The 60,948-nt window shown below is 41.7% G+C and overlaps 1 protein-coding gene across 1 annotated transcript; it reads right to left on the bottom strand.

The window, feature by feature from the left end:
* Window positions 1-899: 899 nt before the first annotated feature.
* Window positions 900-31,741, bottom strand: LOC133139550 (MORN repeat-containing protein 1-like). The gene is made up of 12 exons (XM_061259120.1): window positions 31,647-31,741; window positions 31,419-31,490; window positions 30,673-30,771; window positions 30,219-30,329; window positions 29,486-29,576; window positions 28,757-28,844; window positions 22,269-22,365; window positions 18,310-18,420; window positions 16,013-16,139; window positions 15,494-15,687; window positions 1,531-1,596; window positions 900-940 (listed from the first exon to the last, which is right to left on the bottom strand). Exons 1-12 carry the CDS (start codon window positions 31,714-31,716, stop codon window positions 900-902), a joined length of 1,167 nt encoding a protein of 388 aa, XP_061115104.1. The 5' UTR covers window positions 31,717-31,741.
* Between the last annotated feature and the right edge of the window lie 29,207 nt (window positions 31,742-60,948).

Here is a 60,948-nt window from a genome sequence, read left to right as displayed (position 1 = left end):
CACCCTTATTCCTCCTTTATTAGACTGCATTTAACTCCAATCACCACTCTGTTAAACCCCTGCTGGCTGGCACTGGCTCATATTACTGCCAATTGACTACAGACTTAAGGCCAGTTTATAGTCCAGTAACACAGTTTTGCTCGACCGAAATCGCACGTTTGTGAACGTTCTATTGTAGCTCAACGTAGACGGTGGTCGTTGTCCTTACCAAAAAGTATAAATGCACTCTAGTCCCCCAGAGTATAAACCAAATGTCGATGCGACCAGCGACATCGGTTGCACGTTGTTGGTCGCATGAACGCACTGTCGCTGAACTATAAACTGACCTTATTTTAAGGCGTACATTTATAGTTAAAAAATATAGTTAACCAAAAGCAATTAAAAGTTATATTTTAAAATACTCTACGGTTCCTTTGCTTTAAAATTCATTTTAAAAAAATGAACAAAAACTTCTGACATGTCGGTATATTTTATTATATAAATATGACTGCTAGGCAGGGCCCAGGGGCTGTGATTCACATCGACCTCCCAGCCTCAGTGGGGCTTTCAGGTGGGAAGCAGACCGTATCCCACACACCCCTGCTCCGCTCCCAGGGGGCCGTGGGAGGGAGGCGCGACCCGCGAGCGAGTTCCCCCGCGGCTGCCGGCTCCCGGTGAGCCACCGTACCGCCGCGCGAATAAAAGCCAGCCGCCGCGGAATAATTCAATTACCGCGCAGGGGAGCCCGGCGCGGCAGGCCCCGCGCGCCGTCCGCAGGCCGGCGATAAATACTCAGGGCTTCCCGAAAGTCTGCCTTCCCCGGGAGTAATTTACAGCGCGGGCTGGCCCCTGCCGGGAGCGTGGATTACCCATCCGGAGCCCGGCTCTGCAGCGGCTGTCCCCGCGCCGCAGGTGTGCCGTTACGCCGGGCCTCTCTCCATGCCCGACACGTCCTCCGCCGCTCCTCACGGAAGGAAGTCTCACGCGTTTGATCCGGCACAATCAGATCCGCCGGACGGCTACACTCCGTCACGTTCGGCGGGAGGGGGAGCGGGTAACGCTCGATCGGCCAGGCAGATAGTCTGCGCACAGGCAGCTATAAATCACGCCCAGCCCGCGCGTTTTGAAATGAAGCCGGCTTTCTTACGTACGCCACGCCTGTGTTAACTAGCACTCGAACCTCGCATAGTCACGGCTTATTTGTGCCTGGGTCGCACTGAAACACACCCAGCCTTCCTTTATTTAAGCCCACACAGGTATCTCACACCGTATGCAGTGTAGCAGGCGACATCGGCTCAGGCGGTAAGAGCAGTCGTCTGGCAGTCGGAGGGCTGCCGGTTCGATCACACCCTGGGTGTGTTGAAGTGTCCCAGAGCAAGACTCCCTAACCCCTAAATGCTCCTGGTGAGCTGGTTGGTGCCTTGCATGGCCGCCAATCGCCATTGGTGTGTGTGTGAGTGTGTCTGAATGGGTGAATGAGAAGCATCAATTGTCCAGCGATTTGGACAAAGGTACTATAGCTTACACACAGTGAAAATATTAAGAATTTACCGGAAGATGACTCTATGGTTGCGATGGAAGCCCCATTTTCAGACTGATCTCCACGTCCCGTCTTACCTGTAAAAAAAAAAAGGCACATATCAAGAAAGTGTGGATCAGAAGATGTCCACTTGAGCACGACAGACTGACAGAAATATATGAATATAATCTCAAAATTAATCGATAAGGAACTGCCTCAGGCACTTCTCAACAAGGTGAAGCTTCAAGGCCAGCTATGTTTAAAAAAAAAAACTATTACAAAGCACCGCCATGTTAGGAGGAAATAAGCAACTCGAAGTAAACAATTCTCAAGAAGATAATGTGTTGGTAGAATAACTTGTAGATTCTTACAACATCACTAGTTTTAGCCAACAATATCCAAAGAAAATGTATTTGTCAATTGATGTCCAACATTGTATTGTGGAAGTAGAGAGAGGGGTCGCCATAATACCTTTAAGCCAAGCACAGGCTAAATGTGATATCCCACACTGCCTGGCACTTAAGCTTGCTAGCTTAAGTACCTTGAAGCTATTTCTATTTAAAACTCTTTTTAATATTTTGTTAGTCCGTGTCACACTCAAAATAAATCGCATTAGAGCTGAAATGAAAAACGTACGGTTGACACAAATTTTCAATGAGGGCTTAAAAATATCTTTCAATAAAGTACTCCACCACAATCAATTCCGTTTGTGCTAGGGTGACACATTAAGAGACGGATGTATCCGGCCCCCTAGCTCGACAGACTTCTGATAAAAACCTGAGTGAGGACAGCTCAGCTTCAAAGGGGCAGCAGACAAGGTCATCAATCTAAAAGTGTCTGACTGGATCAATCACCCCGGCCTGTTAAACCCACTGGACCCTGGTCGTGCCGTTTGGATCGCCCTTCTCCTTCCACGCAAGGAGCAAAAAAATTCCTGCTGACACAAGACGTTCTCTGAAAAACCCGTCACAGATCAAAGGCTGCTGGCTGCTCAGATGTAACTTTTCATCCACCGGCAATCGGCAAGAGGAGTGGGATTCTCCTTGAGGGTCCCATAAGGGTTTATGAGGTACTAATTACATAAGGAGCGATCATACAGTATTTGCCAAGTCAAGTGCAGAGACCGGCCACATGTGGAGCGGACGCCTGCTCCATCAGCTCCTGCGAGTGGGAGACAGGAAACCCGCTACCCCTGCGCCACGGTGACAAATGAGCCAAATAAGCATCAAGACTTCCCCTTCTACACCGCTGGGATTCATTTCCTGGAAATGCAACACAAGGTGCTGAATCTTAAGCTACGAAATCCTTTCCGAAACGGGAGAAAATCTCCCTCAAATCCAAGGACAGCTGAGAATGTTTGCCAAAGAGAACCATCAATTCTATTCTCAAAATGGAAGATGAAAAAAAAAAAAAAAAGGTTTTCTGTAACTACATGCCAGGCAGCTGCGACCGTGGACTAGATATGCTTGGCCAATAATAAAAAAAAGATAGTCACGTGACTTAATGCTTGAGTCTTTATATCCTTCAGCTTTTTAGAAATAAGTCAGTAGTAAACATACCTACCTTTTTGTGCTAAAACCTGGACTAATTTTTCAACTACATAGTGCAGCCTTGGGATGATATTACACGGTGGAAAAAGGTGGTATTTCAAATCGATCATCTACCGTCCTCTGGTAAAGAAATAAAATAGAAAGATGTTCAATTAAAGCAGAAATCCCTCTTCAATTATTATTATTATTTTTTATATATAAAAAACAAGAGCAACCACAAATTGTGGCATGTGCCTTTTGGAGGGTGGAACAGACAACAGACAACACACACACACACACACACACACACATACACACTCAAATACATCAGCCTAAACCAGGCTCCAACTACGAGTTGACGTAATGGCATGTGACAGAAAGCAGTGGCCAGTTCGTGCAGAATGTAAATTACGTATTAAGGACCAAGATCACAGGATTATCCATACACACATACCTTACATATGTATATGTGGTTGTATTTGTTAGTTGTCATTGTACTAGAAATGAGTTTTGACAAGAAAATACACTTGAATCGGTCTCTCTCTTGCCTACAGTTTATTGTTGCACAAGAGATTTTTAATAAAGACACAAGCATAACGCTCATTTTGTATAAGCAAAACCATTTAGTTATGCATAAAACCTGGACAAGGTCAATTCCATTTGGATTTATCACAAGTTTGCATTTGTTTGGACTTCATTTCTACAGTCCATGCAGTTTGTTTAAAGAGATTGAGTTACACGAGGGCTGCACAACCCCATTCCTGGAGATCTACCGTCCTGTAGGGTTTCATTTCAACCCTAACAAAGCACAACCGATTCTACTAATTAGCAGCTCGGTAACATCGCTAGCTGTTGAATGAGGTGTGCTTTGTTTGGGCAAAAGTGAAAACCTACAGGATGGTAGATCTCCAGGAACAGGGTTGGGCAGCCCTGCTCTAGCTGTTGAATGAGGTGTGCTGTGTTAGGGCAAAAGTGAAAACCTACAGGATGGTAGATCTCCAGGAACAGGGTTGGGCAGCCCTGCTCTAGCTGTTGAATGAGGTGTGCTGTGTTAGGGCAAGAGTGAAAACCTACAGGATGGTAGATCTCCAGGAACAGGGTTGGGCAGCCCTGCTCTAGCTGCTGAATGAGATGTGCTGTGTTAGGGTAGGAGTGAAAACCTACAGGATAGTAGATCTCCAAGAACAGGGTTAGGGGCAGCACTTATTGACATCCTCCAGCAAGATATGTACCTACAAACGTGCATGTAGAGTACACTGTAGACCAATATGAAAAGTATTTATATGAATCAAACAGGAAAATGTTTTTGCCTAAGGTGATGTGCCATTGTTCACTATTGTTTAACATGAATGTACACACGGGGCTTTCCGTTCTGCTGCTGTGGGATCAAACGGTCATCTCTCCTGGGAGAATAAATCCCATCTGGGGAATTAGTGCACTTCCATCCCTGAACTTTGCACTTGTGGTTGGGCAATAACTCACTCCGTATAAGAGCGTCTGCAAAATGTAGTTCAACTGGACGGAGTGCACCAAAACCAAACCATGCCAGGACACAGTGACGCCATTTTCTTTACCTTCATGTGCACTACCCTTTGGCCTTTTTCTAACACAGAAATGCTCTTCAGTGTATTTTCCAAAACAGAAATGCCTCTTCAGTGTATTTTCCAAAACAGAAATGCTCTTCAGTGTATTTTCTAATGCAGAAATTCCTCTTCAGTATATTTTCTAATACACTGGAGCACTCAATATTGTTGACCTTATTGTGGTGTCAGAATAGACATTGCATGAAAACACTATTACATTGCAATGAAATGATAACTAAAGGGGAACAGATTTTATAATTTACATTTAATTCATCCAGACTCCATTACTTAATTTTGCTCCCGCTCAACTTTTGCAAGAAACAAATGCACTTTGAACAAAAACAAACTTATTTACAGTGTGTTCGATCTTGTGTATTTTATCTCTAAAATATCCTCACAAAATGGCTTCTGCCTGCAGAGAAACAGCAGCTGAGAAACTATAACGCTAAGTGCTATGACATTTTATCCTTTCAGAATGAATGCAGGAAGAGTGAATGCAGGAAGACGTTCACTCTCTTACAATTCTGCATCAGAAAACGATGACCTGAAGGTGAGATGGAGGCTGGGTCAGAACTAATAGGATGCATGGACGCACTATGCCGATTAAAAACATGCTCTTGTACCTCACTTATTCAAGCCAGAATGGGCTTGAGGAAACTGAGGTTTGAAACAGTGTGCAGTATACTCTATGAATAATGTGGACTAGCACGATCATATGGATTTTCTTTTCTCGGACATTTTTAAATAGCATCACCTATGTTCCTTAAATGTGATTTAATATGGCCCACATACAGTAAACACCATTACGTCATCTTAACAGGAAGCACTCACACTTAGGGGTCCTTTCTGAAGAGACTCTCCCCTTCACTCATAAAAGGACCCTTTTAACCACCTAGCCCTGTCCACTATGTATAGTGCACTGCAATACATCATTCAAACCTGACAGGCAACACGAAGCTAAACTCACTCGTGAGGTCAATGGTGCGCACGATTAATAATGCAGCCTTTCCATCGCCTATATTCACAGGGATGATGAAACATGACAACAATGTTACATAAAGTATTAGATTATCCTTAAAAAAGGGCACTTTTCACCTCAAGTTTTTGTCGTGGAACTTTAATTAGTTCCCTTTTTCCGCGTTGTGTGTAACAATGAACAAACTTAGAATGAATGCTGTTGGTTTCTATTTTTATTTATGTATACAGAAGCAAACCACATCTGTAGCACGACGATGGTAATACTCTCAGAACTGGAAGTCTCCCAGAAAGGGGGAGGAGTCTACAAGGGAAGTGGTATTGTGATCCAGCGACACCTGCAGGACAGGAGGCACACAGACTGACATGAAAAGTTCTTCTACACCATTGAGCAGAACAGCGAAGAATGCTGCCCAGCAAGTCGGAATGGGCCCATACTGTAGCACAATAGTTAGGTAAGGGGGCCTGCAATTTAGAGGTTGCGAGTTTGATGCCCAGTTGGGGTTCAGCCGATGTGCCCTTCAGAAAGATGTCACCATTAAAATACCCAGTTGTATAAATGGACAGTATTTAAAAATGTAATCAGTATAAGCAAGTCTGGATAACACTACCGAGCAAATTCCATAATATAGCATACATGTACGTAAACAGATTCAAGCAATTATTGAATATCAGATGCAATATGAGATATTACATAGAATGCGATTCATTTTAAGATACACGCTGCGTGAATAAGGCCTAGGTCACGGTAAAAATCCTAGTTCAGGATGAACTGGTTGCAACCCGACTTGGGCACGTCAGGAAGCTTCTTTGTTAAATAAATAAAGAACTATAAAAGGGAATTAGATGAGCTTAGAACAGTCATTCTTAAGGGTGTGACAGCCCATCTGAATATCATATCGCGGCGTTCCTGCCAAGAACACAACTGTTAGCATTCCAGACAGCAGGGGCATAGCTGCTTTCATCTTCTCCGTGTGAAATGTGTGCAGTCTCTTTAATGGAGACCCGTATGAAATATTTATCACCCAGCATCCTGTCGAGGTAATTGTTTCGAGCACTACAAGAGATCCAGACAAGGCTGGGCACTGTGTGCTAGCAGGAAGGTTGAAACAGCTTTAACCTGAGAGCAGGTAACAGGTATTCAGATGAGACTAATGACAGTTAGAACTGTTCCTCTGCCGTGTTAAGAGAAAAAGAAAATATATCAAAAACAGGCCTAGATATAAATATGTATACTATATTTAAGTATAAGTATGACACTGTACATCACATTCTACAAAATTAAATCTCACGCTTGATTAATCCAATCCAATTAGAAAGAAGGTAATCTAAACAAAGCATGCTACCTCTTCATTTAGACTGAAATAAAGTTCAGGTATATTTTTGTGTATTTAAGCACTGCGTTTACCATACAAATCCTCAAGAACAACCCATAAGATTACCCTCATGTCCTGAACAATTGATCACTGTAGGTCTGTGAGTTATGAAATATGGCAAAAATTACTCCAATCATATCAACAAAAGAAAACACACAATTTTGTTTAGTCTGGTGAAAACAGGCCACAGCCCAGAAGCCCAAAAGACCATGCGAATCCTAATTTACCAGTGGTTAATAAAGGAAAACAATGCAGCCTTACTTTATATTTGATTCACTTTTATTGAGTCTTTTTTACGGTAATTGATTAAGTTAGTAATTGATTACTGCGGTTTACAACCCTGGCATAAAATCCAGCTATGACCAGCTTGAAATATCAGCTACCAGCTGTTTTTTTTCAGTAGGGAATATACCTGAGCATTCACTGACATTTGTGTCCATGCTGTCTGATATACGTGTCTTTTACTCCTTGTGTATACAGTGGCCTTACACTGTGCAAGCATTCTGAACATAGAATGAACTAATAATGAAATCTAAAGAGCACTTCCTGTTGACCTGGAAGTAAATGGATTATGACCCGCTGCACTGTTTCTGAGGGCTTGCAAAACTGGTGAGGGAGGGAGTTTGGGCCCAGGGGGTGAACCCTGGGTCAGCATATAGACATACCCAAGGGACAACATAAACAAGTTAGCTCAGGAGAAGAGCTTTGAGTCCTGGCCCCTGTAGCTCCTCGTAAGAGAGTGACCCCTACTACGACTGGGGGGTGAGGGTGCGGCCAGAGGTATTATCAATCAATCAATTTTTTTTTTTTTTTTACTATTGCGAGGTTGGGTAGGGCCAGAAGTATGCTAAATCAATCAATCAATAAATATTTGCTCTGTGCTCTGAACTGTCAATCAAGCAATCAATCATCATTTTGCATTCTCCAACTACAACTCCATTTGCAAACAGAATGATAGACATTAATCCACATTTTCCGCATTTTCCACGATATGCCAGGATAAAAAAAAAAAAAAAAAAAAAAAAAAAAAAAAAAAAAAAAAAAAAGCAAAAGCAAAATGATTACCTGACCCCTTGAATAAAAAAAGGGTCAGGTAATTGGAGGCGAATGGAAGCAAGCATCTCTCACACAATATACAGAATGCAGAGAAGAACTGCACATGAATACAACAAATAGATGGGAAAATTGGCCCGTATGTTTAAGGTTGAGAGAGGGGCGCAGGTCCATTCAGGGTAATGGCAGGAGTGAAGGGTATTCAGAGACTGAGAGAGGGGTTTTTGCAGGGGTCTAATGGAGGATAGAGCCTTTTCTTTCTGAAGTTGGATTCTGAGCACAAATAAAAAACTATTTTTTTTAATTTACCATTTGACATTTATCTACTGCGTATCTGACATCAGGAAGTCATGGCATGCAAAGGATATGCAACCAAATACAAAACATGATTATTTTACTTGACATTGTTAATTTGTCTCAAATATTAAATGGGCGACTACATGTAAAAAGTGCTGTAACTACTACATGGTGAACCAAAATTCTATGAAATACCCTTTAATAAAAGCTGCGCTTTGACCAAGTATGAATTGTTTGATTACAAACAGAGAAAATGAAATATTAAAGCAGAAAAAGACGGGAGTGAATTTTACTCGGCTCTGTCACACAGACGCACCCCTGGCGGCCGTTCTCATTGGTTAGACTGCTCACAGGTAAGACTGTGTTTAATTAACGAGGTGGCGAATGATTTAGAGTATTCATGATGTAACTGATGATTTAAATGATTTCATCTAATGAGGCTCCTGCGGAATCGGTAGGCTAAACGGGGTGGGGGTGGGGGGGGGGGGGGGGGCGGGGCACAGTTGTGGGTCATTAAAAACAGGACCGTGTGGGACTGCAGGTGGGGACGGCAGGGCGCGTTCACACAGAGACACCGCCCAGGTAGGCAGGGCGCGTTCACACAGAGACACCGCTCAGGTAGGCAGGGCGCGTTCACACAGAGACACCGCCCAGGTAGGCAGGGCGCGTTCACACAGGGACACCGCTCAGGTAGGCAGGGCGCGTTCACACAGGGACATCGCTCAGGTAGGCAGGGCGCGTTCACACAGAGACACCGCTCAGGTAGGCAGGGCGCGTTCACACAGGGACATCGCTCAGGTAGGCAGGGCGCGTTCACACAGGGACACCGCTCAGCTAGGCAGGGCGCGTTCACACAGAGACACCGCTCAGGTAGGCAGGGCGCGTTCACACAGAGACACCGCTCAGGCAGTCAGGTAGGCAGGGCGCGTTCACACAGGGACACCGCTCAGGCAGTCAGGTAGGCAGGGCGCGTTCACACAGAGACACCGCTCAGGTAGGCAGGGCGCGTTCACACAGAGACACCGCTCAGGTAGGGGCCATCAATCACACCTCATTCACTCCACAACAACACCACGTACTGTGTGTGCTTCAAATTAGTATTCTTTTATTAACCCTTATTTATACAGGGAAAGTTGACTCTTTTGTAGCAACGCCCTGTTAAATGGTTGGCATTTATATAGCGCCTGTACAATTGATGCTTCTCATTCACCCATTCATACACACACTCACACACCGATGGCGATTGGCTGCCATGCAAGGCAACGACCAGCTTGTCAGGAGCATTTGGGGGTTAGGTGTCTTGCTCAGGGACACTTCGACACAGCCCGGGCGGGGGATCGAACCGGCAACCCTCCGACTCCAAACGACTGCTCTTACTGCCTGAGCCAAGTGCCCCCCCCCCCGATTTTCTTAATAATGTTTGTTTTTTAAATCATGCCTGCTGTATTGTGCTATTTCTGCTCACAGAGCTACTGTATGTACAGTGTGTGGGAACAGAGAACCTGTTGAATATATTAAAATGCACTTAGTAGTTCGTTCTTTTTTCGATAATGCAATAATAAATCAAGTTTTGCATCTAAGGCCAGTCCTATGTTGCTCCTGAGCGTGCGGTCTGTAGCATTCTGGAGTCAGCAGAGGACCACTGCTGGCCTTTCTCTGGGCGGTTTGTGGGAGCTCTGGCAGAACAGCGACTGGAGCAATAAAATGGGCATTCTCAAACATAATTAGATCTGCGAAATGCAGGTCACAAATGCCACTGCCGAATTAGCTAATCCAGTTGTATTTTTCTAAGTTACCACAAATGTGTACACTTCCCATTGCAGTACACTCATCCTCATCATGACTTACATCTACAAATCACTGTTTATTTTGTGAATCGTGCCCAATGTTTTTCCTCAATGCTCAATTTGAATCTACAATTTTCGATTTGGGGCGGCACGGATGGTGCAGTGGGGGGGCATGGATGGTGCAGTGGGTAGCACTGCCGCCTCACAGCTAGGAGGTCCTGGGTTCGAATCCCCGTCGGCCAGGGCCTCTCTGTGTGGAGTTTCCATGTTCTCCCCGTGTCTGCGTTGGTTTCCTCCGGGTACTCCGGTTTCCTCCCACAGTCCAAAGACATGCAGGTTAGGCTGAATGGAGAGTCTAAATTGCCTGTGGGTATGAGTGTGTGAGTGAATGGTGTGTGTGCCCAGCGATGGACTGGCGACCTGTCCAGGGTGTATTCCTGCCTTTCGCCCAATGTATGCTGGGATAGGCTCCAGCCCCCCTGCGACCCTGTTCAGGATAAGCAGGTTAGGATAATGGATGGATGGATGGATGGATGGATGGAATTTTCGATTTGTGAACTGTGCTCTGTGTTGAAGAAGGACGAGGGTAAGGTTTGCCAGGTTCTCCATGTTTTGAGCATAAAAAGTATCAAACATACTACAAAGAATTTCACCAAAGACTCATTCAACTTGTACACCCCCAGCGGTCAGCATTCAGGCGTGAAACTGGACCACAGAGCTGTGTTCACACTCCCAAAAAACCCTCTCCCCGTACACACATCAACAGTTTGATGATTTTTTATCTTCAATAGTTATGTAATATTAATCTTCATGTTCAAACCGCAACATATTTTAATCATATCTTTCATGGTTTAAGGGCTGCCTATTTGAGATAAATGTTAAGCAATTGACCGAGGGCAAGAAGACAAACCTCGGAGTGTGAAATGGAATTATAAATAATAAACAAAAGGAAGAACTAAGTTTCGGGGTGCTCCTTTATGAAAAGACAAAGACAGGGGAGTTTTCCAGACACAACCGTGTCTTAAAAAACGCAGACACGGCTTCCACAGCTGTTACGCCACACGGTTTGCTAAAGACTGCGCGCGCGCAGCAACCGAATGGCTGTGGACTGTCAGGAGGAATAAAGTCTACAGCGAGAAAGGGACATAATTAGCTACATCCGTTAGCGTGATGCGGGTACGTCTTTAATGCGCACTGACTGCTCTGCGTTCTGTCATCCTGTCGATATGTGACCTCCGCAACATGGGCGGGGCCTGCGTGCCAGTCTCTCGGCCTCATCTCCATGCGAACACCTGTCTTGTGTGTGGCTCAAAGTAAATATACACTGGCAGTAATTAAGCACAACCAAAGAGCGCTATTTGTGATCAAGGGAAATCTCAGTGATAAAATGATTTTTTTTCTTTATGGGTTAAAAATAAAATGATTTGATGCATTACATCATTGAAACAATGTACAAATGTGTATGCCAGTATGCATAATTTTGTACAATATAGCATTGTCAGAAACGCATGTGAAACATATTTACATAGGTGTGGGCCTCATTACAAGCACCTTCTATACTACTGTAACATGCTGTTATTGATCCTGTGTTTTAATGGTTTAATATCCTAGCATATTTCATCCAAGCCACAACAGCTGTGTTAAGGTGCCCGAGATTAAGCAAGATGTTCAGTAGATTAATGTTCAGTAGATGCACAAACCAGAACTCCACATCGCAGAACAAAACAAAATCACTATTGTACAGTAATCAGAGCATCAATTACGCCTTTTGTACCTCAAACGCCATCAGCATCGATGCTCACTTGCTATAATACCTATTTTGCATGTATGTATTGGTGTTCATAGGTCACCTTTATGATTTGCAAATTGGGAGAGGCAGCATTGAAGGCAATGAGAAAATAATCATTCTGAAAAGATCACTGTGCATGGTATCAGCCCCTATCATTGCAATGAATAAAATGAATACCCCTGGTGGCTGAAGTACATCCCATAATACATTGTGACACCCACATTGTACAAATTGTTTTAAATTCTTTTAAGAATTGCCGCAGCCCTGATTGATCATTTAAAAGGTCATATTGTTAAGCAGGCTACACAAGGACTGAATTCATGATGTGTCTCTTGAAGACTGCTTTAGCTCTTCCAAGAGTAGGTTCTTTTGTAATGTTTTTTCACAATATTCTAAGTCGGCGTTCCAGAACTCCACTGCTTTCGATCACCAGTGGTGACTGTGACCTTAGCATTAGAACGTTCAGTTAAGAACATTAGGTTAAGAACATTCTAATCACATGAATGTGATCTCCAAGGGTTAAACAGCTGCTCATAGAGGATAAGATTTGTTCTTCTGTGCTGTCTGCCATTACGCAAGCTACTGCCACAGTGCCAGTAACAGCAATATTTATACAATTTGTATTCATTTCATACAAAATCTATTTGTTTTTGTACTCTTTCAAAGCAATGCAGGGGGTACAACCACATGTAAGTAATAAAGAACAATAAACTAATAGGTATTTATCTTATTACTCACTAATACTGCAAAAGATGAAAAAAATTATAATCAGCTGGGCTGGTAGGTTTTTTTTCCCCATGAACTGTGAAAAGATTGATTTTCTCTCAACTTGTAAAAAATAAAATATATATATATTTTTGTTTGGGAAAGGTAACATCAAGACATGATGAAAGAGCATTGCTTCAGACATGAATATGTAAGCAGAGGTGATACCTCGCTGCAACTGACAGCTGCTGTTTTGTAATACTGGAGCGAACCCTGTGTGTCCAGCCATCCAACACCTTATGAATAACAACACCTTATGAACAACCTTTCACAAACAACACCTTATGAACAACCTTTCATGAACAACACCTTATGAACAACCTTTCAAGAACAACACCTTATGAACAACCTTTCAGGAACAACACCTTATGAACAACACCTTATGAACAACCTTTCATGAACAACACCTTATGAACAACCTTTCAGGAACAACACCTTATGAACAATCTTTCACAAACAACACCTTATGAACAACCTTTCAGGAACAAAACCTTATGAACAACACCATATGAACAACACCTTATGAACCATCTTTCAGGAACAACACCGTATGAACAACACCTTATGAACAACCTTTCAAGAACAACACCTTATGAACAACACCTTATGAACAACCTTTCAACAACAACACCTTATGAACAACCTTTCATGAACAACACCTTATGAACAACCTTTCAGGAACAACACCTTATGAACAACATCTTATGAACAACCTTTCAGAAACAACACCTTATGAACAACACCGTATGAACAACCTTTCATGAACAACACCTTATGAACAACCTTTCAGGAACAATACCTTATGAACAACACCTTATGAACAACCTTTCCTGAACAACACCTTATGAACAACCTTTCAGGAACAACACCTGATGAACAACCTTTCATGAACAACACCTTGTGAACAACCTTTCAGGAACAACACCTTACGAACAACACCTTTTGAACAACATTTCATGAACAACACCTTATGAACAACCTTTCAGGAAAAACACCTTATGAACAACACCTTATGAACAACCTTTCATGAACAACACCTCATGAATAACCTTTCAGGAACAACACCTTATGAACAACATCTTATGAACAACCTTTCATGAACAACACCTTATGAACAACCTTTCATGAACAACACCTTATGAACAACCTTTCATGAACAACACCGTATGAACAACCTTTCAGGAACACCTTATGAACAACACCTTATGAACAACCTTTCATGAACAACACCTTATGAACAACCTTTCAGGAACAACACCTTATGAACAACACCTTATGAACAACCTTTCCTGAACAACACCTTATGAACAACCTTTCCTGAACAACACCTTATGAACAACCTTTCATGAACAACACCTTATGAACAACCTTTCAGGAACAACACCTTATGAACAATCTTTCACAAACAACACCTTATGAACAACCTTTCAGGAACAACACCTTATGAACAACACCATATGAACAACACCTTATGAACAACACCTTATGAACAACCTTTCATGAACAACACCTTATGAACAACCTTTCAGGAACAACACCTTATGAACAACACCTTATGAACAACCTTTCCTGAACAACACCTTATGAACAACCTTTCCTGAACAACACCTTATGAACAACCTTTCATGAACAACACCTCATGAACAGGATGGAGTTAAACATGGCGCACGCACACGCGCGGCCGTAAACACATTCCCCAGCCAAGCGGACTGAGTGGCGCCAGGCAGGTCAGGCTCACAGCGCACGGTCCAGCCAACGGTCAGTCCTCCCAGGGAAACACACGCTCACAGGGGAGGAAAACCTGTTTCAAATGTGAAATTCCATTCCCCTCAGCCTCATGCAAAACAACCGTGCATTGTTTACTTCCAAAGGTTTTGGATGAATTAAATAAAATAAATTCTCAAAATGGATGCACTTACCAATTTGTTCCCTTTCCTCTTCTCTTACTGAAATATGGAAATATTGAAAAGCCAGGCTACCTGTGTGTACTGCATCTACCACGAGCAACCATACACAGCCTGCTTACTAATCGAAAGATTACAGCACGAAGTTAAGGTTTAATCTCTGGTTAGTGCAATTTGTGGAAGGCTACATGAAAATATACATTTGTTTATGTATTAGATGTTTGAAGGACATCTGTGAACAAAGAGTAGGGTAAAGACACATGTTATTCCCTCAGATGTGCTATTGTTCAGTACACACATTTAAAGGAAGATGCTAAATCACAGGCTTCAGTTAGAAATGAAATGCTGGGTTTAAAAAATCAATCCAATTTAAAGTCTTACCAGGTCAAGAGCTTGTGCCTGTATGGCCACTCAAGGCTCTGTCAGCAGGTGTATTCAAGTGTGCCTGTGTGTGTGTGTAAGGGGGGGGCTTGTTTATGTGGGTACATGCATGTCTATTTGTGTATTTGTTAGTGTTTGTGTGTGTGTGTCTGTGTATGTGAGAGACTGTGTGTGAGACTGTGGGTGCGTGTGTGTTTGAGAGAGAGTGTGCGTGTATGTGCATGTAAGAGAGACTGTGTGTATGCGTGTGCGAGACTGTGTATGTGCGTGCGTGTGTGTGAGAGTGTGTGTGTGTATGTGTGTGTGCAGGTGAGAGAGACTGTGTGTATGCATCTGTGCGAGACTGTGTATGTGCGTGCATGTGTGTGAGAGTGTGTGTGTGTGCGTGTGTGTGGGCGTGTGTGTAATTGCGCGTGTTTTGGGTGGGTGGGTGAGTGGGTGGGTGGGGGGGGGGGGGTGGTGTTCCTTATTAGCACAGAGTGAAGAGGAGCAGAAATCGTAGACGTCTTTAAGCAGAGGGGCATGACGAATCCGCGCGGCGATTATCTCCTCTTACCATCCAGGTAGCTTGGGGCAGCCCCTCTGAGTCCCCTGCCGTATGATCCACTCCCAGACTCCCGCTCCCCCTCGGGGACTGGCGAGTCAGTCTGCACAAATCCGGATTTAGCCACAGAGACGGGGGCCGTGCCTCGGGAGTCCTCCCTTTCAAAGCCTCTCTCCATCAAAGGGTAGCTAATAAAGTCAAACCCGCTGCGCACAAGGAGAGAGAGACTGACATTTCAGCGTCTTGTGCAATTCCGATAAGCTCCTCGTCGCCCCATCCCCGCCCCCTCATCCGCACCCGAATCCCCGCCAAAAAAGAAGCGTGCGCATGTCTAACGACTTCTATCTGAACGCCGCCAGAGAGCGTGATGTCTTAATGCGCGGGCTGCAGTGTTAGCGCTCTCCCGGATAGCAGGAAAAAGCCAATCAATGAGATGTCAGTCAATGAAAATGTGATTAATATCGTTTCTGTAAGGTAGGTGCACGTTAAGCCATTTAATGGTCTTGCGTTTAGAGTCTTTCAGGGACTTACAATGGCGTCGGGATTGGCTTCTCCTCCATGTCTTCAATAAGCTTCAACAGGTTTGAGGAAGATGACGTTGGACGGATTCCGCTAAACCGAACCCCGACACTAATCTGGAGAAGCCGTCCGCTTTCACCTAGAAGTGCCACATAGCAAACGCATTTGTGAAAAAACGGAACACGGAAACAACATGGTAAAGATAAAATAATATTATTATTTTTAAGAGTGTCTGGAATGCATCATAGATTGGAAGGGAGAATTAATATGTGTGTTATCCGACAATTTTTTGCAAGGGTATGATTCTTTTTATCATGCTAATTAATATGATGAAGTAGATTACGTCGGTGATATTCGATCGGAGTTCCCCTGGGCCGCGTGCTTGGCCCACTTCTGCTCTCCCTTCCCTGCGAGTCGCTCGTTTCTGCGCTTGCCACTCGTGGTTTCTGAAGCAATGCTAATAATGACGTTCCAGTCTCTCCCCTCTGACTCACAGAGACATCGTACGTACAGTATACACACGGCCACACGCCTCATGAAGATCGCAACCTCACTCACGCACCATTAAACTCAACTCAAACTCTCCAGGAAAAGCTCACACTAAAACCCTGCAGTCGCATCTACGTGACCTCTTTGTTTGCCTGAAAAAGTTCCTTCCCTGACCATAAGTGAACCACAGTGTTACTTATAACACTCCGTCACAGAAATAAAATGGCTTCAGCAACTCTGGAGCTCTGTCCAATACATGAACGATTCTCCAGTTCCTCACCCCCTCACCATCAGGTCCCAGAGCCTGTCCCCAACTCCACCACCCTGCCAGGCCTCCCGCCCGCCCCGACCACAACACCTCCTGAGCCAATTCTGAATTCTTCACCCTTCCAGAAACCACCCACCTTTACAGTGGTCTCTTCACATCCCCCTGCACAGGCATCCAATCGGAAAGCTAGACCTTGCACCAAATGGCCTCCCAGGCAGCCAATGAGACAACCGATCTATCACCACACCCAATGCCACAGTAAGAACTTTCCACTTAGCCGCCCCTGGTTGTCTGCCAGTTCCGCCAGGGGCAGAACATCCAAACCTGGCCTCTTTTTCCACACTGGATTTCCCCAGAGGCCGGGCGTCCTACATGGCTTCATCAGAGCAGTAGAATTCCCTCCGCCATCTTGTATCAGAGAAAATATGTTCAGTTTTAACTTTTCTATCCTGTGCTTCGCGCCGCGCACAGCACACAGCACCTGAGGGAGAGACACAGGCACAGTTCAATGTCCTCAGGAAACCCTACACCCCGGGTGTGAGCTCACTGCAGAAACCTGGCAGGCTGCAGGCTGCCCATATCCCCATTGACTCACAAGGCCAGAGACAAAGGGCGTAGCAACAATGACGTAAGTCAGCCAAAGAGGAGCATTCCGTTCTCTCTCTCTCTCCACTCTGGCCGCCGGGCCGCTAGCGTCCAGCAGACTTCCTGCTTTAATGGACCGCAGGTGACAAGACTAAACGCACAGATACGCAACATGACGTCAGCTTCGGACCCTGCCCGGTGCACATAAATGAAAAATGAAAACAATGACAAATATGCCTGCAAATAATAAAAAACTCTCTGTAGGCAAATTACAGATCATGAGAGTATGTGTAATGCCCCATTTCATAAGATGGCCCTCATAAAAGTTATATTTTCCTCATGTTCCAAACAGATTATTTATGCAAGCCTCTTGTTTGGCCTTTGTCTCTGAGCATTTTTTTCTTATTTCTCAGACTTATAATAGTTTCCTTTACTCATTGGCACAACTCTGATCCTCATGTTAACAAAGGCCAATAACAGACAATCAAAAGCCCAGAATCAAGGCTAGATACGGTAAGCTGTTTTACAGCATACCTGCACTAAGCAACAGATTAAATACACCTGATCAGAAACACCTGTGAAGCCATTCGACCCTAATATTACGGCACCATGAAAGGGGAGGGACAATGTACAAAGAGTACTGTAATTTCTATACAGACTAAAATTACTAAAAATAATCTTTAATAAAAGCTGAAAATCTGTACTTTAGCCACATATGAATTGTTTGATCACAAATCTAAATGTGTGGAGTACTGATCCAACACTTATGGAGCTAATTGTATATTGTTTAACCGTGAGCAAGGACACTGTCGCAGAATTGCTTCAGCAAAAGTTCCAGTCGTACACATGGACCGTGTGTAAAAGAATGTGATCTCTTTAAGTGAGCGGCAGAGAGTACCTGTCTGAAAGCATTAATAACTAAAAATGTAAATGAACGATGTAACAGTAGGCGCAGTTGCGGTCTCACCCGTGGCGATTTCTCCGCCGCCCGTCTGGAGGAACACGTCCATGCTGAACGGAGACCCCTGGAAGACTTCCAGAACATCCCCACCGTCCACCAGCATTTTAGAGGCCACCCCTGAAGCACATGAAGCAACATGAGCTGATGTCATCACAGACACATTCCATTTCAAATTCAACCTCACATTCAAATGCAACGGTCACGTTCAAATTCAACTGCCACATTGTCATAACTCTACTCCCAGTCATTAAGTACAATCACAGCTCGGCATGAAACGTTACGCCTGATTAGTACTATAGAACATATATTTCGTGAGGGCAAGTTCAGAGGAATTAGAGGCTCCTCCCAAAAAGAGCCAGTAGTATTTAAATGGGCGTTTAAACTTCAGTAACACTTGAGGGGAAATAATCATTATTCAGTTTTTAATTTATTTCAGGGGAACCAAGTGATTCGGTTTTCTGGACACTAAATGGGAACCGGCATTCCTTGTGTAAGAAACCATCTGTATTCCCTCTCGTCTACCAGAGCAGAGACACACACCAGTCTCCTCACGCCGCTGGTTTACTGAGACATGGAAATATGGAGCAGATATGCTGGCCCAAGCCACCCTCCATTTAATCTTCACATTCACCACACTTACCCTCTAGTTTCAGTTTAAACAGAGAACATGGCTCCTCCCATGCATTTTACTCCAGATAGCCAACACCCCTGTGCTTTAGTGATCTATCTTCAACCACGCGCGCTATACATTTGGTTTTGTCATCATTAAAGGGTTATTTAATTGAATGCATGTGAAGCTTGAAGAATAGTACAACATTTAAAATGTATTACAAAAAATGAAGCTGTTTAAATATTAAAGGATTATATTAATAATTAACACAATGTGGATTTTCAATGTTGCATTGATCTGGTTACAAAGCCATTGCTTCTTTCTCTAGTACCACTTGAATATGAAAATCCTGAATAGGATACTGTATATACAGTCAGGTCCAGAATTATTGGCACCCTTGATGAAAATGAGCAAAAAAGACTGTAGAAAACAAATAATACCATTACTCAGATATATTATAATTTGCCAACATGTGGAAAATATTTTACTTTATTAATCATTCAACTGAATCGACCAAAATGACACATTTTTCAAATTAGAAATTTCCTTCCAAAAAAGGTTTCACAATTATTGGCACCCCTTTTTTTAGCACTTGGTGCAGTCTCCCCTGGCAAGGATAACGGCACTGAGCCTATTTCTATAATAAGGCTGGGAAACACATTTGGCGGGATCTTGGACCATTCCTCCATGCAGAACCTTTCAAGATCCTTCATATCCTTAGGTTTGTGCTTATGGACTGCCCTCTTCAATTCAGACCACATGTTTTCGATAGGGTTTAAATCCGGAGACTGAGACGGCCATTGCAAAACTTTTTTTGTTTTCACTGAACCATTTCTGTGTTGATTTTGAAGTATGTTTGGGGTCATTGTCTTGTTGGAAGATCCACCTATGGCCAAGTCTCAGCTTTCTGGCAACCAGGTTTTTAGCTAAAATGTCCTGGTACTTGGTGGAATTCATTTTGCCACTGATCTTAACAAGAGCCCCTGGACCACTGGCAGCAAAACAGCCCCAAAGCATCAATGATCCACCACCATATTTGAGGGTAGGTATGAGGTGCTTTTCCTTGTATGCATCCCGTTTTTGACACCAAACATGCCGACTGTGTACATGGCCAAAAAGTTAAATTTTGGTCTTATCCGACCATAGCACCCTGTTCCAGTCATAGTTCCAATGACCTTTCAGAAACTCCAGACGCTTGAATTTGTTGGTTTCTCACAGTAAGGGCTTTCTTCGTGCAACCCTTCCAAATAGCCTGTTGGTATGGAGATGGCATCTTATGGTTGATTTTGAGACCCGAAGATGCAACTGCAGTTCTTGAACTGTGGTCCTTGGGTTCTTCTTTGCCTCCCTCACCATCTTCCTCTCTGTGCGTGGGGGCAACATGCACTTGTGTCCTCTTCCTGGCAAGTTTGCAACTGGTCCAGATGTTTGCAACTTTTTGATTATTGCCCTAACAGTGGTTAGTGGTATGTTTAACTGTTTATGTATTTATTTTGTACCCATTACATGATTTGTGTAGGTCAACGACCATGTGTACCTCATTATTATACCCTAGGGAAACAGGAAGTGATGGAAGGCCACAATACAGTTCCTTAAGACTGAGATTAACTTAAATAAGTAGAATTTTACTGCAGATTTAACTTTGTTTGGTTTGATTTAAAATAGTCTTTTAGGGTGCCAATAATTTTGACACCTACATTTTTCATAAAAAATAGTATTACTCAATAAAAAGAAAATAAAAATTAGAGTAATTGTATTAGGGTAAAAGTATATCGTTTTCCAATATGTTTGGACATAAAATATAGCTCATTATCTGTGTTGTTTATTTTATACAGCCTTTTTTGCTCATCACAGACACACTTTTGCCTGATTCCAGCACAGCACTGGCCCAGCTGCATGTCAAAGGGACTGCATGCGCACCGTCAACAGAGATGATGGCCCGAAAGACGGCAATAAAAATAATTATAATATATAAGGAATAAATCAATATATATGGAAATGGCGGCCGGGAGCTGAGAGAGAGCATTACAGAAATGAGCCAGAGGAGCCCCCCCCCCCCCCCCGGGGACTCTAATCAATACAGTTTACACCCCTGTCAGGTCTGCGCTTGTTAAGATAAATCAAGAGCAGACACTCCACGGCAGACGCGCGTTTCCCATCCTCCATCCGCCAGAGTAGTGCCCCGCTGGAAGTCACGTGACACCCCCCCCCCCCCCTCCCCTCGCCATCCCCCCCCCCATCCTCAGAGGTTCCGCCATTTTGACCGCACGCTCGCTCGGGCGGCTGATCACCGCTTCCCGCCGGAGAGCCCTCTCGACCCGCCCCGCTCCCACACCTGTCACAGCCCCGCGGGGTTCACCCCCACCCCCCCCCCCCCACCCCCCGGCACCCCCGGCCCGTCTGGCTAACCTGCGATACGCCGCCGCATTCCGACTGGCGGTAAAACAGGGAGCCCTTCCCCTTCCCCTCTCCGAGTGAGCAGGCACACTTTCATCCCTCCCCGGGGACCATCAATAATGCAATATGAAGCCCCTGTGTGATTTATAAGCCCGTGCCCAAGCAGATAGTGCCATTACTATGCGGCCACATCTGCAGACATCAATAAATGACAGGAGGGGTCGAGGTCAGAGCCGAGGTGCACCCCGGCATCGCTCCCTGCGGTGTTCACGTGGGACCGTACAACAAACAGCCTGTCCTAGTTAATATTTTAAACATCCACAAGTCTGCAGAGAACCGCCAGCATCACAAGACCGGGTCATCTCTAAAGGAATACTATTAATAAAGAATTTATAGATTATACATACATACCAGAATGCAGCTGGAATGATAAAGTCGCAGATGAAACGACAACGGGATGTTATTCTGGTGAATGAAATGGTAATATCACGCTGTATATTGGGACTGTGTTAGGTAAAGTAACGCACTGGTCATAGGGTAGGTTTGTGTGCTAGGCTACGGTCGGCCTGTTGAAAGTGTTTGAAAGACGAGACGTGATCACTTCGGGAATGGCGGCCTGTCAGAATTCTATAGCATTTGCGAGTTTGAGAGGGAGGCAACTGTTGTTATGCATCTGTAACTGACAGGTAACTGACAGATGAATACGGGAGACAGCACTAACTGCAGAATCAACAGATTGCAGAATCAACAGATACACTGTACAAACAATACAGATCTGACATCTATAATATTAGTCACAGATGTGTTTTCTCCTCCCTCTCTGTAGATAGGGGCCATTGTGTTCTCTGCTATTGCCATGACAACAAAGCTTGTTCACACTGTTGGTAGAGTCTGCAGGGGTGGAACCTGGCTTCCCGCTACTCCAACCCCGGAGGAATCAGAGAGACAGCACACTCACCGGACGGACTGCCGTTTATCCATAAGCCTTCCAAGACAACTCCGGAGCAGTGTATCATGGTCCCCTGGCCATTAAAGAGATTATTCCTCCATTGACCCTGTCAAGGATTGAATACTGTATTTAGTGAGTCGAGGAAAAAATAAAAAGTTATTCTCTTTTCCCGAGTGAAAGGAATCTTTGGAATGACTAAAGCCATTCTGTATTTAAGCAAGGCAAGGCTGCTGAAAAGAAGTTGGGACCCTTAAACTCATATTTATTTATTTATTTATTTATTTTCTATTACAGTGGGAGTGTTACTCAGAGATTAAACCACAGCCTTCCGCCCATGCTATATACTTCAGGTTTATCTGGCATCCATTTTACGTTATTGATATTCACATGGAAAAGATATTTCAAATCAATATGGTCATAAGTGCATGGATAATTTACAACAACAAATCATTAATCAATCACATTCATAAGATACTCCGCAGGGTAAAAAGGGATCAATACAACGACACAAATGATAATAGCCGCCGTGCATTAATCCCTGCTCTCATTACTTCAATTAGTGAACACCAAGAGGAAGCAGGAAATGGAGGTTAACCTGGGAGAGCTCATAATCACCGCCATTCTTCATGTGAAGCTACACAGGGCACGTGCATCGGTCTACAGCAAGGATGTAATGTCAACTTTTACCACAGTAACATGACCGCCTAAACTTGGGAGGGTAAAAAGACACAATGACGTTGTCTCTCAGATATTCAATATTGAAGTGTGGCACACAGAGAGCTCCTGGGACAAGACATACTTCCCTTTCTTCTTAATGATGTTCCAAACTGTTTATTTCGGTAGGCCTATTGTTTGGCCTATGTCTCTGACTGTTGTTTCTTATTTCCCAGTCTCGTAACGGCTTCCTTGACTTTCACTGGCGCAACTCTGGTCCTCATGTTGACAGCCGCCAGCAACAGGCTCCAAAGGCAATCAAAAGCCAAGAACCGAGACTAGATACTGAAAACTGACTATTCAAAAACACCTTTCCACACAGTGAAACTAAAATTAATTAAAAAAAAATACTATTTAATAAAAGCGTGAGATGAGAATGTGCTTCTTCTCAGACCTCTCTCATTCACAACACATTTTTGCCTGTACAACTTCTGCACACTGGATGTTTTTTGTTTTTCGCACCATTCTCTGCAAACTCTGGAGACTGTTGTGTGTGAAAAGCCCAGGGGATCAGCAGTTTCTGAGATACTCAAACCACCCTGTCTGGCACCAATAATCATCACACAGTCAAAATCACTGAGATCACATTTCTTCCCCATTCTGACATTTGGTCTGAAAAACAGCTGAATCTCTTGACCACATCTGCATGCTTTTATGCAATTAGTTGCTGCCACATGATTGGCTGATTAAATATTAGCATTAACAAGCTGGTGTTCAGGTCTACCTAATAAAGTGATCACTGAGTGCATACAGTACATTTTTCCCAGGGAAAATGAGTGAGTGTGTGAGTAGCATGTGCAGCAGTACAACACAGAAGCTGCCGACAGCCATACACTTTAAACGGGAAAATCGGGAAGTCAAACATGTTTAGCGGGATCAATGCACAGGCTTTGCCGGCATATCCACAGGGTCCCAGACTCAAAACCCTCACCCGCTACTTCAAAGTGGTGACACGGACAATTTGAATTTCTAATCCTGATCACATCAAGAAGCCCATGGCTGAAGAATGGGAGAAAACGTGCACAGAAAAACTAGGCCAGCGCTCGGGCGGGGGGGGGGGGGGGGGAGGGAGGGGGGCGTACGGGTGGGGAGGTAGGACGGTAGACTGCTTTTAGAAATCAAACAGACAACTTTATTTTATCATCTTCATGCATTGTCTAACACTTGCTACGTTTTTTTTGTAATTCTCAGCACATTCTCCTTGCACGTAATGATCCCAATTAAAAAATAAATAAATAAATAAAAACACCGAAGGTCATTCTGCCATCTTAGAGATCTTAAAGAAGCAACGCTGTAAAGGTGGAATACATGACGAGCAAAGATTTAGTTTTTTTTTTTTCTTTCATATTTTCTGTTAATTCCATCAAATGACCAACTGCCCAAAATCTAAAGAATTCAACAAAAGGAAATAATATACACAATTAGCAGTGTTTCTTTCCCCCAAGATCTCATATTTTACACTCTAAATGTTCAGTGTACTTTTTATAGCAAACACAGTGAAATTCTGCATATCTCTAAGCAGAGCTAAGTGTATTACTCTAAGACTGAGAGGCTTCACTGTGGTGTCTATCTGAAGCTTGGCAGGTTGTCTCATTCACAGACCTCACTCCCTCTCTGCCACACCTGTCTGGTGAACAGTGCCGTGAGAAGACTTATTAGACGACATGCAGGTGCTTTTTTTGTACAGAGCGCAGAGGAAGGAAAGAGACTCAAATTCACTGCCGTATTGATCTTCCCGCAGTTAAGCACTGCAGGTGTGGGAGCATGCAGGTAGAGAGCAGGCAATGGACATGGTCTCTCATGTACAGTCTAATTGTTTTCATCTAACCAGAGGTTGTGTGATGGAAAACAATTAGATAACGTTAAGATTTGTCACTAAAAAATTGAATAATTTTCACATTTAGGAGCAATAATTTTCAGGCTTGCCCTGAATCCAGGGGTGCACAGCAAGGGCTTCAGGATTTTGTGCCAACTTCTGCTCTTAATTATTTAATTAGCTAAATTATGTTTTGATCAGGCATTTGTATATGCACCAGCTAAAGCTGCAGACTGCAAGTGCATCCTAAAGATTTTACTGAGCTCAAGTACAGGAGTGAACCAACATAATTTATAGAGCTGTCAGAAAAATAAACTATGGTAATTGGTTGGAACAAAAACCAGCTTGCAGACCAGTCCTCAAGGACCGGAGTTGTGCACTCCTGCCTTAATCGAATGATTGGGATCACTTCTAAATCGGAAATATAAGGGTGCTCTTCTTGTATTCCTGAAATACAAACGGTCTCAATGTTCTCTGAGTTTGGATGTCCGTATGTTCCATGTCAGAGTAGGTATGGGAGACTCTCAGTGCCATGACAGTGAGTGAGTACAGAAAGCACAAAGTTTCTCTTTCAGAGATGGGTCGCCACCAAAACACACAAACTGGGTGTGCGCTGAAAAGCACCCTGTTCTCCAAACTCTCACTGTAATGGGGCAGCCTAATCTCAAACCAAGCCCGAAAAACCATGCAGAGAATCCTTAACTTTGTTAATGTGTCAGTGGTTCATTCTCAAAGCTCTCAAGAACCGAATAAAGCTTGGATATTGAGATATTGGCTTTCCTCCAGGACACTGCAAAAAACAGCTGCGTTAAAAGTGTTTTAGTCTTATAATGAGACTTAAAATCATATTGTTTTCTCTCAAGATTATTTTAGGGTACTGCTTGCTTGGCAAGTGAACTTTTCTTACCCCATTGGCAAATCTTGAAATTAGTCAAAACTGTCTGACCTCATTGGCAGTAGCAAAACAGTAATAGATATGAGATTTTAAGTCTAAATATAAGACTACAATACTTGTTGAGATTGACTTAGTTGTCTTTTTGCAGTGCAGTGCCGTGTTGCTCTCACACTGCAGATCCACTGCACCCTGGCTTAGTATGAATCAACGTGCATCCGCACTCTGAATCAGGCTCTGCAGATCCACTCCACCCTGACTCAGAGTGAATCAATGTGCATCCACACTCTGAATCAGGCTCTGCAGATCCACTCCACTCTGGCTCAGAGTGAATCAACGTGCATCCACACTCTGAATCAGGCTCTGCAGATCCACTCCACTCTGGCTCAGAGTGAATCAACGTGCATCCACACTCTGAATCAGGCTCTGCAGATCCACTCCACTCTGGCTCAGAGTGAATCAACGTGCATCCGCACTCTGAACGCCACATACAGGCTCTGCCTGGGGTGATGAAAGGGCGTCTCCTTTAAATACCAAACGAGCAGGCCACCCAAATATGAGACAAACCGCATTCTTCATCCGTTACTGGCAGTGCGCTTTCTAGAAACAACTCATAGTCAAAGAAATGATCAGCCACTATATATTACTGTATATTAATATATAATATTAATAATGTATATTACAAATAAACTACTTTACATTGCGTTTGCTCACGTACGGTATAATTTAGGTTTATGGTGTTGTACTTAACCTTTGGATTACCATCTAAAAAATACTGACATAAAAAACACTGGTAATGCTGATCAAAGACTGAAATGATTTCTCCTGCAATGTCACGCATATAGAATATGTGTAATAAGCATAATGTACGTTTACTCATACAATATCGTCAGCTATTATAACGTGATCAGGGTTTTGTAAGAAGTACAAGATAATAACATCAGCAAGCCTCGTGCTTTGAAAGGATTTACAAAGGGTCAACAATGTGTACAGTAAATGCACAATGCTTAACCACTACAGTACATAATACATTCTATTTCACCATTTGTTCAGCGTAACCTTCCTCAGTCGACTGTGTATAGAGCCAGAATGAATGCTTTAATAGCAGGTAAAGGTTAATTAAGGACAAAAGGAAGAGGTATATAATTCAAATCATTTGCCATTACTGAGCCCTGGCAGGTTCAAACTGTAGGAAAACAAAGCTCACAGCGAGTGTGATTGGCCACACAGTGTGAGCAACTTAGAAATCTCCAGTCCTGATCGGAGGCAAATCTTTCTTCCTGTTACAGAAATGTGGACAGTGAGACTACAGAGGGCACTCGTTTCTAAATTTCTATGAATTTGCCCACAAGAGTGAGGGAGAGAGGGGTGACATAACGTCTGTGGCTACATCACCCTTTCAGTTGACAAGCCACACTTTTTGTGCAACTTTTCGTCATGGTCAGTCAAAGGCTCAATAAATATCAGCAAATCTCAGCTGAGAACACAGTTTTAAAGGAGTAATTTTTCCGGTTGGGATGGGCCTCCAGGTGCTATGGGAACTGTACATGTTATATAAGTATACTTCCTATTGTACTGTATGTCACAGTATCTGTGTGTAGTCTGCCTGCAACTCACTGAGCATAAGCGCAGAACTTCCTTTTCATGCTCGAGATTCATCCTCATCTCCACTACAACAGCACCATCTAGTGGTGGACTATAAAATAGCAATAAAGTGCACCTGGTAGTGCTTTCATGACATTTCCCCACTTTGATTGCTATTTTACCAAGGGGCGTTTTTGGTTTTGTTTTGTTTGTTTATAATTATACGGAATGTTTTTGCTGCGCTACTACTGAATATTAGACTGTTACTACCTTAAGGAACATCTCCAAATTGTACAAAGCAAAACAGAGCAAAGTGGTAGATGGGAAAAACATGTCACAAAAACAAAAGTTTAAAAAGTGGCACTGGTTTTAATGTAATAAAATATTATTTAAATATAAATTTTATTTTTTTATTTAAAGGATGAAAAAGTAATCGTATATAGCACTGTGCAAAAGTCTTATGTAAACAAATTTTTCCAACATGAAGATGCTTTCAAAAATAATGAACAGTTTCTAAATACCAAAGAATTTTATATAAAGTGTAGAGAACAGTTAAAAATGAAATCCAGTCAATACTTGTTGTAACCACTCTCTGCCTTTAAAAGGTACACTGTCCTGCAGTTGTACAGTATACACAAATCAGCTGGTAGGTTGCACCAAACATATTGGAGAACTTGACACAGTTATTCCGGCTGTCTCACTTGCTTCTGACTCTCTAGGTAATCCCAGACAGCCTTGAGCAAGATTTTACAGAAAAGTGGTCTGTTACTTACATTACATTTTTACATTTTAGTCATTTGGCAGACACTTTTAAACCAAAGCGACTTACAAGTGCATAGGTTCTTCCACAAGTTAAAGCATCACATCCATAACTAGTAAAAAATCAGGATGTAGGACTAAGGTACAGTTTGAAAAGGTGTTTTTACTCTGCGTCAAAACAGGGGGAGGGATTCTGCTATCCTGACAGTGGTAGGCAAGTCATTCCACCACTGAGGAACCAGAACAGAAACAGGCGTGAATGTGCAGCTCGACTGCCAGGTGCTCGTAGAGAGGGAACCATAAGGCGACCAGAGCTGGCAGACCGGAGTGGTCTAGTTGGGGAGTAGGGAGTGATTAAGGATTGAATATAAGGTGGGGCAGCCAGAAATGCCAACGCTAGGGCCTTGAAGCGGATGCGTACGGCAATAGGAAGCCAGTGGAGGCCAATGAGGAGTGGGGTGACATGAGCCGACCTGGGCTGACTGGTGATCAGGCGGGCTGCAGCATTCTGGACCAGCCGGAGGGGCTTGATGGCACAAGCTGGGAGACCGGCTAGGAGGGAGCTGCAGTAATCCAGGCAGGACTAGGAGCTGGGTGGCTTTCTCCGTTAGGAGATGACGGATACGACGTAAGAAATGTATGTTAAAGAAAACGTAAGACCTGCACAGTAGTCTGTAAGTTTAGAGGCTTTTCATTCCCAGACAGAGCAGAGGACACACGTATATCACAGACCTCGTAAATGGAGCCATCCTCAAAGCGCATCACACCGTGGCCTTGCCTCTGATCCAGCAGCCAGTCGCCTTCGTACTGATCACCATTCCTGAGTCAGAACAAATAAACAGTTAACATAAACATCATAAACAGTTAATATAGCTAGATGTATAGCTATATATCTCTGTTAATATAAATGGTTGGCATTTATATAGCGCCTTTATCCAAAGCGCTGTACTATTGATGCTTCTCATTCACCCATTCATACAGTCACTCACACACCGACGGCGATTGGCTGCCATGCAAGGCACCGACCAGCTCGTCAGGAGCATTTGGGGGTTAGGTGTCTTGCTCAGGGACACTTCGACACAGCCCGGGCAGGGGATCGAACCGGCAACCCTCCGACTGCCAGACGACTGCTCTTACTGCCTGAGCCATGTCGCCCCCATACCTAGATGGGGCTAATATAGCTAGATGTATAGCTAGATGTATAGCTGTATAGATGTATAGCTCCATTAATATAACTAGATGCTCAACTTATTATCGACATTAATTGATAATAATGTTACGTACACACACACATACCTCCGAATAGCACTGCAATCACTAAGAAGCCTACTAAGAAGACTTACTTAAAGCCAAGAAAGTAACATTTTTTTATCGTACAAATTCACTCACCATAATTTGGGCCTGGTTCTCCCATTAGATTATAGAAAAAGGCTGCGGTAATGCATTTAAGCCCTCTTTTACCTGTAATTCATTATGCCTTCTCCATGCTTCTGATTCTCATGAAACGAGCCCTCGTACGTGTGGCCCTCCATATCCAGGAAGCACCCGTGCCCTGGACACAAATAAAACCCACAACTTCCTGAATAATAATGCATGTGAAGCTTAGGTCCTGCGGACAACCTTCAGGACCATTCAGAAAGCCACATCACCCGTTAATACACAGCTAGAAGTTCATTATTAAGAACTGCTTCAAGGATTCAACAGAGTGCTCCATTCACAATGAATCCTGCAGCACTCTGGCTAAATGGTTCCCTCAAAACACCAGGTCTGCTCAGGACTGAGCTTAAACATGGTGTTCAGAGTCTGGACACACATGTACGCATGCTAATCCCCTTGTAGCCCCGCGGCTATCCTTTATGTAAATGATAAATATAGCGCCATTATCCAAGTACAACACCATAAACCTATTATTCACCCATTCATACACACACTCGTACACCAACGGTGATTGGCTGCCATGCAAGGCACCAACCAGCTCATCAGGAGCATTCGGGGATTAGGCGTCTTGGCTCAGGGACACTTCAACACACCCAGGGCGGGATCGAACCGCCAACCCTCCCGACTGCCAGAGGACTGCCCTTACTGCCTGATTGTCCTCTACTCAGTCTAATCGACTGTAAGTGACTTTGGGTAAAAGCATCAGCTAAATAAAGATTATAATTACGAGTGTCAGAGCGAGGGTTGAATGACATACCTTCTCGTATTCCATAGCAGTATTCCCCCTCAAACTTCTTCCCACCGGCAGAGCGCATCACTCCACTCCCATGGAGCTCACCGTGTTTGAACTGCCCAGAGTACGAGTCACCTGCAGTAAAAACACACATCTTAGTCAAATTACCTGGGTGACGGTCACCCAAGACACGGTGTGTGTGTGTGTGTGTGTGTGTGTGTGCGTGCTTAGCATTATTTACTTTTCTGTATCCTTCATGTATCACTGAGGTACACCTTGGGGTGGAGGGGGGAGCATGGACTAAAGTAAAAATCGCAGTTCTGGGTTTTACTCAGCGGAGAAGTCTGGCTTACGCAGTTAGCCAGGTCCGTAAAATACCCCCACAGTGACAAGCAGCACCATGTTAAAATAAACAGCAAAACAATATGTATGGAGGTCCAACATGGTGCAGCTCTTTTAGCCCCAGAAATAAGCCTACCTGAGTGTGCCCAGTAACGTAGCCCATTCCCTTCGATTTCTCCTTTGACAAATTCACCCTCGTAGAAACTGCCATCTTTCATCAGAAGTTTTCCACGTCCTGATATGACAGACACAATCCTTCATTAGATGATTAAAGTACATCAAAACAACTATACTCAACTATAGCAAGGTCATACACACATATAAATATGTAACAGATATAGTAGCTAACATACAGCAACATACGCAGGTGCAAAACACTTTTATTGTAAGTCAAAGATGAGACACCATATTTCTAACAATGTTCATTTTAATCTAAACTTTAGTGTGCAAGGCTTTCACTCTATTCTCATTTTGTTTTTGTGGCAATTGCGTAAATGCGTTTAATAAATCTGCTTAATCACAGTATTTCAGGTACCCTAGGATTGGTATTCAAACCTGGTTGCACATCTTCAGGGGTTTACTCTTTAACTGTATCGGAATCAATGGGCAAATGGGGGTTTTAAAAGGAGATATTACTACTTGTGAGAAATTGTTTTGCATGGAAGCCAGTTTAGGGGTTTTGAGCAGTGTTTATGACTGATCAGTCAAATTAATTGTATCTAACGTTAACGCTACAGATTCAAGGCTGCACATTTTGGGTTAATTTAACAGTAAGTTTACGACACTACGAGCTACCAAACAGTGAGCTAATCATATTGTCAAAGGTGTTTTTCAGCTGCTCAGTATTTAACATTCAGTCGGGTAGATAAACTGTAAGCCTACCGTGTTTCTTTCCCATCTTCCACTCGCCTTCATAGCGAAAGAAACCATTTGGATACACATACACACCAAAACCTATGGAAACAATTGACATGAGAGCGTTTAATCGAAGTGTTTAATTGAGCTAATCCATTTAGGAAAATAAGACTAGTTCGCTAATAGATTTGTATAACGCCGAGGAGTTGCGATTAGAGCAACATCAATACTCTTAATTTAGAAAATGCATTTTACCATCCCGGACAAGGTTTTTGACTTGTCCGCTGTAGTGCTGACTGATCCTTTGCTGATGTTTGGCAGCCATCTTACTCCGGTTGGAGCGTCCATAGCAACCGGGTAACACAGAGACACGGTACCTCCCACGCTTAGGTATGAATGAGCCACACTAAGAAAAGCTAGGAATGGAAAGACTTGGTGGCGTGAGTGGCATTGTGCTTGTAAGGGTCTGTGCGTATTTCGTGTCTCTTAAGGAGTGTATTCATGCTTTTAAATGTGTAGGTGTTTTGGCAAACATGCGGTTTCATATTATTTATATATATATATATATATATATATATATATATATATATATATATATATATATATATATATATATATATATACACAGTGGATAGAAAATGAATACACCCCCTGTGCATGGCACCACTCACAGTCTGCCAAAATCAGGGCATCCGTCTAAACTGGATGACCGGGAGAGAAGACAATTGGTTAGAGATGCTACCAAGAATCCAATGGCAACATTGAAAGAGCTCCAGGATGGCCAACAGAGGGAAACTTGTGCACCATACAACTATATCAAAGCAATTTCTCAAAAAGGTCCACCAGGAGGCCCGCTTGAAATTTGCAAAAGAACACCTTGGGGAACCTGCAACAAACTGGCAGAATCTTTTGTGGTCTGATGAAACCAAAATAGAACTTTTTGGCATGAATGCCGAACGCTATGTTTGGCAAAAACCCAACACCGCTCATCACCAAAAAAACACCATCCCGACTGTGAAGCATGGTGGTGGCAGCATAATGTTATGGGGACTGGGGAACTTGTCAACATTGAAGGGAGAATGGATGGGGCCAAATACAGGGATATTCTGGAGAAGAACCTGAAGAAGTCTGCAAGGAGACTGAGAATGGGTCCAAAATTCATATTCCAGCAGGACAATGACCCAAAGCACAAGGCCAAAGCTACCACTGAGTGACTTATAAAGAACAAGGTGGATGTGCTGGAATGGCCAAGCCAAAGCCCTGACCTAAATCCAATTGAAAACTTGTGGAATGACTTGAAGGTTATTGTCCATCAGCGCAAACCAACAAACCTCTCCCAGCTTGAACAGTTCTGCAAAGAGGAGTAGGGGATAATCTCCAAGTCCAGGTGCACCAACCTTGTGCAGAGCTACCCAAAAAGACTGGTAGCTGTAATTGCTGCCAAAGGCGCTTCCACCAAGTATTGACTCAGGAGGGTGTATACTTAAAAAATTTGGAAATTTCAGTTTTGTCCATTAAATGCACTCTTTTTTTAAAATTAAAATAATTTTACTGCATAAAAATATTGAAGGGGGTGTATTCATTTTCTATCCACTGTACATATACATATACATGGAGCACGCCGACACCCAATCTGTCGTTGGACTTTAAGTGTGTAAAGAAAGTCCAAATATTGCGGTGCAAGCTGTAATGTATATTCTCTTAGATAGGCTCTTCTAAAACCAATGTATACAAAACACAAATCGCCTTGTATACTATTTCTAAAGGCTGTACGAGTACGAGTTATAACTAAGTTCACTTTAATTCAATTTCACTTCATTTATCATTGCATTGGGTTACTCACGGTAACTGATTGCTTCTTCTTGATTTGTTCAAAGTATCCAGTCTTCCAGATTGACGGTGTTTAAAGGATGAATAAATAAGTGTGCGTGTATAGGCTTTGTTTATAGCTGAAATACTAGGCATATGCTATGTAGGATAAACTATATAACACATGGAAAAATAGCCCAACGTGACAACCCAAACAAAAGAAAGCACTTCTAGAAATGGCTTATGGCTTCCTTTCCTAAACAAATGAAAACAATTGAAACTCTAAAGCAAAGCTTGTTAAAAACCTATTTCAGCTTGGCGTTCTTCAGGTAAGCGCCTGTCTTCAATCGGCAAACGCTGCTTTCGTCATCCAGGGGTGCCCTTAAGTAGTCGAAATTTGTTATAGCTGGCCACTAGGGGGAAGCACAAGCTGAGATACCTATCCTATCCATGCTGAGATACCTATACCTATCTTTTGGCTCCTACATATATGTATATATACATAGATATATACACCCCTCCCCCCAAAGCTCTGCTCTCTATGTCCAGTAATGGACATTGATCAGTCATGCTTTTGTTCAGGCCACCCTGTCAATATGGTCTTTTTGAGCTCTCTCATTGTGTCATCCAACTCAGCTGCCTTTCTAATCAGCTCTGTTCGCTTAGCAGACACCGGAAGTGATGTGACAATCATGTCCACAGAAGCCTTTATTTCTGCACTTTTCTGTTCATCTGGACATTCCATTTTGTTGACTGCACCTGAGAGTGTATCAGCAGAAAACTTTCCTGGTGTATAAATCATCCTCACATCATATTTCTGCAACCTGATTAACAGATGCTGAATTGTCATAGGACAGTCATTGAGGGGCCTGGACATTATGGACACTAAGGGCCTGTGGTCAGTCTCCAGCTCAAAGGCCTGTCCATATATGTACTGGTGGAAACGTTCACAGCCGTATGTGCTGGCTAAAAGTTCCTTTTCAATTTGTGCGTAATTGACTTCAGCACTTGTCAATGCACGAGACACATAGGCTACAGGCTGCCAGCTGTTATCACTCATCTGCAACAGTACTGCACCTAGGCCAGACTGGGAAACGTCAGCCGAAATCCTAGTGCTTTTTTTTGGATCGTTCTTCTTTGTTTTGTGGACGTTCCATGTTCACTATGGCTGACGTCTTCCTTGGCTCTGGCTTGATACCATCCTCTGAAAGCACTTTTCCATGAGCAGGGCACAATCTAGGCACATGCGTGCCTCCACACCCACCACATTTAAAATCCTGACTTTGGGGACTTTTCTCTGTTTGCTTCAAAAACTGTTTTGGGCGCTGCTCCCGATTGGTCCCTGCTCAGCTCCTTGGCTTGTGCACGAGTGGTCTCTGCCGCTCTGCAGATGTGAACTGCTCTCTCCAGTGTTAACTCATGTTCACGTAACAGTCTTTCTCTGAGCCCATTATCAGGAATTCCACATACAATTCTATCTCTGACCAATGAGTTCCTCAAACCTCCAAATTTGCATGACTTGCTCAGGGTGTGTAATTCAGCAAGGTATTGGTCATGCCGGTTTTCTGATCAGCGGAGAAAAACTTGTATCTCTCAAAAGTTACATTCTTTTGGGGCACAAAGTATTCCTCAAAATTTGCCATCAGCACAGTCAATGTTAAAGTTTCCTTGTCAATATGAAAGCTATTGTAAATGTCCAATGCATCGTCGCCTATCATGTGCAGAAAAATGGACGCCTTTAGTTCCTGACACCATGTTGTGTTTGTCCTTTGAACCATAAAAACAAACGACTTGGTCTTGGGTTAAACTGGATGCTTGAAGTTGAACTGGATGCTTGAAGTTGCTAGCTTCATGGAGCTGTTAACTAGTAGTTGGCCTAGAACAGTGCACTCAAGGGCTTTATAGTTTAACAGTTTCTTCGTGAAGCTTATTTAAACCATGGCCGCACAGAGGGACATGGGGACGATTGTGGTGTTAAAATACGCAAATCTAAATTGACATAAATGAGGAAGAAAATGTGCATCGCACTACTCAGATTAGAATAATTCCTCAATCGTTTTTTTGTTTTTCTTTATGAAACATTGAGGTGGGAAGGAAGTACATTAGTATATTTCAGTTCACATCTAGTTACATATTCTCTCTGTTGATACATAGTAGTATTAGGTAGTTTTGTAATTTTGCATATCAAGCAATCAGGCTGATATTACAAGGCGACAATACCATTACATTACATTACATTAAAGGCAGTTGGCAGATGCTCTTATCCAGAGCGACATACAACAAGAGCAAAGTGCATATCCATAACCAGGGATAGTGTACTGAAAGACCCTAGAGGGAAGTACAATTTCAACTGCTACCTGCACAAAAAGAAGTTTCGCTTCACAAAATACGCAATACCATTTGCAGACAGAAATATCCATGTATCAAATAAAAAAATCATGTTAATTACACTTAGTTCTGTTAGGGGGAAAATGCCATTTTTAACATTTCACAGGTGAGCATCGTCGATGAAACAGATCCCAGTAAAAACAACGATAGCTGTACTTGAGTTTAACTTTCATATTTATTTGCAAAGAAATGACAGAAAGTGAGAAAGCTTACCGGCTTTCTGATTTGAATCAGAAACAGTAAGACTCTTATACACACTTTTCCAGAAGGGGGGGCTTTACTAAAACAAAAACATGAAGCTTGACATGAACATTTATCAGTATTTTGTCTTCTGAATACCCCTTGTTGACCTTGCGTGATTGTCTTTATATTAACACACATTGTCAATGAAGAATGAATTAAGAAAATTACCCTTACAGTTCTCAGTATAAAAGTATATACACTATACATATTTACATATAAAATATAAATATTTGATCATGTGAATGATACAGTTCTTATTAATGATTGATTATTCATGTCATACTAAATTTGACCGAAAAAAGGCAGTGCTGCATTGAGAAACAAAGACATAAACTTGTAATGCTGAGAAACAAAGACATAAACTCGTAATGCTGAGAAACAAAGACAAACTTGTAATGCTGAGAAACAAAAACATAAATTCATAATGCTGAGAAACAAAGACATGAACTTGTAACGCTTTATGTTTGATCAGTTAAATGAATGCAGATTTGGAGGAATTCACAGCTCTGACCTGTGTATTCAGAAGCTCTTTGGGGAGTTCTGGCCGATTTTTCATCACTGTTCTGAGCACAGTCAGCTTCCTCTTTTGGAGCTCAACACCAAGTTTGTAGGATGTGAAGAATTCTGTGATTTTACTGTATATTTATTTATATACAGCTGCAAGCTTGTCTCTTTCAGTTCATGCATGTCTAATATCATGATTGAAACAAATCACCAAAGAGACGATGTGAAAATATTCTAATGCCACAGTTGCTGGGGAAATTGGCCTTCAATTTTCTTCAAGATTCCATTGACTAGCAATTGCGTCAATTGCTTCTCCTCCAGCTAGTAAGTTCAGTATAATATTCTGATTTGCTGGTGTTAAGAGCTCAAATGTTGATTGTATGTTATGGATTTCAGACGGCACAGCAAGGTCACAGGTTCAAATCCCAGCTCAAATCTTTCTTTCTGGAGTATGTTTATATGTTTCCTCCATGTCCATTTTCGTTTCCTCTGGATACTTTGGTTTCCTCCCACAGCGAATGGACATGCATATTAGGTTACTTTTCCAAAAGGAATCAGCGGAGGCGTGAATGTTACGTACTAGGTAATGGACTGGTAACCTGTCCAGGATGCATTCCTGCCTCTCGCCTGCATGCTGGGATGGGCTCCTGCCCGCCCTGCAACACTGACCAGGAATAGTCAGGTTAGATAAGATGGATAATGGATGGATGGATTTTCACACTGGTGTTTAATTAATGAAGGAATACATTAACTGAAAGCACCCCTCAATAAAATGAAAATATGTTCATAAACAGAATCAAAAGGGCTTTAACTTGTTATAACGCGTCCATGCAGACTGTAGTAGGGGCAGTCATGTGACATCTAATATCAGCTTTTGTTATTTCCCTCATCACCAATGATAATGGTTCTTAAAATCATAACTGATACTTCTAATACAAGCAGCTTAGCCACAGTAACTATGAGAACATGAACATATCTTGGTCCACATTCACTGATGTGTTTTTGTTTTGTTCCGTTTTTTTGGTTTGTCTTTACAGTGGTGATTAATTGATGAGATAATACATTAACTGAAACTACCCCTCATAATAATGTAAATGAACAGAATGGCTCTAACCTGGCAGAACAGACTAACAGATGCAGACAGTAACAGTAATGTATATGAACAGAATGGCTCTAACCTGTTAGAACAGACTGTAACAGTAATGTAAATGAACAGAATGGCTCTAACCTGTTAGAACAGACTGTAACAGTAATGTATATGAACAGAATGGCTCTAACCTGTTAGAACAGACTGTAACAGTAATGTAAATGAACAGAATGGCTCTAACCTGTTAGAACAGACTGTACCAGATGCAGACTGTAACTTTGTTTTCTGGGCAGTTAAGTGAGCTAATTTTGCAAAACAGATAAGGCTATTAACAAAAGAAGAATATTTCCCACACAACGCACATTTAAACTGAGCATTAACATGCACAAAGCCCAACCTGCATTAACAGAAGCAGATCGTGCAGCGAGTGGCCTCTGCTAACCGCTCAGAAATGAGAGGAACTACACCATACCCCGACAGGAGATATTACTACTGCATGTCTAAAAAAGAAACTTATAGAAAGGTAACTGTTTTTGTGGATTCAGTAAATGATAGAATCATTTGACATTTAAAGGAATTAGTTTAGATAATTTCAGTAACCCTTCAGTACCAACCAGAGATTAACACATTGCATTGACACAAGTGAGAAGACTTGTGATTTGAATCAGACATAGTAAGACACTTATACACACTTTTCCACAGGGGTGGAGACAAAAACAAGGAAGTCATGATGTAGTATGAGCATATTTTCTAAGCACTTAATTCAGCATATATGGTCTAATTTGTAATAAAGATTATAATAAAAGGTTATTTTTATCACGTGGTTGTCTCTATGTTAACACACACACTGCTGAGGGAAATTAAATTCCATCAACCACACAGAAACTATTTGTCATCTTGAGAGGTCAAAAAGAATGTCCATGGATCTTACATTCTAGAGCAGGGATTGTATTCAATTAAAAATGAATATTAACTTTTTTTGAGTTTCAAAAAGCATCACATAATCCTGATGAGGCAGAGAGAAAATGACTTCAAGTAGCCTCATTGTTTCAGTAATATCAATGTCTGTATGTAGTCAACAATTGATTGTCAAATCAAATGAAGGATAATTGAATAATATTTCAACAATATTTCTTGTCAGTTTTCATTTCAAGTAAAATAAGGGCTGCATTTAAAAATAAAGTACATTGAAAAATGTGCATCTAAAAATAAAGTGCTTAATTTTAGAAAATAAAAAGTGTAGCAGCGTTTCCCTTTTTCTTCTTTTTTGTTAACTCCATTTCACATCTTAACAGTCTCAACCAATTTAATAATAAACAATCTCAACACATCAGTAAAAAAATTGTTTTTTTATGTTGACCGAAAATCCAAGCAACTTTAAGGGAGCATTCGTTAGCACGTTGTTGGTCAGTGAATGAATGTGTTACGATTCTGGTGGATCGATCATATTGGACTGAGATCGTTTATTTTCTGTGGCCTCAATTCGGATTTGGGTGGGTATGTTTGCTCAAAAGATTTGTGCCTTGTCTCGTAGCGGCGCTTCGCATTAACGCTTTTAATAATCGCCACGGTCTCGGAACATATGAGACATACTGGTTTTGAACTGTCCGTGGGAAGAATGAGCATGTAAGAGTCAGTCCATTCTTGATTAAAAGCTCTGTTTTCGCTCTCTACTTTTCTCTGTTTAGAGTACGCCATGTGAAATTACTTTTTTCTCATGTATTCCTCTCTCCTCTCTCCTCATCGCGTCTCGCCTCTCCGCTGTGCGTCTCACTCACTGACTCGGCTCTCTGTGCTTATCAGAATGCACAGATTTGATTGGCTAAGTAGCATCACGTGTCGTAAACGCTAGGATCGCTGTCAGCCTATTAGTGATCCATATTCTAGAACCTACTCATGAACTATCAAATAGTAATAATAGATGGTTATTTTCATTATAATTTTGACTGTCAATTTGTTCCTTATTATATGGCAGGGATCAGCAGATCATGGTCCCCGAGGGCCAAGAACTGCTAGTTTTCCACCCTCCCTTTACCATGGAGTCAGATATGAAGTATGAAGACAGTATGGCCAATCAGTAAATTCAGGGCTGAATTTGGATTCAGGGGCCAGAGTTGATTATCTATGTTGAAAGCATTCTGGACTGAACAGGATGAAGTCACCACAGGCGAGAAGTGAAAGTGAAAGCTGCCAATTTGGAAAACATCTCTGTGGTCTTGCTTGCAAAAATAACTTGCCATTTGCACATTGAGAAATTACATTACATTACATTAATGGCATTTGACCACAAACTCAATTGCTTTCAGTGTACAGCAACAAAAAAAAGAAATAGGCCCTAGTCCTTATCTTTGTTGTACAGTTAGCAGTTGAAATTGTACTTCCGTCTTTCAGCGCACTTATCCCTGGTAATGGGTATGCACTTCGCACTTTGTTGTACGTCGCTCTGGATAAGAGCGTCCGCCAAATGCCATTAATGTAATGTAATGAAAACAAACGATTTCATAGCCGAACGAATAACAAAATGCACCTTCCTAAGTACAAGACAGTCATGTAATCCTAAAGGAAACAACATTCACCTGAATTACGCCTATATTGCCGATCATTCCATTAGAAACGTTTCGAGAGTCAAAAAGCAAGGTTGACCTCACCCGTGTTAAAATAAATAAATATATTTGCCATCATACTACATTCGAACAATACCTGTAATGCCTTCGTGTCATTTTCTCGGAATTAATTAATTATTTTCATGCGACAAAGTGAAAATATAACAAACTGCTATCAGCAAACTGATACACGATATTCTTGAATATCCCAGACATAATATATCCCCTCAAAAAGTATTGGAACAGCAAGGTCAATTCCCTTGTTTTTGCTGTCACTGAAGACAGTTGAGTTTGAGGTCAAACGACGACAGATCCGAAAACCTTTTATTTCTTGGTATTTTTTATCTAGATTGGTTCAATAACTTCGAAAACATCGTGCGTGTCTGCCGGAGATATATGTTCCTGAAAGAACAAAGATGTACCTCTACTATACCTTCATGTAGGTGTATGCATAACAACATAACGTTTTAATCACATGCCGCAACATTTTCTAATAGCCTAATATTATTTAACCCGTGTTAAAAAAAAAATATATATATATATATATATATGCCACCATGTTCCATTCGAACAACACCTTCGTGTCATTTTCTCGGAATGTAAGGCTTACTTGCTTCTGGAGCATGCCGAAACCCAATCTGTCGTTGGACTCCAGAAAGTGTGCAAAGAAAGTCCAAATATTGCGATGCAAGCTGGAAAGTATCTTCTCTTAGATAGGCTCAATGTTTTATTACTTTAAATTTCGGCTGTTTGTCTAAGTTACTTGCTAAAGCTATGGCTGTCCTGAAATACGTTAACGAAAGCTCAGCGAAGCTGGACTGGACTGTTCTATACTGGAAGTCTGTCATTTGTACATTTTTTTTATTTATTTGACCTTTATTTATACAGGGAAGTCCCTTGAGAGCAAGCTCTCATTTTCAAGGGTGCCCTGTTTACAAAAAAACATATATAAAAGATACAGGTTGCAACAGACAAGATAAGAGCAGACAAAAAACAAGTTATAAAAAACAGATAAGTGATAAGACACTAAAAATCAGGTAAAACACGAGCAGTTCTCAGTCATGGTACCCACGAGGAGCACTCTAAAAGAGTCTAGAGAAACAAATTGATCCAATTTTAGAGTGTCCTGGAGCCTATTCCACTTGTCCGGAGCATAGTGAGAAAAAGCAGTCTTTCCATATTCCGTCCTCACGCGCGGAATGAGCAATCTGATGTGTGACTGCGAGCGTGTTCGGCAACTCATAGAGTTGTGAATGAGGAGCGAGGATAAATACGATGGAAGTTTACCAATTAGAGCTTTATAGATGAATATAAGAGAATGTAGCTCTCTTCGTGCAGTTAGCGACGACCAACCCAATTTTTCATACAAAACACATCGGTGAGTAAGAAAACCATCACCCGTTACAAAGCGCAGGGCACTATGATACACAGCATCAAGCAGCTTAAAAATGGCAGGAGAAGCATGCATATACACAATATCACCATAATAAAAAACAGACATAATTTGGGACTGAACAATGGATTTCCTGGTTTGAAGAGAAAAACAGGATTTATTCCTGTAAAGAAAGCCAATTTTAACCCTCAGCTTCTTTATGAGATGTTCAATATGTGTGCGAAAAGAGAGCTTGGTATCCAGCCAAATACATCAGTTCAAAGTTCAAATTATCCGGTCTTCCAGATTAACGGTGTTTAAAGAATGAATGAATGAATGAGTGTGCGTGTATTGTCTATGTTTGCAGCGTCATCCAGGCGTGCCCTTAAGTACTCTAAATATGTTATATCTGGCCACTAGGGGGAAGCACGCACAGACAGACGGACGTACGGACAGACAGTGGTATGAAAAAGTGTTTGCCCCCTTCCTGATTTCTTATTTTTTTGCATGTTTGTCACACTTAAATGTTTCTGATCATCAAACAAATTTAAATATTAGTCAAAGACAACACAAGTAAACACAAAATGCAGTTTTTAAATGAAGGTTTTTATTATTAAGGGAGAAAAAAAATCCAAACCTACATGGCCCTGTGTGAAAAACTGATTGCCCCGCCCTGTTAAAACATAACTGTGGTTTATCAAACCTGAGTTAAATTTCTCTAGCCACACCCAGGCCTGATTACTGCCACACCTGTTCTCAATCAAGAAATCACTTAAATAGGACCTGCCTGACAAAGTGAAGTAGACCAAATGATCCTCAAAAGCTAGACATCATGCCGAGATCTAAAGAAATTCAGGAACAAATGAGAAAGAAAGTTATTGAGATCTATCAGTCTGGAAAAGGTTATGAAGCCATTTCTAAAGCTATTGGACTCCAGCGAACCACAGTGAGAGCCATTATCCACAAATGGCGAAAACATGGAACAGTGGTGAACCTTCCCAGGAGTGGCCAGCCGACCAAAATTACCCCAAGAGCGCAGCGACGACTCATCCAAGAGGTCACAAAAGACCCCACAACAACATCCAAAGAACTGCAGGCCTCACTTGTCTCAGTTAAGGTCAGTGTTCATGACTCCACCATAAGAAAGAGACTGGGCAAAAATAGCCTGCATGGCAGAGTTCCAAGACGAAAACCACTGCTGAGCAAAAAGAACATTAAGGCTCGTCTCAATTTTGCCAGAAAACATCTTGATGTTCCCCAAGACTTTTGGGAAAAATGTCTGACGAGACAAAAGTTGAACTTTTTGGAAGGTGTGTGTCCCATTACATCTGGCGTAAAAGTAACACCGCATTTCAGAAAAAGAACATCACACCAACAGTAAAATATGGTGGTGGTAGTGTGATGGTCTGGGGCTGTTTTGCTGCTTCAGGACCTGGAAGACTTGCTGTGATAAATGGAACCATGAATTCTGCTGTCTACCAAAAAATCCTGAAGGAGAATGTCCGGCCATCTGTTCGTGACCTCAAGCTGAAACGAACTTGGGTTCTGCAGCAGGACAATGATCCAAAACACACCAGCAAGTCCACCTCTGAATGGCTGAAGAAAAACAAAATGAAGACTTTGGAGTGGCCTAGTCAAAGTCCTGACCTGAATCCTAATGAGATGCTGTGGCATGACCTTAAAAAGGCGGTTCATGCTCGAAAACCCTCCAATGTGGCTGAATTACAACAATTCTGCAAAGATGAGTGGGCCAAAATTCCTCCACAGCGCTGTAAGAGACTCATTGCAAGTTATCGCAAACGCTTGATTGCAGTTGTTGCTGCTAAGGGTGGCCCAAGCAGTTATTAGGTTTAGGGGGCAATCACTTTTTCACACAGGGCCATGTAGGTTTGGATTTTTTTTCTCCCTTAATAATAAAAACCTTCATTTAAAAACTGCATTTTGTGTTTACTTGTGTTGTCTTTGACTAATATTTAAATTTGTTTGATCTGAAACAGGCGGCACGGATGGTGCAGTGGGTAGCACTGCCGCCTCACAGCAAGGAGGTCCTGGGTTCGAATCCCCGTCGGCCGGGGCCTCTCTGTGTTCTCCCCGTCAGCATGTTCTCCCCGTGTCTGTGTGGGTTTCCTCCGGGTGCTCCGGTTTCCTCCCACAGTCCAAAGACATGCAGGTTAGGTCGATTGGAGAGTCTAAATTGCCCGTAGGCATGAGTGTGTGAGTGAATGGTGCGTGTGCCCTGCGATGGACTGGCGACCTGTCCAGGGTGTATTCCTGCCTTTCGCCCAATGTATGCTGGGATAGGCTCCAGCCCCCTGCAACCCTGATCAGGATAAGCGGGTTCAGATAATGGATGGATGGATGGATGGATGGATGATCTGAAACATTTAAGTGTGACAAACATGCAAAAAAAGAAATCAGGAAGGGGGCAAACACCTTTTCACACCACTGTATGTACTAGTGGAAACGTTCACAGGCGTATGTGCTGGCTAAAAGTTCCTTTTCAATTTGTGCGTAATTGACTTCAGCACTTGTCAATGCACGAGACACATAGGCTACAGGCTGCCAGCTGTTATCACTCATCTGCAACAGTACTGCACCTAGGCCATACTGGGAAACGTCAGCCGAAATCCTAGTGTTTTTTTCTGGATCGTTCTTCTTTGTTTTGTGGACGTTCCATGTTCACTATGGCTGACGTCTTCCTTGGCTCTGGCTTGACACCATCCTCTGAAAGCACTTTTCCATGAGCAGGGCACAATCTAGGCATATGCGTGCCTCCACACCCGCCACATTTAAAATCCTGACTTTGGGGACTTTTCTCTTCACAATGTTAAAGTTTCCTTGTCAATATGAAAGCTATTGTAAATGTCCAATGCATCTTCTCCTATTATGTGCAGAAAAATGGACGCCTTTAGTTCCTGACACCATGTTGTGTTTGTCCTTTGAACCATAAAAACAAACAACTTGGTCTTGGGTTAAACTGGATGCTTGAAGTTGCTAGCTTCACGGAGCTGTTAACTAGTAGTTAGCCTCGAACAGTGCACTCAAGGGCTTTATAGTCCAAGACAGTGAAGCTTATTACAGAAGGACATGGGGACGATTGTGGTGTTAAAATATGCAATCTAAATTTACATAAATGAGGAAGAAAATGTGCATCGCACTACTCAGATTAGAATAATTCCCCAATCGTTTTTTTGTTTTGTTTTTTAAATGAAAACTTGAGATGGGAAGGAAGTACATTAGTATATTTCAGTTCACATCTAGTTATATATTCTCTCTGTTGATACATAGTAGTATTAGGTAGTTTTGTAATTTTGCATATCAAGCAATCAGGCTGATATTACAAGGCGACAATACCATTACATTACATTACATTACATTACATTAAAGGCAGTTGGCAGACGCTCTTATCCAGAGCGACATACAACAAGAGCAAAGTGCATATCCAAAACCAGGGATAAGTGTACTGAAAGACCCTAGAGGGAAGTACAATTTCAACTGCTACCAGCACAAAAATAAGTTTCGCTTCACAAAATACGTGATACCATTTTCAGACAGAAATATGCATGTATCAAATAAAAAATCATATTAATTACACTTTGTTCTGTTAGGGGGAAAATGCCATTTTTAACATTTCACAGGTGAGCATTGTCTGATGAAACAGATCCCAGTAAAAACAACGATAGCTGTAGCTTTCTGATTTGAATCAGAAACAGTAAGACTCTTATACACACTTTTCCAGAAGGGGGGGCTTTGCCAAAACAAAAAGAAATGAAGCTGGCCAGGAGCATTTATCAGTATTTTGTCTTCTGAATACCCCCTGTTGACCTTGCTGTAAGACCAGAATGTGCTAGGCTGAGAAGCAGAGACATTAAGGTGAAAGGCTGTCTGTCTGCTGGGAGAGAGACAGAGAAAGACTCCTAGTAAGCACTTAATTCAGAAAGTGGTCTAATAGTAATAAGAATTATCACTAAAAGGTTATTTATAATCACGTGATTGTCTTTATGTTAACACACATTGTCAATGAAGAATCAATTAAGAAAATTACCCTTACAGTTCTCAGTATAAAAGTTACATATACACTATACATATTTACATATAAAATATTAATATTTGATCATGTGAATGATACAGTTCTTATTAACCCTTGTGCGGCGGACATATTTCTGTTACTCAGGACCTTTTCGCGGGTCTGGCAGTGGCCAGTGGCAATATTCTAATGCCACAGTTGCTGGGGAAATTGGCCTTCAATTTTCTTCAAGATTCCATTGACTAGCAATTGTGTCGATTGCTTGTCCTCCCATTCAGTTTAATATTCTGATTTGCTGGAGTTAAGAGTTCAAATGCTGATTGTATGTTATGGCACAGCAGGGTCACAGGTTCAAATCCCAGCTCAAATCTTTCTTTCTGGAGTATGTTTATATATTTCCTCCATGTCCATTTGGGTTTCCTCCGGATACTTTGGTTTCCTCCCATAGCGAATGGACATGCATATTAGGTTACTTTTCCTAAAGGAATCAGTGGAGGCGTGAATGTTACGTGCCCTGCAATGGACTGGTAACCTGTCCAGGATGCATTCCTGCCTCTCGCCTGCATGCTGGGATGGGCTCCTGCCCGCCCTACAACACTGACCAGGAATAGTTAGGTTAGATAAGATGGATAATGGATGGATGGATTTTCAAACTGGTGTTTCATTAATGAAGGAATACATCAACTGAAAGCACCCCTCAATAAAATGAAAATATGCTCATAAACAGAATCAAAAGGGCTTTAACTTGTTATACAAGTCCATACAGACTGTAGTAGGGGCAGTCATGTGACTTTCGTTATTTCCCTCATCAACGCTCCTTTACCTTCATCCTGCGGCTGGTTTAACATGTCTTTTCTTTCCATTTCCTAGAAAAGTGGAGAATCTATCTCAGTAAATACAGTACTACCTGAAAAGTATCACTTCATTCATCAATACCAGGAGTGACTCCAGAATTAAATCAACTAACATGATAGCAATTAGCCAATTCTGCACTTCAAATGTAATTTAAAATGTAGAAAAATGTATGTGAAAAGTTTCACACATACCTTGTTATTCATTCTCCTCTCTGAAAGCAAAATACTGGTTAATTATTTACATTTTTTGATGTCCATCTTTAATTCTTTAAAATCTAGTATGCTTACCACTCATATCTTGTGTAAATATGAGGATTTCTATTCACAGAATATAGATAATTGTCAACTTTAAAAAATAAGGTCTCAGACAGATTGGTAGATTACTTAAAATGAGAATGGTTCTTAAAATCACAACTGATACTTCTAATACAAGCAGCACAGCCACAGTAACTATGAGAACATGAAAATATCTTGGTCCACATTCACTGATGTGTTTTTGCTTTGTTCCAGTTTTTGGTTTGTCATTACAGTGGTGATTAATTGACGATAATGCATTAACTGAAACTAACCCTCATTATATTGTAAATGAACAGAATGGCTCTAACCTGTTAGAGCAGACTTTACCACATGCAGCCTCTTCTTTCTCTTTCCTGTTCATAGAATACAAGTAACACAGTCAACTTCAAACTGCCATGTAAACCACAATACTCTTTAAATATTTCTGGTATTTATATATTTTAAGTCGTATCAGATAGATGGGAGAAACTTACTTAAAATTAAAATGATTGCTATGAAAGCAGCTGATAGTCCTGCTCCAAGCACCACAGGCACAAGCACAGTAACAAGATCATTTCTTGTTGCACATACACTGTCTGATGTGTTTGTTCCAGCTGTAATTTCCTGAACTCCCAAGGATTGGCAACTGTCAGAAAAGTAATTACATTAAAAGAAAATCTCAAATAGTCATCAGGGTTATATTTAGTATCAAACCCAATTTATGTAATTTGGGAATAAATGCAGGAAACTTACTCTGTGTGTGGTTTGCAGAATGGCGAAGAAGATTTATTTGAAAACGTTTTGTCACAACATTCTTCGCATTCGGTATTGGTCAATGTTGTTCCTGTGCAAGTAAATATTGGAAGGCATGTTAAGACATTTAAAATCTTCTGAAGAAGTTTTCAGAAAAGTAGACTGAGCAGTTAAGTGAGCTAATTTAGCAAAACAGAAAAGGCTATAAACAAAAGAAGAACATTTCCCACACAACGCACATTTAAAGTGAGCATTAACATGCACAAAGCCCAACCTGCATTAACAGAAGCAGATCATGCAGCAAGTGGCCTCTGCTAACCGCTCAGAAATGAGAGGAACTACACCATACCCCGACAGAAGATGGGGTAAAAAATGCACCAATCTACACTGCACAGGGTGCAGGACAACCTGTTTCAACTGTTTAATCTGTTTTAAAATGTATATATATATATTTGTATATACTTGGCTTATGAGCTAGCTGTCTGGCAGGGTGACATGTGCCTAAAATATTCACGCAAAAGACATGCATGGAGCTGAACTAATTTGATGAAAGGCATATGGAAGGAATCATAGGAAACATTAAAAAATGTTTTTTGTATTTACTGTTATAATTAGTTGAAAGCAATAAATAAAATAAGCAGTAATCAGCCATGTGTACGCTATAGGTTATAATTGTACTGATACCTAATTATTTTAGTATTCTAGCTGCCAACCATGGCATGCTAGTTGCTAAATGTAAATGTAAAATGTAAGGTTTCATCTAAGTGATCACTCAAGGACTTGGAACTGTACTTTCCTCTTGGGTCTTTAACACACTTGTCCATGGTTCTGATCTGCACTTTATTGTACGTCGCTCTGGAGAAGAGTGTCTGCTAAATGACTGTAATGTTAGGTAATGTACTGCTTGGATTATTGTTTGTTTTCATGAGTTCATTTCAGGGAGCTCATGTTTTTTGACTGTGGGATGCAGTTTCACCATCATGATTATTTTGGTGTTGAATCAGGATTGGGGGGCAGATGACCCAATAACAACCCCCCCCCCCATAGATGGCGGATATGATGCACTCTCACCATTGCGTCTGATGAATGTCCCAGGCCTGCAGATACTGTGTCTCTGTGCTAATCTGCAGCCCTTCTTATGATCTGCCTCAGTGCAGTAGTGCTGATCCAGAGGCCCACACACTGCATCAGAGGTGGGACTGCACTCCCTGTCTGTCTTTAAACCAAAACCTGAACGGAGAATAAAGACCCGTATTACCACACTACCAAAAAATGACAGTCAAGCAAGTTGCAAATGGCCGTGTCATGAATAAACACATTGGCTGAATATGAATGGTTTCTCACCTGGGTCACAGACTGTACAAGGGAAACAATGAAGAAGATCGTTGGGCACCGACATGAATGATCCGGCAGTGCACAGATCACAGGAGGTGGTTCTGTGTTCTGTGCAGTGCTCAAAAACATGCTCCCTTGTGCGAAAGATTAATCACAAAACATAGCTAAAATGTACCCTTTGAAATGACATTTCAATGACAAAAAAATAAAGAGTGCTTTCATTTTTTAATCCCTGTAAGCCAACATCTACTGCAGTAGAAGCTTTATTTTGATAAAAGATAGTGACTTACCAGGTGAGCACATCGGACAACACTCTCCATTAATTAAATATTCTGCACTTCCACAGCAATAGGAGAGGTCACAGAACAGGAGCAACAGATATACCTGCAGCACATTAAATATTACAAATTAAAATTTAGTTATTTCTGCTTTCAATTGAACATCTACCATCTGAGGGTATGATTGCATATTTAGAAAGATGGGTGTATATCCTCCATTTTTTTTTTTTTTACCTAATACAGCAGTCATGGATGAGAAAACATGGTGCAGCGAAAATATTTTGAAATATACACTCAGCACTTTATTTGATATTAGGTCTTCTGCTGCTGTAGTCTATCTACTTAGAGTTTTGACACATTGCGTGTTCAGAGATGCTCTCCTGCATACTTGTACATTGTAATGTGTGGTTATTTGGGTTACTGTCACCTTCCCGTCAGCTTTGACCAGTCTGCCCATTCTCTGCAAACTCTAGAGACTGTTGTGCATGAAAATCCCAGGAGATCACCCTTTCTGGCACCAACAATCATTCCACAATCAAAGTCACTTAGATCACATTTCTTCCCCATTCTGACATTTGGTCTGAAAAACAGCTGAACCTCTTGACCATGTCTTCATGGTTTTATGCATTTAGTTGCTGCCACATGATTGGCAGATTTAATTGTATTAACAACCTGGTGTACAGGTCTACCTAATAAAGTGCTCACTGAGTGCATATCTGCTATCTGAAGTAATTCATTTCTCTGGATATGACAGCACATTCAGAAAGATGGGTATATCATCCTGAGACCTGTCATGTTGCAACATGTTGCAGTGATTTTTTTTATTCAATGTCCCTTATCGTGTAGGTTTCAGCATAGTTGAACATATGGTTCTTGAGATTAATACCAGAGACTGTGAGATGCCACGTCAAAAACCAGGCAGCAAAAGGTTTTAGTGAGACTGAGGTTGATTTATTCTCACAAAAAACAGTGAAGGGTACGGGGTGGTGGGAAAGAACACAGGCAGCTGATCTTGGCCTCATTACTCCAATGCAGCCCATGTGATTGAGGGGTTGTGGCCAGGAGCAGTTCACAATCTCCAGGTGTGCCTGGTTGTGTCCTGATCAGCTCCAATCTTTCAATTATTGCACTAGAAACTTGGACTGAGTTTCTCTCCCTGGACCTAAAGCCCTCCAGCATATTAGCAGGAAAATACCTTCCCTCAACCACATGACCAAGAGGTATCCTCCAGCAGCAGGCCCATGATGAGGGCCAGGTTGACCCAGTGGCCACAAGACACATGTCCCCTGTAACTAGCCTGGATCTACATCAGGGTGACGGTTATGTTTGCCGGTTGATGGAAACTAAGCACACCAGGGTCGTCTCCGGGTCTTAACTGTGACTGGATGGTCCAGGCACTCATGGCTGAATGCACACAGCACCTTGCATTGCTCCTCCACTGTATGTTGCCACTGGAGTGCTAGCTCAGGTACCAGTCTCTAATGTCCCCATATCAGCAGCCCGAGGAGTGGAGAGGTTCATCTATGCGGCCAGCTGATAGGGAGCAGAGCCTGCCTTTGTGTCTACACTTTACACCATCACATATTGTATATTATTTCATCTTGGAACATGAGAACATTTTTAACTTCTCATATAATTTCTCATGAAATCTGAAATTAAGTAATTTATTAAGTAATAATTAACTCTGCAATGTAATTTGCATGAGATGTTGAGAACCCATGACCATGCCATTTAAGAAACCATTTCAATTAACATCGTTTCCCCAAGCGTTTAGACGTCTCAGGTCCGTTCTCCCACTGTCTTCTTATTACCCAGGCTGAAGCCAAACACATAATGAATTTTGTGGCTTCTACTGAAGCCAGTAGATAGTTATTCCAGCATTAGTACTACTTGTACAAAAGACTATCTTGATAACAGTACATTTCTGTTCGGCTTCTTTTTTCTTTCTTTTTTCATGATTGATTTGCACTTTGTTGTACGTCGCTCTGGATAAGAGCGTCTGCTAAATGTCACGTAATGTAATGTAATGAGCTGTAAGCCGTAATCCTCAAGGCTTGAAATAAATAACTTTGTGTAATGAATCTAGAATGTATGAAAATTACAAAAAAAGAGATGCACCTGTATATTTAAAATGATAATGACAAACGTTACCTTCTGATTGTCATTAGGAAGTGTATTGCCAATCAGGGGTGCCAACAATTCAGGAGACCACTGTACATGTGCTAACAGAAGCACACAACAAGATGTGATTCATAACAATGAAGATAATGAGGCTAAATATTTGTTTCTTACCATCCACATCCACAAATGCCATATGATTTGCCACATCATTGAAAGCAGATTCCTGTGCACAACAAAATAAGCAGGATTAATTTAACTCCAACAGAGTTAGACAACAAAGTAAAATGCACTCGATCACAGTTCATGAAACACATAATAATAATACTTTACTGTGTGCTTGATAGATGTCCATGTATCGTAATTCATAAAATAACATATTCTCATTCCATCCAAAATATAAAATCTGAATATGTGAGTTTCAGTATTCTCTCAGCAGGAGGTATTACTACTGCATGTGTAAAAAAGTAACTTATAGAAAGGTAACCGCTTTTGTGGATTCGGTTGAAAGTGAAAGTAGCGTTTGGAAATCCCCTGCACTGTCAGTACTCCAACTGATGCAGTTTGTTCACTTTGTTAATCTTTAAACATTCAATTATGAAAATAATAAAAATCATAACTTTCAATGGACAAAATGAAAATAGAACAAACTGTTATCAGCAAACTTCACGATATTCTTGAATATCCCAGACATAATATACCCCCTCAAAAAGTATTGGAACAGCAAGGTCAATTCCTTTGTTTTTGCCGTACACTGAAGACAGTTTGAGGTCAAAAGATGTAGATGCGACGACAGATCCGAATTTAAGCTTTTATTTCTTGGTATTTTTTATCTAGATTGGTTAAATAACTTAAAACATATAAACTTTTGTCTCAGACGACGCAATTTTACGGTGAGCAAAAGTATTACATTACATTACATTGATATTAATGGCGCTCTTATACAGAGCGACGAACAGTTGATTAGCAAAGTACGGCCGCCCCACACTGGAAACACAGCAACAATTGCTGGGAACATTGTTTCACAGAAAATACAGTACAATATATAAAGATATGGGTCTATGCAGTAAATGCAGTGACCCCCGCACCTTCTGAATGTAGTTTTTTAAAAAGGTAGAACTCCTGCGCTTGCCCATCTGGTGGGTTCTAGGCTAATTATTAGTACCCAAATAGACCATTATTGTATTTTCAGTGTACATGTGGGAGATATGTTCCTTAAAGAACAAAAGTGTACCTCTACTATACCTTCATTTAGGTGTATGCATAACAACATAACAACGTCTTAATCACATGCCGCAACATTTTCGAATAGCCTACAATTCTTCCAACCATGAAAACAAACGATTTCATAGCCAAACGAATAACAAAATCAGTCATGCAATCCTAAAGTGAACAATATTCACCTGAATTACGCCTATATTGCCAATCGTTCCATTTCCGTTTCGAGTGTCAAAAAGCAAGGCTGGCCTCACCCGTGTTAACAAATCTGCCACCATGTTCTTCTATTCAAAACAATACCTGTAATGCCTGCGTGTCATTTTCTCGGAGGTAAGACTTACTTGATTCGGGAACATGCCGAGACCCAATCTGTCGTTGGACTCCAGAAAGTGTGGAAAGAAAGCTGTAGATTACTGTGCAAGATGTAAAGAAACTTCTCTTGAGAAAAAGCAATGGCTGTGCCTAACTAGCCAGGTAGGCTACTCCTACGCGGAAGCAAGTCATTTCACACCGTAGGGTTGCCAACTCCCTGAAATGGAAATAAGGGACACCTAGTCGGCCGGGCGACTTTTTTTTGGCTAAACGATTTTTCACACTATTTGGGAGCGGGTTGTAATAAGTCCTATCCATACCATAATCATAAGGAAATGCAATGGCTTCAACCATTTACCAGACATATATCTATAATAAGCCCATGTACTAAGACACTGAAACCTGAATTTGATCAGCTTCATATTTTTGAGCAATAGGAATACATGGGAAACAAATTATCATTCAAGAATTTATTTTGTCAGTGCAAAATATTAGTAATATCAGTAGTGCAAATATTTTTGGCCTGTACTTTTTTGTGAACTTTCAGTGCAGAACAGAAATGTTTACTTCTTCTTTGGAATAAGTCAGTGCAAAAACTGTAAACAAAAACACTTATTGTGCCTCAAAGGCCATGACTACACTTGTGTAGCCTACCAACAATACTTTTAGGCATCTTCTGAACAAAAGAAGACAGACACACAAACCATGTACAGTGGTGTGAAAAAGTGTTTGCCCCCTTCCTGATTTCTTATTTTTTTGCATGTTTGTCACACTTAAATGTTTCAGATCATCAAACAAATTTAAATATTAGTCAAAGACAACACAAGTAAACACAAAATGCAGTTTTTAAAAGGTTTTTATTATTATGGGAGAAAAAAAATCCAAACCTACATGGCCCTGTGTGAAAAAGTGATTGCCCCCCCTGTTAAAACATAACTTAACTGTGGTTTATCAAACCTGAGTTCAATTTCTCTAGCCACACCCAGGCCTGATTACTGCCACACCTGTTCTCAATCAAGAAATCACTTAAATAGGACCTGCCTGACAAAGTGAAGTAGACCAAATGATCCTCAAAAGCTAGACATCATGCCGAGATCTAAAGAAATTCAGGAACAAATGAGAAAGAAAGTAATTGAGATCTATCAGTCTGGAAAAGGTTATAAAGCCATTTCTAAAGCTTTGGGACTCCAGCGAACCACAGTGAGAGCCATTATCCACAAATGGCGAAAACATGGAACAGTGGTGAACCTTCCCAGGAGTGGCCGGCCGACCAAAATTACCCCAAGAGCGCAGCGACGATTCATCCAAGAGGTCACAAAAGACCCCACAACAACATCCAAAGAACTGCAGGCCTCATTTGCCTCAGTTAAGGTCAGTGTTCATGACTACTGCTGAGCAAAAAGAACATTAAGGCTTGTCTCAATTTTGCCAGAAAACATCTTGATGTTCCCCAAGACTTTTGGGAAAATACTCTGTGGTCTGACGAGACAAAAGTTGAACTTTTTGGAAGGTGTGTGTCCCATTACATCTGGTGTAAAAGTAACACCGCATTTCAGAAAAAGAACATCATACCAACAGTGAAATATGGTGGCGGTAGTGTGATGGTCTGGGGCTGTTTTGCTGCTTCAGGACCTGGAAGACTTGCTGTGATAAATGGCACCATGAATTCTGCTGTCTACCAAAAAATCCTGAAGGAGAATGTCCGGCCATTTGTTCGTGACCTCAAGCTGAATCGAACTTGGGTTCTGCAGCAGGACAATGATCCAAAACACACCAGCAAGTCCACCTCTGAATGGCTGAAGAAAAACAAAATGAAGACTTTGGAGTGGCCTAGTCAAAGTTTTGACCTGAATCCTATTGAGATGTTGTGGCATGACCTTAAAAAGGCGGTTCATGCTCGAAAACCCTCCAATGTGGCTGAATTACAACAATTCTGCAAAGATTAGTGGGCCAAAGTTATCACAAACACTTGATTACAGTTGTTGCTGCTAAGGGTGGCCCAACCAGTTATTAGGTTTAGGGGGCAATCACTTTTTCACACAGAGTCATGTAGGTTTGGATTTTTTTTCTCCCTTAATAATAAAAACCTTCATTTAAAAACTGCATTTTGTGTTTACTTGTGTTGTCTTTGACTAATATTTAAATTTGTTTGATCTGAAACATTTAGGTGTGACAAACATGCAAAAAAATAAGAAATCAGGAAGGGGGCAAACACTTTTTCACACCACTGTATTTAACTGTAGAATGTACAAGGTTGCTAACCCCTGAAAGTGCACAGGAAATAAATACTGAGAACAAGACCCTTAGTGTCCTTAACAGAGTGGACATGAAGATCAATGCTACATCAAAAGCCTGTATAGAGACAGACTAAGTTTCAGATATACTGTACCACATTACCATTAGGATTATTGACAGTCTGCCCACTCTGTGACTGTCGCTGCTCATTTGGATTCATTTGCCAACTAGAAATAAGCAGCTCTGAATTTGGAGTAGGCCTACTTTTTCCACTTGTATTTTTTTTTGCTCTCTTTGTCCTCCAGTGCTGCAGTGTAAAACTCTGAGCAAGACATTTCATAATTCAGAGAGACAATCAGCTCACTCTTAATTAGTGCAACAGAACATTTGTTCCGCACATCCGTCCATTTGTTATTCAGTGAAGAGAAAATCCTCTCCACAAACCCAGTAGAGGATGGGATGCTGAGGACAAAGGATACCACAGCCAGGATGTTGGGGAGGTCAGCTGCCTGCAGAACTTCAATTGAACTAAAATTGTATTTATTTGTTTATTAAATTAAATAAAAAATGCTGACATTCCTTGCACTTTCCCTGAAGAGTAAGTTATCATGGTAACGTTAGCTTAACTTCTTCCAGTGTGAAGTAGTTGATTGGTAGTTTGCAAAGCAGTTCCAAGGTAATATTAGCGTCCATAATACTGCTAGCCTATCTATTAACCAGATTTGGGTTAAAAAACTAAATCAACATTCTTATTTTATATACCATATCCACCTCTGGAGTCGCTTGGCGAACAACAAACTGGTCAAGCGTTCCCCTAGTTTTCCGCTGCTTCGTGCTCCTCTTATGGCGTTCACCCGATGAATGTTGCTTCACATCAGTCAATCCACCATGAGCGATAGAGAAACATCGGCGGCAGATGGTGCAGTTCGCCTTATAAACGTTTTCCCCCGCCTTTTCAAGCCACCCATTATCTTTTTCCCAGTCGGTCCTGTATTTTTGAAGCCTTTTTATCTTTTTTTCTCGGCGGAGTACACACGTTAGTGATAGGAGGACTGTCCGAATCCGAGACCTCCAAGTCTAAACCGGTATCAGCATCTGCCATTTTTGTTGTCAGCACGCTCAGGACCCAACAGTTGACCGCCGCGTTCAGGACCCAACCAATCTCCACTGATGTGAGAATGCGCTCCGCTCATTGGTCAAGCAGCGGGAGAGGGGCAGGGCAGCAGCGCAGCAAGATTACCGTAAATTCTCATATAAATCGCTCTATCATTCATTGATTCTCAAAAATAAGGGACAAAACGCGTCTCTTATCGGTTCAATACGGGACGTGTCATTTAGTTTCCAAATACGGGACGATTCCGTATTTCAAGGGACGGTTGGCAACCCTATTCACACCTGTACGGCATGCGTAGCGACGAGGCTGCTTAATGTTACGAGGGCAAATATGTCCTCGGACTCCAGAAAGTGTGGAAAGAAAGTCCAAATATTGCGGTGCAAGTAAAGTATCTTCTCTTAGATAGGCTCAATGTTTTATTACTTAAAATTTCGGCTGTTTGTCTAAGTTACTTGCTAAAGCAATGGCTGTCCTGAAATACGTTAACGAAAGCTCAGTGAAGCTTTACAGGCAGTTAACACTGGAGGTTCTGTACAGGAAGTCTGTAATTTGTACATCTGTAATGTTTGTTCTTTGAACCATAGAACCAAAAGGCTTGGGCAAAACTGGATCTTTATTAAAGCCTTCACGACACCAACATGTCCAGCCAACAGGGTCCTCTATCATACCCACACTTAAGCCTTAACACGCATTAAAATCAAAACACATCTTCCTTTCTTTTTAAAAGCAAATTACTACGCCTATATTAAAAAAACACACATCATATCATCTAAAACACTTGCTTACAACCTTCTAAAACCAGTGTATACAAAACAGAAATATCGGTTTTGTATACAAAACCACACACAATCAGTTTACCACATTAAACATTTAATTAAACACTTAAAACCATCTATTTGTCCTTTTTTTTTTTCTTCATTCAGTTGACCACAATCCATAAGCTTTTCAGCACTGCGTAATCAATCTCTGGGGCCTGTTGTGTGATCCAGGATAGGAAATTTATCACCTTGTTTGAGACTCAGTAAGTGTTTTGCCTTCCTGTCATATTGGATTTTGTGACTCTCCTTTTGTTCTCGTTTCCTTGCCCTGAGTATGTGTGCTCCTTTAGGGGCCAACAGGTTCTCGTGGATTTGAAGGTTTGTGCGTATGCGCCTGTCCCATCAGCCTTTGGGCCGGGGACAACTCGTTTTCCAGTGGAGCACTCCTGTAAATCATCAGATTCCTCTGGAAATCCTGTCCATCTTGAGCTTTCTTCATGAGAGCCCTGACTATCTTCACTGCACTCTCCGCGAGCCCATTGGATCTTGGATAATTAGGGCTTGAGGTGGCATGGTGAAAACCCCAGTCCTATGCAAAAGAAGCAAACTCACCACTTGAAAACTGTGCCTTATTATCTGAAAACACCTCACTAGGCACTCCATGTCTTGCAAAGACTGTTTTCAGGTAGGCTGTAACAGTTTTGCTGGACATGGTCTGCAGTGTCGCCACCTCTGGGTAGTTGGAGAAATAATCTGTAACGACAATGTTGCTCTGACCATTACAGTCAAATAAATCAACTCTGACCTTCTGGCACGGGCGATCCGGTACAGGGGGAAGCAAGAGTGGCTCTACCTGCTGCTTGGACCTATAGGTGAGGCATATTTCACACGAGGCTGCAGGATGGCTCATGTCTTGGTTAATCCTTGGCCGATACATTACCTCTCGCGCTCTTAATTTGCATTTTTCCTATCCCAAATGTCCCTCGAGCACTTTCTGCAGCATTTCCTTGCGCATGGATACCAGGATGACAAACCGGCATCCCTTGAAAACAATATCATTAACAAGTGAAAGCTCTGCTCTGCATGTCCAGTAATGGACATGGATCAGTCATGCTTTTGTTCAGGCCACCCTGTCAATATGGTCTTTTTGAGCTCTCTCATTGTGTCATCCAACTCAGCTGCCTTTCTAATCAGCTCTGTTCGCTTAGCAGACACCAGAAGTGATGTGACAATCATGTCCACATAAGTCTTTATTTCTGCACTTTTCTGTTCATCTGGACTTTCCATTTTGTTGACTGCACCTGAGAGTGTATCAGCAGCAAACTTTCCTGGTGTATAAATCATCCTCACATCATATTTCTGCAACCTGATTAACAAATGCTGAATTGTCATAGAACAGTCATTGAGGGGCCTGGACATTATGGACACTAAGGGCCTGTGGTCAGTCTCCAGCTCAAAAGCCTGTCCATATATGTACTGGTGGAAATGTTCACAGGCGTATGTGCTGGTTAAAAGTTCCTTTTCAATTTGTGCGTGATTGACTTCAGCACTTGTCAATGCACGAGACGCATAGGCTACAGGCTGCCAGCTGTTATCACTCATCTGCAACAGTACTGCACCTAGGCCATACTGGGAAACGTTAGCCGAAATCCTAGTGTTTTTTTCTGGGTCATAGAACTTGAGTACTGGCTCCTCGGTTATGATCTCCTTCAGTTTTTTTTATCATGTTTCCTGCTCATGAGATCACACCCACTCGTTCTTTTTCTCTAGAAGGCATCTGAGTGGTGCTGACTGGGTACACAACTGAGGAATGAACTTGGGCAAATATGTGACCATATCCATAAATCGTTCTTCTTTGTTTTGTGGACGTTCCATGTTCACTATGGCTGACGTTTTCCTTGGATCTGGCTTGACACCATCCTCTGAAAGCACTTTTCCATGAGCAGGGCACAATCTAGGCATATGCGTGCCTCCACACCCACCACATTTAAAATCCTGACTTTGGGGACGTTTCTTTGCTTCCAAAACTGTTTTGCCGGCCAGCTTGTCTTACAGCGTGCACTGCTGCCGACTGGTCCCTGCTCAGCTCCTTGGCTTGTGCACGAGTGGTCTCTGCTGCTCTGCAGATGTGAACTGCTCTCTCCAGTGTTAACTCATGTTCATGTAACAGTCTTTCTCTGAGCCCATTATCAGGAATTCCACATACAATTCTATCTCTGACCAATGAGTTCCTCAAATCTCCAAATTTGCATGACTTGCTCAGGGTGTGTAATTCAGCAAGGTATTGGTCAAAAATCATGCCGGTTTTCTGATCGGCAGAGTAAAACTTGCATCTCTCAAAAGTTACATTTTTTTGGGGCACAAAGTATTCCTCAAACTTTGCCATCAGCACAGTCAATGTTAAAGTTTCCTTGTCAATATGAAAGCTATTGTAAATATCCAATGCATCTTCTCCTATTATGTGCAGAAAAATGGACGCCTTTAGTTCCTGACACCATGTTGTGTTTGTCCTTTGAACCATAAAAACAAACGACTTGGTCTTGGGTTAAACTGGATGCTTGAAGTTGAACTGGATGCTTGAAGTTGCTAGCTTCACGGAGCTGTTAACTAGTAGTTAGCCTAGAACAGTGCACTCAAGGGCTTTATATTCCAAAACAGTTTCTTATGAAGCTTATTACAGAAGGACATGGGGACGATTGTGGTGTTAAAATATGTAATCTAAATTTACATAAATGAGGAAGAAAATGTGCATCGCACTACTCAGATTAGAATAATTCCCCAATTGTTTTTTTGTTTTGTTTTTTTAATGAAAACTTGAGGTGGGAAGGAAGTACATTAGTATATTTCAGTTCACATCTAGTTACATATTCTCTCTGTTGATACAGAGTAGTATTAGGTAGTTTTGTAAGAGCAGACGCTCTTATCCAGAGCGACATACAACAAGAGCAAAGTGCATATCCATAACCAGGGATAAGTGTACTGAAAGACCCTAGAGGGAAGTACAATTTCAACTGCTACCTGCACAAAAAGAAGTTTCGCTTCACAAAAGACGTGATACCATTTGCAGACAGAAATATGCATGTATCAAATAAAAAATCATATTAATTACATTTAGTTCTGTTAGGTGAAAAATGCCATTTTTAACATTTTCCATTTTCACAGGTGAGTATCGTCTGATGAAACAGATAAAATACAATACATATAAAATATAAATATTTGATCATGTGAATGATACAGTTCTTATTAATGATTGATTATTCATGTAATTCTAAATTTGACCGAAAAAAGGCAGTGCTACAGTGAGAAACAAAGACATAAACTTGTAATGCTGAGAAACAAAGAAATAAACTCATAATGCCAAGAAACATAGACATGAACTTGTAATGCTTTCATGTTTGATCGGTTAAATGAATGCAGATTTGGAGGAATTCACAGCTCTGACCTGTGTATTCAGAAGCTCTTTGGGGAGTTCTGGCTGATTTTTCATCACTGTTCTGAGCACAGTCAGCTTCGTCTTTTGGAGTTCAACACCAATTTAGGAGGATGTGAAGAAGTCTGTGATTTTATTGTATATTCATTGTATATTATATACTGCTGCATGCATATTAGGTTACTTTTCCAAAAGGAATCAGCGGAGGCGTGAATGTTATGTGCTGCGAAATGGACTGGTAACCTGTCCAGGATGAATTCCTGCCTCTCGCCTGCATGCTGGGATTGGCTCCTGTCCGCCCTGCAATACTGACCAGGAATAGTAAGGTTAGATAAGATGGATAATGGATGGATGGATTTTCAAACTGGTGTTTAATTAATGAAGGAATACATTAACTGAAAGCACCCCTCAGTAAAATGAAAATATGCTCATAAACAGAATCAAAAGGGCTTTAACTTGTTATCACACGTCCATACAGACTGTAGTAGGGGCAGTCATGTGACATCTAATATCAGCTTTCGTTATTTCCCTCATCAAGTGCTCCCTTACCTTCATCCTGCAGCTGGTTTAAGAGGACTTTTCTTTCTGTTTCCTAGAAAAGTGGAGACTTTATCTCAGTAAATACAGTACTACCTGTAAAAGTATCATTTCATTCATCAACACCAGGAGTGACTACAGAATTAAATAAACAAACATGATAGCAATTAGCCAATTCTCCACTTCAAATGTATTTTAAAATGTAGGCACATAATGTAAAAAGTTTCACACATACCATGTTCATCATTCTCCTCTCTGAAAGCAACATACTGGTTCATTATTTAGTGACTTGATTACAAAGTATAC

Source organism: Conger conger, chromosome 10, assembly GCF_963514075.1.
Source record: "Conger conger chromosome 10, fConCon1.1, whole genome shotgun sequence".
NCBI classification, from domain to species: Eukaryota; Metazoa; Chordata; class Actinopteri; order Anguilliformes; family Congridae; genus Conger; species Conger conger.
Note: the sequence above shows the minus strand (reverse complement) of the source record. Positions and strands in the feature narration are given on the sequence as shown.

Bases quoted from the DNA above. Each gene is read 5' to 3' on its own strand.
- LOC133139550 (XM_061259120.1), bottom strand. From the start codon at position 31,716: ATGGCTGCCAAACATCAGCAAAGGATCAGTCAGCACTACAGCGGACAA. The intron at 30,772-31,418 runs GTAGGCTTACAG...CTGTCATATCAG, and splicing joins GAAGATGGGAAAGAAACACG to GACGTGGAAAACTTCTGATG. The intron at 28,845-29,485 runs GTAAAAGAGGGC...GTTCTGACTCAG, and splicing joins GAAGGCATAATGAATTACAG to GAATGGTGATCAGTACGAAG.